The following is a 70,280-nucleotide window of genomic DNA, read 5'->3' as shown; positions in this document are numbered from 1 at the left end:
CAGGTGTGCCAAGCTTGTAGCATCATACCCAAAAAGACTCAATGCTGTAATCGCTGCCAAAGGTGCTTCAACAAAGTACTGAGTAAAGGTTCTGAATACTTATGTAAGATTCATTTGAGTTTTTAATAAATTATCTGTCATTATGGGCTATTGTGTGTAGATTGGGGGGGATTAAAACAAGTATACATTTTAGAATAAGGCTGTAACCTTACATAATGCGGAAAAAGTCAAGGGTCTGAACTTTCAGAAGGCACTGTATATAAACTCCGGATTGATCATTCTATGTATTGGCCATTTAGAGGCTTTGGAGCCACTGGTAAGCCATATGACACTCCACAGTGGGAGCATAGGAATTAATGGAATTCTACAGTATTTTAATTAATTATTATAATAAAGTTTTCATGTATTTTTGTTGTAGTGGGGACAGTAGCATTAGTAGTCTCGCAAGTTATACTGAAAGGAAGAAAACAAATCTCACAATATAATTTAAAAGTATGCATCAGTCAGTCTAGTGTGTATATACAGTGCATTCGGGAAGTATTCAGACCCCTTGATTTCTTCCACATTTTGTTACATCATAGCTTTATTCTAAAATTGATTATTCTTTTTCCTTATCAATCTACACACAATACCCCATAATGACAAAGCAAAAACAGGTTTTTAGAAATTGTTGCTAATTTATTAGAAAGAAAAAAAAGTCAAATCACATTTACATACAGTACCAGTAAAAAGTTTGGACACGTACTCATTTAAGGGGTTTTCCTTGTTTTCCTATTTTCTACATTGCCGGATAATAGTGAAGATATCAAAACTATGAAATAACACATGGAATCATGTAGTAACCAAAAAAAGTGTTCAACAGATCAAAATATAGTTGAGATTCTTCAAAGTAGCCACCCTTTGCCCTGATGACAGCTTTGCGCACTCTCTCAACCAGTTTCACCTAGAATGCTTTTCCAACAGTCTTGAAGGAGTTCCCAAATACACTGAGCACTTGTTGATGGCTTTTCCTTCACTTTGCGGTCCAACTCATCCCAAACCATCTCAGTTCGGTTGAGGTCGGGTGATTGTGGCCAATTCATCTGATGCAGCTCTCCATCACCCTCCTTCTTGGTCAAATAGCCCTTACACAGCCTGGAGGTGTGTTGGGTCATTGTCCTGTTGAAAAATTAATAATAGTCCCACCAAGCGCAAACCAGATGGGATGGTGTATCGCTGCAGAATGCTGTGGTAGCCATGCTGTATAAGTGTGCCTTGAATTCTAAATAAATCTGACTGTCACCAGCAAAGCACCACCACCATGCTTCATGGTGGGAACCACAAATGCGGATATCATCCGTTCACCTACTCTGCGTCTCACAAAGACACGGCAGTTGGAACCAAAAATCATCAGACCAAAAGACAGATGTCCATTGCTCATGTTTCAAAGCCCAAGCAAGTTTTCTTATTGGTGTCCTTTAGTAGTGGTTTCTTTGCAGAAATTCGACCACGAAGGCCTGATTCACACAGTCTCCTCTGAACAGTTGGTGTTGAGATGTCTGTTACTCTGTGCCACTTTTATTTGGGCTGCAATTTCTGAGGATGGTAACTCTAATGAACTTATCCTCTGCCTTAGAGGTAACTCTGGGTCTTCCTTTCCTGTGGCGGTCCTCATGAGCCAGTTTCATCATAGCGACGTGATGGTTTTTGCAACTGCGCTTGAAATGTTCCGTATTGACTGAACTACATGTCTTAAAGTAATGATGGACTGTTGTTTCTCTTTGCTTTTTTTGAGCTGTTCTTGCTATAATATGAACTTGTTCTTTTAACAAATAGCCCTATTTTCTGTATACCCCCCCTACCTTGTCAAAACACAACTAATTGGCTCAAACGCATTAAGAAGTAAAGAAATGCATTCCAGGTGACTAGCTCATGAAGCTGGCTGAGAGAATGCCAAGAGTGTGCAAAGCTGTCATCAGGGCAAAGGGTGGCTACTTTGAAGAATCTAAAATATTAAATATATTTTGCTTTGTTTAACACTTTTTTGTTTTGTTTACTACATGATTCCATATGTGTTGATGTCTTTACTATTATTCTACAATGTAAAAATAAAGAAAACCCCTGAATGAGTAGGTGTGTCCAAACTTTTGACTGGTACTGTATATGCAATTGCTCGACTAAAAATGCACAGGCCACGACCAACAGCATATCGATCAAACAATTGACCAGTCTACTAATTGGGGTCAGCCCTCCTTCGCATAGTTGGTCAGGCAGTCGATTGTGGCCTGTGGATTTTTTTCCGACTCCTCTTCAATGGCTGTGCGAAGTTGCTGGATATTGTCTGGAACTGGAACACACTTTCTTACACGTCGATCCAGAGCAAACATGCTCAATGGGTCAATTGTCTGATGAGTATGCAGGCCATGTTATAACTGGGACATTTTCTGCTTCCAGGAATTGTGTACAGATCCTTGCGAAATGAGGGTGTGCATTATCATGCTGAAACATGAGGTGAATGCGGCGGGTGAATGGCACGACAATGGGCCAAAGGATTTGGTCACGCTATCTCTGTTCATTCCAATTGCCATTGATAAAATACAATTGTGTTCGTTGTCTGTAGCTTATGCCTGCCTACCTACCTGCCAATACCATATCTTCACCGCCGCCATACGGCACTCTGTTCGCAACGTTGACATCAGCAAACCTCTTGCCCACACAACACCATACACATGGTCCGTGAGGCCGGTTAGACGTACTGCCAAATTTTCTAAAAAGATGTTGGAGGCTACTTATGGTAGAGCAATGAACATTAAATTATCTGGTAACAGCTCTGGTGGACATTCCTGCAGTCAGCATGCCCAATTGCATACTTTCTCAACTTGAGACATATGTGGCATGACAGAACTGCACATTTGAGTGGCCTTAAATTGTCCCCAGCACAAGGTGCACCTGTGTAATGATCATGCTGTTTAATTTTTACTGCTCCACTTTAATTACTTGTTACTTTAATCTCTTATCCGTATTTTTTGAAACTGCACTGTCGGTTAGGGTCTTGTAAGGTCTACCTGTTGTATTCGGCGCATGTGACTAATACAATTTAGATTTGACCGCCAGAGCAGTCCAGGCTCAGGTTTGGAATATCCATTGCAGTGTGTAGTGCAGACTAGTTTTATTTACACCATCCCAAGCAGCTATCTTAGAAATATAACTTTGCTCTGTGCTTCTCCGCACATGTACTTCGTAGGCTATTTATCGTTTGATTTAGACCACACTAAATAGCCTGTAGGCTCACTTGATATTGCGTGCCCAGTGGAGAATCAGAGATGAGGGGCAGCATTGAGCACACATCGATAAATAGTACATCTGTCTATCTATCTCATCTTCTAATAAGCAATACATTCTAAAGCACTGAGAAATATACATTTCATCAATTACGAATTACATGACCCTCCCCTGGACTAGATTTAAAAAAAAAAAAATACTAAACCTTCCAATTGACCGAAATTTAATGACCCTCCCACATTTTCCTCCAGGTACCAATTCTGTGAATTTCAATCCAACCCTAATCAGTAGTAAACACTCCTCGGTAATTTTTATCTACATTAAAATAAAGTTAAAGGTACAATATTCTGAAATCCATCTGCCATTTCCTGTTTGCCTAATTTCACTTTGACAAAACAAGTGTAGGTAGTCATTGAACCATCTAAACTGTCTAAACCGCTGTGTAACATATTTTCAATAACCACAAATATAGTATTTTCAGCTGTTTTTGAAGCTGGTGTACAAAAGTAAAAGATGCAAAAACGAAACTTAAGGGAAGTATAGAAATAGCGCTCATGGAACAGATCTACCACTTTTTAGACCTGCTTTCAATGAGTGACAGTTCTATAACTAACACATTTGATGCTTTGTGGATAAGGCCCCTAACTTCTGCATGTTTTGCAGTGTCCCCTGTAAGTTAGCATTTTCTGCCTTTTTTTCTGCTGAAGTTGATCAAGCTGCTGATGTTTATGGATAAGAGAAAATAACCTTTTGGTGCAGGGATTGTTTCTCTTGGATTGACTTAAAGGAGATCAATTGGATTAAATGTGATTTATTAAATGATGCGCGCAAGCAGTGATGGGGACAAGCTTGTATATTGGTAGTGTTTTTATTTTGATCAGAGTATTCATAACCTTGTCACAACATTTCAGATGGTCTGACTGCCATATGAAATGGTTTATATGTGCTGAAGTTGACACTCCTCTGTTCTCCTTTTGCAGTGTGCCGTTGGGGGCCGGCTGTCCGGAAGGAGACCTGGGAAATTTCTTGTTTGTATTTATACTGCAACCTGAATGGAAGATGTGATCTCTGCAAGGATGGTGTTCCACTGAGTGAAATGTATTGGCTTAATGCTCAGATTTTCTGAATGATGTGAATCTTGTTCTGCTGATTAGAATTAAATATATGTCCTATGCAAAATGACTTTGTTTTTATATGGCAGGATGAACCACAATTTAAATGAATTGTATAGGTAGTGTTAAAGGGGCAATCTGCAGTGGTTACATCCATTTTTATACTAATAAACAAATCATATGTACCCATTGATTCTTGAAGAATATACAGTTGAAGTCAGAACTTTACATACCTTAGCCAAGTACATTTAAAATCAGTTTTTTTTTCGCAATTACTGACATTGAATCTGAGTAAAAATGGTCAGTTAGGATCACCATTTTATTTTAAGAATGTGAAATGTTGAAATAATAGATTTATTTCAGATTTGATTTCTTTCATCACATTCCCAATGGGTCAGAAGTTTACATACACTCAATTAGTATTTGGTAGCATTGCCTTAAACAATTTAAACTTGGGTTAAATGTTTCGGGTAGCCTTCCACAAGCTTCCCACAATAAGTTGAGTGAATTTTGGCCCATTCCTCCTGACAGAGCTGGTGTAACTGAGTCAGGATTGTAGGCCTCTTTGCTTGCACATACTTTTTCAGTTCTGCCCACAACTGTTCTATAGGATTGAGGTCAGGGCTTTGTGATGGCCACTCCAATACCTTGACTTTGTTGTCCTTAAGACATTTTGCCATAACTTTGAAAGTATGCTTGGGGTCATTGTCCATTTGGTAGACTCATTTGCGACCAAGCTTTAACTTCCTGACTGATATCTTGATGTTGCTTCAATATAGCCACATTTTCCTACCTCATGATGCTATTTTGTGAAGTGCACCGGTCCGTCCTACAGCAAAGCACCCCCACAATATGATGCTGCCACCCCCGTGCTTCACGGTTTGGATGATTTGCACTTTTCGCAACAAAGTGTGTTCATCTCTAGGAAACAGAACACGTCTTCTTCCTGAGTGGTATGATGGCTGCGTGGTCCCATGGTGTTTATACTTGCGTACTATTGTTTGTACAGATGAACGTGGTACCTTCAGGCGTTTGGAAATTGCTCCCAAGGATGAACCAGACTTGTGGAGGTCTACAGTTTTTTTTCCTGAGGTCTTTTTCTTGGCAGATTTCATTGGATTTTCCCTTGATGTCAAGCAAAGAGGCACTGAGTTTGAAGGTAGGCCTTGAAATACATCCACAGGTACACCTCCAATTGACTCAAATGATGTCAATTAGCCTATCAAGCTTCTAAAGCCATGACATAATTTTCTGGAATTTTCCAAGATGTTTAAAGGCACAGTCAACTTTGTGTATGTACATTTCTGACATTTACATTTAAGTCATTTAGCAGACGCTCTTATCCAGAGCGACTTACAAATTGGTGAATTCACCTTCTGACATCCAGTGGAACAGCCACTTTACAATAGTGCATCTAAATCATTAAGGAGGGGGGGGGTGAGAAGGATTACTTATCCTATCCTAGGTATTCCTTGAAGAGGTGGGGTTTCAGGTGTCTCCGGAAGGTGGTGATTGACTCCGCTGTCCTGGCGTCGTGAGGGAGTTTGTTCCACCATTGGGGGGCCAGAGCAGCGAACAGTTTTGACTGGGCTGAGCGGGAACTGCACTTCCCCAGTGGTAGGGAGGCGAGCAGGCCAGAGGTGGATGAACGCAGTGCCCTTGCTTGGGTGTAGGGCCTGATCAGAGCCTGGAGGTACTGCGGTGCCGTTCCCCTCACAGCTCCGTAGGCAAGCACCATGGTCTTGTAGCGGATGCGAGCTTCAACTGGAAGCCAGTGGAGAGAGCGGAGGAGCGGGGTGACGTGAGAGAACTTGGGAAGGTTGAACACCAGACGGGCTGCGGCGTTCTGGATGAGTTGTAGGGGTTTAATGGCACAGGCAGGGAGCCCAGCCAACAGCGAGTTGCAGTAATCCAGACGGGAGATGACAAGTGCCTGGATTAGGACCTGCGCCGCTTCCTGTGTGAGGCAGGGTCGTACTCTGCGGATGTTGTAGAGCATGAACCTACAGGAACGGGCCACCGCCATGATGTTGGTTGAGAACGACAGGGTGTTGTCCAGGATCACGCCAAGGTTCTTAGCGCTCTGGGAGGAGGACACAATGGAGTTGTCAACCGTGATGGCGAGATCATGGAACGGGCAGTCCTTCCCCGGGAGGAAGAGCAGCTCCGTCTTGCCGAGGTTCAGCTTGAGGTGGTGATCCGTCATCCACACTGATATGTCTGCCAGACATGCAGAGATGCGATTCGCCACCTGGTCATCAGAAGGGGGAAAGGAGAAGATTAATTGTGTGTCGTCTGCATAGCAATGATAGGAGAGACCATGTGAGGTTATGACAGAGCCAAGTGACTTGGTGTATAGCGAGAATAGGAGAGGGCCTAGAACAGAGCCCTGGGGGACACCAGTGGTGAGAGCGCGTGGCGAGGAGACCGATTCTCGCCACGCCACCTGGTAGGAGCGACCTGTCAGGTAGGACGCAATCCAAGCGTGGGCCGCGCCGGAGATGCCCAACTCGGAGAGGGTGGAGAGGAGGATCTGATGGTTCACAGTATCGAAGGCAGCCGATAGGTCTAGAAGGATGAGAGCAGAGGAGAGAGAGTTAGCTTTAGCAGTGCGGAGCGCCTCCGTGATACAGAGAAGAGCAGTCTCAGTTGAATGACTAGTCTTGAAACCTGACTGATTTGGATCAAGAAGGTCATTCTGAGAGAGATAGCGGGAGAGCTGGCCAAGGACGGCACGTTCAAGAGTTTTGGAGAGAAAAGAAAGAAGGGATACTGGTCTGTAGTTGTTGACATCGGAGGGATCGAGTGTAGGTTTTTTCAGAAGGGGTGCAACTCTCGCTCTCTTGAAGACGGAAGGGACGTAGCCAGCGGTCAGGGATGAGTTGATGAGCGAGGTGAGGTAAGGGAGAAGGTCTCCGGAAATGGTCTGGAGAAGAGAGGAGGGGATAGGGTCAAGCGGGCAGGTTGTTGGGCGGCCGGCCGTCACAAGAAGCGAGATTTCATCTGGAGAGAGAGGGGAGAAAGAGGTCAGAGCACAGGGTAGGGCAGTGTGAGCAGAACCAGCGGTGTCGTTTGACTTAGCAAACGAGGATCGGATGTCGTCGACCTTCTTTTCAAAATGGTTGACGAAGTCATCTGCAGAGAGGGAGGAGGGGGGGGGGGAGGAGGATTCAGGAGGGAGGAGAAGGTGGCAAAGAGCTTCCTAGGGTTAGAGGCAGATGCTTGGAATTTAGAGTGGTAGAAAGTGGCTTTAGCAGCAGAGACAGAGGAGGAAAATGTAGAGAGGAGGGAGTGAAAGGATGCCAGGTCCGCAGGGAGGCGAAGTTTTCCTCCATTTCCGCTCGGCTGCCCGGAGCTCTGTTCTGTGAGCTCGCAATGAGTCATCGAGCCACGGAGCGGGGAGGGGAGGACCGAGCCGGCCTGGAGGATAGGGGACATAGAGAGTCAAAGGATGCAGAAAGGGAAGAGAGGAGGGTTGAGGAGGCAGAATCAGGAGATAGGTTGGAGAAGGTATGAGCAGAGGGAAGAGATGATAGGATGGAAGAGGAGAGAGTAGCGGGGGAGAGAGAGCGAAGGTTGGGACGGCGCGATACCATCCGAGTAGGGGCAGTGTGGGAAGTGTTGGATGAGAGCGAGAGGGAAAAGGATACAAGGTAGTGGTCGGAGACTTGGAGGGGAGTTGCAATGAGGTTAGTGGAAGAACAGCATCTAGTAAAGATGAGGTCGAGCGTATTGCCTGCCTTGTGAGTAGGGGGGGAAGGTGAGAGGGTGAGGTCAAAAGAGGAGAGGAGTGGAAAGAAGGAGGCAGAGAGGAATGAGTCAAAGGTAGACGTGTGGAGGTTAAAGTCGCCCAGGACTGTGAGAGGTGAGCCGTCCTCAGGAAAGGAGCTTATCAAGGCATCAAGCTCATTGATGAACTCTCCGAGGGAACCTGGAGGGCGATAAATGATAAGGATGTTAAGCTTGAAAGGGCTGGTAACTGTGACAGCATGGAATTCAAAGGAGGCGATAGACAGATGGGTAAGGGGAGAGAGAGAGAATGACCACTTGGGAGAGATGAGGATCCCGGTGCCACCACCCCACTGACCAGAAGCTCTCGGGGTGTGCGAGAACACGTGGGCGGACGAAGAGAGAGCAGTAGGAGTAGCAGTGTTATCTGTGGTGATCCATGTTTCCGTCAGTGCCAAGAAGTCGAGGGACTGGAGGGAGGCATAGGCTGAGATGAACTCTGCCTTGTTGGCCGCAGATCGGCAGTTCCAGAGGCTACCGGAGACCTGAAACTCCACGTGGGTCGTGCGCGCTGGGACCACCAGATTAGGGTGGCCGCGGCCACGCGGTGTGGAGCGTTTGTATGGTCTGTGCAGAGAGGAGAGAACAGGGATAGATAGACACATAGTTGACTGGCTACAGAAGAGGCTACGCTAATGCAAAGGAGATTGGAATGACAAGTGGACTACACGTCTCGAATGTTCAGAAAGTTAAGCTTACGTAGCAAGAATCTTATTGACTAAAATGACCCACTGGAATTGGGATACAGTGAATTATCTGTGAAATAATCTGTAAACAATTGTTGGAAAACCTTTTGTCATGCACAAAGTAGATGTCCTAACTGACTTGCCAACACTATAGTTTGTTATCAAGAAATTTGTGGAGTGGTTAAAAAACAAGTTTTAATGACTCCAACCTAAGTGTATGTAAACTTCAACTGTAACTTTATAAATGCCCCCTGAGCTTAGTTGAAATGTACCCAACCAGAAACCAAAATATAATATTGTTTACAAACATTGGAATAAAAACAAAGTAAATGTAAACCTTATATAGCCTCAACATAGTTAAAACACTTTTATATCATGGATGGTCAGTCCTTGCATACATAGTTCTAACTACATTTAAGAGTGATTACATTTTTCCAGCCACATCCCTCAGCATTTTAGTGAAATGGGAACGGGATAAAAGCTTTGTTTCAACTGCGGATTGCCGTTTAAGGATGCAGTACTGTCCTAATTTCATGCTGAACCATACTGACGCCATAACTATATACACATAGGCAGACTTTACTTCCTGTCACCCTGCAAAAACTTCCTGGTTTGAAAGTCCTTTGATATTCTCCTTCCTGTTTGAGGCTGGCTTGTGACAGCTGCTCTCTCTGGTATGCACTTTGGCTTAAAATAACTTCTGCTCAAGTCAACACTTGGCATATCTGAATTCTTCTCACAACAAGGGCTGCGATTACACAAAGCCCAATTCTGATCTTTTGCCCAATTATAAGCAAAAGAGCTGATCTGCTAGTGAAAAAAAATATATATCTTAATTGGGCTCACTGTGTACACACAGCCCCAGGTGCCACTGTTCTGTGAAGTGCTGAGGACCTTGCAGTTTAGAAGCCTGCTTGCAAGCAATGGACTTGAATTTTTAAAGACCTGATGCTTGCTAAATATGCGAACATAATGAGCAGTGATATGGAGGTCATTTTATGGCCTGTGCGCTGCAAAGGAGCCAAGTGCTTAATGGAAATGTAATGAGCGTTGCCAGTGTCCCAAATTCTGCAAATAGATTGACGTAGGTATTTTAGGCAGTTAACAACCTGGAATGTACCAACTGCAGAAATCTTCCCAGCACAATTTGTTTCTTGGTAGTTTAGGACAAGTATCTGTGATACATCTTGTTTTTGTGTCCTGCTGAAGAATGTCATTGTAATATATTAGCAGAGAGAACACATATCTCTGCATTGGAACCCGTTCCCTGGCCCAATGCCTTGTATGGATGCCATGCCAGGGAACGAGCCCTACACTGTGACCTTTCCAACTTATCTGCTGCTGCAGAGGGCGGGAGCTACTCAGGACTGCCATGTGAACAGCCGTTGCTTGACTGATGTCTTTGATGCACACAAGTAAAGGAGATAGTATGTGTACAGTACGAGAAAGATGTGAGTAGGGGCATAGCCTACACACCTTGTATAGAATCATTAGACAAGTCTATATGATTCAAAGCACCTGTGCTTTTGAAGCAAATGTAACATTCTGTTCTAATTGTTTGTGAATCTCTAAGACAACACGCACACACACCAGAATCATGTGTGGCTTTGAATATATCCCAAGTGGTATGATATCAAAGCTCCTCACTTCACCCTGACCCCTATTCCAGTGACACAGTCCCCTTAGAACAGTGTCTAACTGGTGGGGCATGGTGAATTTTTGAAACCCGACCTACACTGTAATTCTACTATTTCAGTATTTCTAAATATGCACCCAGCAGACCCACTCTCTTGGCCCCACATTGAACCAGAGGTTTGGGGGCCAAATAAGTATTCTGTTAATTAAAAGATGGTTCCGTTTTGGCAGAAGGGAGAGTTTTTATTGGTGTGATTTACCTGGAGGAATGACTATAGCCTCTATCTCTCAATTCAATTCAAGGTTCTCTCTCTCTCTCTCTGTCACTTGTTATCATCTTGCTCCCCCCTTTCCATTTTTCCTCTCTCTCCCCAGCAGTGTTATGATAAGTAGTTGGTCTGCTTTCTGTCTGTGGCTTTCTACTCCTTGGGTTTCAATTCCAAACATGGTTATCCTACTAGGGGTCTCTCTCTCCTCCTTTCCCTCTCTCTCCCCTCACCCTCCCTCTCTCTCTCTGTACTACCAACTGTGAGCTCTCCAGAGTAAGCAAATGGCTGAGTAAAATAGAGAGAAAATCAAGAGACAGACACAGCAAAACATAGACGGGGAAAAGAAGGGAGAAATCCATTCCAATCATATTTATGGTGTAATAACTGAAGCAGGACAAAGAAAATCTGTAGTCCAGCTGTACGTAAGAGAGCAACAGAGCAACTTTTGACAATTCATACTATTTTTTGCATCGTATTCTCTGTTTTGACAATACCTTGATTGAACTATTAAGAAATAGACCAACTCCAGTGACAACTTTTCAGACTCACTGGTAAAGTAACAACAACAAGTTGAGGCTTGAGTGGAGGACAAACTTTTTATTCCAGCTTTGACCTCAGGTAGCGTAGTAAACTTTGGAATATTCTGAGTGTAACTGTTTTTTTGGAATTTATTGAACAACTCGACAGTTTTGTTTGGAATAACAGCCTGTCTCCACCATGAGTGCAGACAACTCCACCCTGTTGGAGACAGTTTTCTACGGCCATCCACCATGTGATGGCTGGACCAACAACACAGAGGGGGCCTTCTACCACCTGGGCAACACCGTCTTGTTCCTGGGGTACATGGGGGGCAGCAGCGCCTACGGCTCCCTGTTCATCTTCGGTTTCTTGACGCCTGCCTTCACCTGCCTGGCCCTGTGGGGCTGGATGACCATGTGTGGGTTGGATGTGTTCACCTGGAACCTGCTGCTGCTGGTGGCCTGCGTGTTCCAGATCTGCCACCTCATATACAGGCTGCAACAGGATGGTTTGGCCAGCGAGGAGCTGTTGGCCCTCTACTCAGCCATCTACCTGCCCCTGGACGTGCCCATACAGGTGTTCAAAGACATTGTGGGGGCCTGTGAGAACAAGGTGCTGGCCCTAAGAGTAGAGGAGACGTATGCAGTGGAGGGCAAGACGCCCATCAACCAGCTATCCTTTCTGCTGTCAGGGAGGTGAGCGAGAGGAGGGTGTCAGTTTTAATGTCTGTATCATACCACTTAGAATGCATGATCAATAGTACATTACTTTGTTTGTTCTTGGTAGTATGTTACTGGAGATATTGGAACAGACCTGAGTCTTGTTTTAGTTGAGTTTCTGGAGGAACATAGCCAACTGTAGTTTAGTACAGTACTGTGTAATTCCAGTAGTTAGCTACACCACTACATGGCAAAAAAATGTATTACTTACTGAAAACACTACCAAGATTTTAATTTAGTTCAACTACCACCATGCTACTGCAAAATGTACTGCAATTACTAGTTGAACGAAATGTAATTCACTACTCCCCAACACTGGTCCTCAGCAGTGACTCCATCACTTCTTAGCTTTTTGACTAATATCAGGTTTAGTGTGTGTATCAAGTGTGTTGGGATTGGGAGGGTATGGTTAAAATGTCAGCCCCGGACGTTGTAAAACACAGGGTATTCGTGTTACTGGCTCACTGTAGTGTACTTGCTCCCCTTAGCGGCAGACAGCTGGGTCAAATACATAATGTCAAACACTTTATTTTCAAGTACTAGAGGTGTGCTTGATTTAGCTCATGTGGGACTATTATATTGATTCCATTGTACCGGGCAAATTAAATCAAGTGCTGTTCAAGATTTTGGAAGTATACAATGTATTTGACCCAGGTCTGGTGGCTGTTAAAATGTTGTGATATTCCCCCCAAAATTTGCTCTCCTTAGGTTGTGTACCAACACAGTTAACTAACTCCTCATATACTGCCTCTAAAATGAATGGTTCATTAATGGTACTGACAGCTATGTGAGTGCAAGTCAAGTTTATAACTTCAGGATAGCTAATTATTATCATATGCAAATAACATTTGGTGTCATAAGATGACATCTGTTTATGACAAGCAATTCCTAGTTTCAATTGATTCAAATGAATACCATCAACATTAATCAGACATGAAAGAGCACTGTTGGAATGTCTGTGACATCTGTCTATGTCGAACTTGGATTACGTCCCTGAGTATTGAGGTTAAGGACATAGATATTCATGTTAACTTGTTTCAAGGTTTTGGATCAAACCTAGTGATGTGTGTATTCCCTTCCTTCTCTCATTATCACCTACCCATACTTTCCCCCTCTCCTTTCTTACTAACCTTGCCCTTTCCTGCTCTCCCTGGTAGGATCCGTGTGTCTCTAGAAGGACAGTTCCTCCATTACATCTTCCCACTCCAGTTCCTGGACTCTCCTGAGTGGGAGTCTCTCAGACCCAATGAGGAGGGGAACTTTCAGGTACTGGACGGATTCTCGTCATTCATTCATTCATTTCTGAAGCCAGGGGTAAGTCCTTCACACTTACCCCTGACTTTTGACATTCCTAACCACCAGGTGACCCTGACGGCGGAGACGGACTGCCGCTACATCTCATGGTGCCGGCGCCGCCTTTACATGCTGCTGTCCAAGGATCGCTACATCACCCGCCTCTTCTCCGTCATGCTGGGCAGCGACATTGCCAACAAGCTCTACTCACTCAATGATAAGCTCTTTGCCAAGAGCGGTGTGCGCCTTGACATCCGCCTGCCCAGTCTCTACCACGTCCTGGCCCCCTCACCCCCGGGCAGCGAGGGTGAGGTCTGTAGCGGCAGTGGTAGTGCAAGGGACCGGGTAGACCCAGTGGAGCAGCAGGAGGCATCAGTGGTGGATGTGGTCCCGGTGCCTGCCTACCAGAAGTCAGAGCCTCCAACACCCCCGACCCCACGGCTGCAGATACAAGAGAAGTCCCCCAACCCATCAACTGCAAGCCCCTGCCAACCCCAAGGCCCACACCCACAGCGCCAGCCCTGGCCTTCAGACATGGAGATGCTCTCTGGTGAGGACTCCACCAGCCTGGTCCTGGAGGACTTCGCTGATATGACCGGGTCCTTAATGGATTATGGGAGTGAGAGGGATTATTTGAGGTAGAGGGCAGGTTGCTGGAGCTAACACACTGGGCCACTACTTAAGCTACATGTAAGTACACCTGTGTGCAGTTAAAGGGTGGGCTGGGGGGCTTTGCGTGTTTTGCTTGCTGTGTCCACACTCTCACTAATCCAGTTTTAAAATGGATATGCCCTGTGTTAAAGAACCTCATTTCAACTTTGCAATTATTTAAGTGATTTTCTGTTTGTTTTCACACATATTCCATCTATCTTATGCAGAGGCTATGCACTGCTTGCTCCTTCTTTTTTTTATTATATGAATGTTTAGAGAGTGAGTTAGTAATCTTAATACATTTCTTGTTTGAAATGAATGAGCATGAAGGGAAGAACATTAGATTGACCAAAGAGTTGGCAGAACTGGGACACCTCGCCTCTTGGGTACCCACTCTGTCTCTGAGGATTGTTGTTATACAGTTTACCTCCACTCCATCTCAATGGAGATCTGACGCCTCAGGAGCTCTAACCCCAAAACTCTTGCTGGTCTAATTCTCTACGTTATACTGTATATGTATGTATCGTATATTACAGCCTCTCCACCACTCCTCTTCCGGTATGTGGCATGCCTTCTTGGTAGCTGGATGTACTGTGGAGTGTGTATGGAGAGTGTATTTGTTTAGCTAGGTTAGTTAGACTGTACTTTCTGGCTGGATTCCAAAGCTTGGCCAGATGAAAGTACACAACAGTTTACAACAGTTTACCTGAGGGTGACTCTGATAGCTTATGTTGGTTCAAACAGATGGGGGTACCATCTGTATATATGTTGGAGGTTTGTAGTTTGGACCAGGATAGGGAGACAGCAGGGTGGGAGGCTGGCAATCATCTGTGTGTTTTTCTCTGACAGAGGCAATGATTAGAGCCTGCTGGAAACTGGGGATATCCTGGCAGACAGAGATCCAGTGCCATGCCATTAATCCACATGCCTACCCACTACCCCTCCCTTTCCCCCTATCCCAAAATCCTCCCTGACCCAACCGAGGGCAGATCGTGCTTCGGGCGGAGGAGGGAGAGGGGGGCAGGAAGGGGGTTGGATTCCAGGACAGCTGCTGGGTGCTTGGTGGAGGGCTCTGGCTCTGCTGTAATTGTAAAGGCTGCTGCTGACCTTCAGATGCAGGCTATGGTCAGTTAGACAGTGGCTACGGCAAGCAAGGGAATGAGAGGGGTGAGGGTTTGACAGGGGTAAGGGATGAGAAAAGGGCGAGGGATGTGGGTCATGTGAAAGCAGAGACCAGCCAGGCTCAGAGAACAGCCTATCCCTCCATGTCATTGTGACATCACAGGTCAGTAGTTCCTCCATCTCTCACTGTTAACCTGTTGTCAGGAATGTGAGGACTATGCCGGTGTAATTCGACCAATGGGAACGTTCGTTGTGAGATCATGTTGCAACCTTACACCATACTACTATATGTTCAGCTGTAATGCGTGATACATAGCATTTAGGTGAAAATGAAATACTCTCTGTACTTGGACAAGGTGAATATGATCTGCTTGCCTGCCATAAGGAAGGTTGTCGTAGTAACAGTTATGCTTGTTTTTTGACAGATGTTCTCTGTTTATTCCACAGGAGGGGAAACTGCTGGGACTCTACCAATGCGATACCAGAGAGGAAGAGCTCCTCTGGCTCCCACGGACACCCCTAAGCTGTGATAGTTTTACGAAAAGTGCAAACAGTTCCAGGTTGTCTTTATTACAGTCATGCTGTGCAGCGTATAACACTATCACAAAATGTTTATGCATATCTACAGCATTTTCCTGAGAAGACCAGTGGAACTGCAGGAAAGACAACCTGGGATATAACTATCACCACTGTCCTGGATGGAATCAGGCCCACCCAACACCACATCCCAGTCTCTCACCTAACATTATCTCACTCCTGTGATGTCATCTGTGCATGACAATAAAGGAGAGAGTGAGACTCTGGACACTGAACATAATTATGTTATTAACTGAATTTATTAGTTGATGTCACAGAAAAGAATCGTATACTCTTTTTATTATGTCACTCACATCTCCCATTCATCTGGATGGAAAGCCTTTTGAAGTAGAGATAGGATTATTCTATTATGATTCCACATTAAACTAATCATGTGCATTAGATGTTTTAACAGCCGGGGTTGGGTTGGCAAGCTAGGGGCACGTTAATCTTGTTTGTTTGTGCAGACATAATCTGAGAGAATAACGTTTGACTGAGAGCATGCTAAAAGGGTTTTCTCTTCCTGCATACATATTTTCAAATCATGATTCCAAATCTAACAGGCAGACAGACACACACTTCTGCATTTTGTCTACGTGCTTGTAAAGGTGTGATGTCTCACACATTGTACATTTAGTCAGAAAACATAGAACAGGAGTATTTTGTTTTTGTTGTCCCCCCCACCCCCCCCCAAAAAAAAAATGTGGGCCTACATATACATAATGTGATAAACATGTATTTTCATGGGGCCAATCTTTCTCCATAAAGTTCTTGGTGAAAATACATTGACTGTCAATTTTTCATCTATGTCTCCTCTCTCCTCCATCCTCAGTCCGAATAAGATTGAGTCTTCAAGTTTATCATGACGAGGTATTCAAACTCATCACAATTTGAATACATTGCTCACCCCTGCTTCTCAGAGCTGTTTTGCTTCAACAGAAGCTCTTATTAAGAAAGTAGCATTCAGCTGCATCGGAATGATTATGTACAGCGATACTAACGCTATTAGAAAATACACAACAAATGTAACCAGAAGAAAATTGTAGCATAGTCTGGCTGTAGGTGGTCTATCAGTAACATATGAGTGTGTGAGTGTGTTTGTATGTATATTTCCAACAGGAGCTATTGGCTGCATGTGTGTGTGTTTCTGTGTGAGCTGGAAACAGACTACGTCCCAGTAAAACTCTCCTAATTTCCTTTCCTTCATGCCTAATGATAAGGACAGGATAAGCTTCCTCCTTACTGGTCAAAGCATTCCACATCATTGATGACAAAGGAAAGGAGACGAGGAGAGGATGCCAGTTCAGAACTATTGGGAAGTTGACACAGCGAAAGAAACAGATGTTGGTGCATAGGTTGTGTGTGTTCAGGACATAAGGGTTCTCAGTCATTCCCACACAGCTGCACAAAATCATGGTTCCATGGAGATCCTCGTCTAATGTCAATCTTCTTCACACACAACGACTCCACTTCTCTGAAAGAGAAACAGTGTCATATGCACGCACAGGTACCCACACACAGTCTGTGTGTGTGTGTTTTAAATAGATGAAAGGATATACCTGACAGAGGGGAACTCTGATATACAGACAGACACAAAGTGGATGTCTCCCTGTCTGTAGAAGCGTGCTCCAGTGTTCTTCAGCTGGATGGAGTCTATCTCACACAGTGGCACCAGGTGGGCTATCACCCTCCTGTAAACTGAACCGTCTGTCTCTCTAGAATACACACACAGCATGACTGTTACTGAGAATATAATCCATGTTTACGTATCATAAAGTGAACAGCTGTGATTCATGCTGCTGTCTAAATATTTGTTTTGTCTCTAACAGTGAGGTTAGAGGTTGTTATACCTACAGCCTGAGTCTGTGCTCTGTTTCAGGAAGTCCGCTGGTTCTTAGGGTCACCTGCACCTCAGCAGTCTTGTCCAGGGGGGATACCTCTAGCTGCACCAGGATGTGATGGGCTGAGGGGGAGAGGGTGGGTGAGGGGGACGGAAAATAAGTTCATCATCATCACTTCAAATATTGCTTTATTTAAGCATTCAACTGTGGGGTGAAAGTAGTGGTGATGTGTCATGAAAATTCAACAATCTCCGGCTGGACAGTCAGTCCGAGATCACGAGAGGAAGGCTAGATGCAGCTACTCACCACAGAAAGGAGGTGCAGAGGTTGTCAGGAGGAAAAGCTTCTCTTGTTGAGGAAGAGGAGAGGCTGTCATACCGCTGTTCTCCAATAACCCTGAAACAGACAAGGACACATGGATGTACAAGAGACAGAGAGAGTGAGATGTAAAGTAGCCCTTCCTATCGCATCTATGACAGATGAAAGGCCTCCAGACTACATTAACCTCTTTGTCTGTATACTGTACGTCTGTAACTGTATCTGCAGTGCCAGTGGCCACAGTGATACTGTAAGTGGACACCAGACCAGACGTGACACTAGCTAGGTCAGACAGAAGCCCTATCTCTCATTGAGTGAAATCTGATTAAGGTGAAAATGGAAAGTGTGCTGGGAACTTTTAATATGATTAGGCCTATTCAAAATATCAAAATATGAACATGATGAAAATAATTGACATATAGCCTACTATACATGTATGAAGTGGCTTATTTATATTTTTTACATTCCAATGATCAAAGTACTCACAGACAACAGGTTGGTTTAGTTTTCAGGAAATTGTGTCATGTTGATAACCCTACCTATTTGTGGACATGTGCCATTGAAGACACCTTGGCAGCCTAAACAGCGCCCCTTTAGGAATTCCTCATAGCTGGAACAAGGGATGCCAGTCAGTGGGCAGGTCCCGTTCAGTGCGCTTATGTAGACGTGGAGCGCCCTCATGTGGTCACAGATCACATAGCCATACACTGGAAAGTAGACAAGAACTGACAACAAACGAAGAGGCTCAGGTAGCCATCAGCTTACCACCAAATATATCTGCTTGCTAGCAGTGGATGTTAGTGCTTAGTTGATAATGACATGTCTGAAGGTTATGTAGGCATATCATACTATCATACACAGGCACAGGGGCATCATGGACGCTGTAGAATATAGCATTTTTCAAACATCTGAAACAGATTTTTCCTGCAATTTAGAGACATAATTGTTATAATTGATTCTATATAAAAAAAACATGTCTATTTTTTTGCATATTTAAGCATACATCTTGAGGTGTTTGTATCCATCTGACTGGTGGTTCTTATTTTTTAAGAAACTAAATATACTTCTCTTCATCTCTGCTAAAATCTGGGTAAAAGATTGAAAGGAATGTGAGTCTTAGTCAGTACATGTAGTTATTTATTGCTTTTCTAAAGTCTACCAACCTTGCCAGCAGGCATGCCAGCTAAGATAGCTAGTTATCAGGTTGGGAGATTGTGAATCTATCTGGGCTAGCTAAATCCAACTTCATAAAATTGCTAGGTGGGCTAGTGGTATTACAGAGAAACAATCAATCAAATTAAAAAATACATCTGAGGGAACACGTGCCCCTCTGTGCCCCCTATGACGCCTCTGCACAGGCCTCTATGCCAATTGTAGTAGGATGTGCTTCTCAATTTAAATAATATTACACCAATTAAACATTTTGGCGGCAAAAGCACACACTTACTTGACACAAACCTTGAGCGAGCGCAACCTGCCTGGTCCATTCCGCCATTCAGGAAGAAGTCGGCATGGCCAACAGGGATGGAGATACCAAAGTCTGAGAGAAAATATAGACAAAAGGCTGATATCAGGAGATTGTCAGGTAAGCAGTGTTGTTGGGGTGCAGCCAACCTTTGTGTAGTGACTATGACAGAATTGCAGAGGAACTAGACCTACAACAAAACAGAACACACTAGCATTCAAGCTAGCTACCTAGCCCAATAAGCTAGGTGGAAAGATAATTGCAGAAATCTCTTTGCAATAACATTGTTTGTGTGTTCTCTTACAGTCAGAGTCTGTGTGGATGGCCTCCACAAACAGTGCATCTGAGGGGTCAAGACGGTCAAACGTGTCGGCTCCCTTAAACATGGGTCCAGCTGGGTCCAGACCTACAGGAGGAGATACAGACAGAGCAGTGAATGACTGAGGTGAGTGAGTGATAGGCTACAGCAGGGAAGGGAAACTTTGATGGGGTTGGGGTTCACAAAAAATCTGAACTCCTCGTGAGGGGCCGCGGTGGCTCGTAGGTCTGCGTACACACATCCATACAGAGCCGTGTGAGTAAAACATTTAAGCGGTCCTCCTCTTGCTAGCGGTTTTAGAGTTAATTTCCTGCAATTCTACTCATTTTGCTATGGGGCAGTTTTACAGCAAAAAAGACGGGGCATATGGCACACACAGTCTTGTACAGCTAACTTTATTGGGACATAATTCAATCCCATTCAAAATCATATTTTCTCTAACCCCTAACCCCAACCCTAACCTTAACATTAACCCAAAAACCTAACCTTAACCCTAACCCTAACCCTAGCACTAATTCTAACCTTAACCCTAATCCCCCTAGAAATAGCATTTGACCTCGTAGGGACAAACAAAATGTCCCCAGTTGGTCAAATTGTTGTTTGTTTACTTTTCTTGTGTGGACTTCTGGTCCCCACACACTTTTGATCCACACACACACACACACACACACACACACACACACACACACACACACACACACACACACACACACACACACACACACACACACACACACACACACACACACACACACACACACACACACACACACACACACACACACACACACACACACACACACACACACACACACGGCTGTGAATTGCTGCACCTAAACATTCAGACTACTTCACATCACAGGGCTGAATGCCTCTACTCAGACAAAAACACCCGAGATAATGTGAAGACAGACAATTGTATGCATTGTTGTGCCGTTGTGTGTCCTCAGAAGGGTAACGTCTCCATCGTTCACAAACACAGCGCTTTTCAATGTCTGCTGTTGTTGTTTTCTGGAGAGTGTTCTCTCTTTCTCTGAAAGCCTCATTCAGTCCACTTGGCAGAGATGAAAGGGTGAGTGACTGCCCTGCTTTGTGGTGACCAGTCGTTGTCTGGCCCTGTAGAGCCTTGTTCTGCAGACAGTAGGGGCCCTGTGCAACTGTTACTGGGTCAGACACAGATGGAGCTCACCTGTGATTCTCCCTATCTCCCCCTTGAACAGGGTCCCCACGAATCCAGACACGTGTGCCCCGAGGCTAACCCCAATGAAGTGAAATGACTCCAGTTTGCATCCATGGTTCTGTGAGACAGACATCAGTTCTACGTTATTTTCATTACTTTTAAATTAATTTGCTGTTGGTCAGTGAACATTGAGATTGCATTTATTAGTATGTAAACATAAACAAATGATTAGGCCCTGACCTGGAGCTGGTTGATGAGGACAGATATCTGGACGGCCACCTCCTTGTAGTTCTCCACCACCAGGTTGTAGGCGAAGGAGGCCCCATAGACCCAGTCCACCACCACCACATTGGCATCCTGCGCCCGCAGCAGAGCCTGGGCCAGCTGTTTCACCCAGGACGGCTTACTGCCCAGAGCCCTGGGAGGGAGGGAGGGAGGAAGGAAGGGGGAGGGAGGGAGATAGCTTATACGTTTTATTTGTAGATCCCCTTGCACTTTATGTGTGCCCATCAGCATAACCTCTCTCTCTATCTCTCTCACCTCTGTAAAGAGAGTATGAAATTACTGTGTCATGTTTTTGACCTCCCTCCCCTTCTCCTTACCTGTATCCATGGACAATGATCTTGGTGGGTAGGGAGGAGTTGAAGTAGGAGTTGTTGTTGCTGAGGGACTCCTGACTGAAGAGGCTGGCACAGTCTGTATTCTTGCGTGTCAGGAGTAGGTATTGCACCTGTAGCTTGCTGCCTTGCTGACGGTACTCCAGCCACGTCGTGTTGTTGAAATCAGCACATTCTGATCTGGACTCCTCATCCTCCCCTGCTGGTTCAGAGGAGAAATGTCCATAAAGAACCTTGACGACAACAACACCACCACCACCAACAACAACGATGACAGATGCACCATTTGCACAAAAAAAAATCATGTTTCACAACAGAGTTATTTACATACAGTGAAGTGGCATATGCTATAATAAATATGCTTAGAGCAAGGATAGTGTTTATTCATGACATGAAAATGTATTAGGCAGAAGCTTCTGCAATAGAGATGAGTGGTACTTACCTGCTGTGGATGTGATGTAGAATGCTAAAATACTGAGAAATGTTTCCGCTGTTTTCAGTTTCCAGCCCATCCTCTTGAAAGAAGACGATTGGTAACTTGTTCTGTAGCTTTACCGCTTAGGTTGGTGAACAGTGCCTCAGATCCTTAGCTTTGGAAAACCTATTTTCCCTCCCAACAGTGCTTGAAGTTATGCAATGACTATTTAATAGTACTGTAGTTCACTTTGGATCTAGAAATGCCATTCAATCCTCTACTGGTCAACAGTAACCTCAAACAGGGCAGGAATCTCCTTAAGAGAATTAAGTCGAACAAAATACGTTATTTCACAATGCCTGGCATTGAAATATTAAGTTACAACATCTGATTACAGTACAGAGATGGGGGGTTGGAGGAATTTCCTTCCCTGCTTTCTCGTAAAGTTCAGCTGGCCCAGTAAACTAGGCTTATGAAAACATACCCACATACCCATGTACCCCTCCTGCTCCAGTCGTTGGTCGGTGTTTTGCTTAGGACCCAGTGCTTGGTCAAATGCTTAGTCTGTATGGGGGCTTGGAGGGCACTGGCAGAGGATCCATGACCTCACCAATGATCAATGCCTGTTTGTTTTCATGCTGGACTCTGGCCATCTGGGGGTGACACTCACTGTGTTACATGGTGATAAGCTACATTTCAGCATTGGATTACCAATTCTACCTTTATACTAGTCCATGTGAACCTAGAGATGGACCTGCAACTGTAATCTATCATGCAACTTTAATATACACATTTACAGACCACTGTGATAATGATTATAAGCATGGACCAGGGGATGGTCAGCTATGGGAACAGTCTTACAGGCAGCGCCTTGGGCAGTTATTTAGCCTTTATTCACTTTCTTTCTTTGGGTAACTGGGATGCTAACCAATCCATGGTCCACTTGCGTACCTCCTCCCAGCTATACCGGGGGACGTACCCAATGTCCCTCTGAGACCTCCGATAGGTGAAGCTAAAGGGCATGTTCAGCATGTTGAGGAGCTGCCGGTTTATGGGCGGGTACCTGAAGCCCAACGGCGACAACACAACACGGTTGAAGTCAAAATAGCTGATGGGCGGTGTGTCGTCTGAGATGTAGTAGAAGTTCCCTCCGATGGGGCCTCTCCGCTGGGGGTCTCGCAGGGCGGGAGGTGGGCCAATGCTGCGTTCCCCGGATACACATGGTTCACCTGGGCCTCCGGGTGGGAGGTACGGTACAATACGTCCCTGTTCGGAATCCCGTCGCTCATGTGGCCCAGCAGAAATTGTCAGCACTCTCCATAGATGTATATTGGTCTGAGGGTGCAGGTGGAACCCCTCGCCCTGGGCTTGCAGTGTGACCCGCTCAGCTTCCTTTTTGGTCCTGCAGTAAGGGGAACTTTATGGAGCACGTGTAAGGTGTGTTCTCGTCACCGTTGATGATGGGGTCTCCGTTGGCATTGGGGCCGGCCACCTCAATGCTGCTGGTGTAGATGAAGGACGCCATGCTTTCCTGGACGTACGTCTACAGAAGGAGCTGGGTTCCTGAGGAAGAAATTCAATTAATGAGTATATTAGCAGGGTCAATTCAGTTTTCAAGTGCAGCTCAAGTATTTGAAAGTATCGGACATTTCCCTCAGGACTGCTGCCAATGCTAAATTGAAACTCAACCATACCTTTGACGTTGACTCCGTGGATCTTGCTGTAGTCCACCTTCTCGATGACATCTATGAGGGACGCAGTGTGGTAGACCTCCGATTCTCCCTTACACGCTGTCCTCAGCAGCTCACTGTCCCTGATGTCCCCCTCAAACACACTCACCACAATGTCACCTCTGACCTCTAACAACAAACAGAAAAGAAAAAAATGAATCAGAGAAGAAACAAGCCAAATACAAATGTTAAAATATCAATATTTACACCAACCATGGTAGGAACGGAGAACAAAAGGAGAGCTGGTACAGTATTTACCTTCCAGAGACTGTATGATTTGTGGTCGGACATGACCAATGCTCCGGACTTGGTCCCCACTCCAAACCTATTGCCCCACTCTATTATCCCCCACTGCGACAACGTCTTTTTCCAGCCTGAGGGAATGTGCTGGAAGTGACGGTTACTCTGCCACTCTGGGGCGAGAAGTGAGGCAAGTTCTGGAGGCAGGCAGATGCAAAAGAGGGAGAGCGGGCAGGGACATTTTATTCAACCAGTATCTGCCAAGGATGGCCACCAAGGCTGCTGGCCCCAAACCAGCCAAGGAAAACAGTTTTCAAGGACTTGAAAGTCAAGACGACATCTGCCAGATGACTAACGATTTGCTTTGCTCTCCCATTGACACAGTGATGAACTGATTCTCGTCAGAGTAGAGTCAATACGCTGCAGATTTAGTGGCTGGGTTTATTTTGACAGGCTTGGCCACTGATTATCAACGTGGTCTATAAAGCATTTGCAGTATATTCACCCTAACAGTGTCATTTATTCTATATCTGTGTAGCATATGTTGAAGTGGTTTCATCCTCTCAGAAACTGCCAAATGTATGTGATTGCAGCTGGTTTTGTAGGGTTTTGAACATATTAAGATTGACTGGACATGTCTTATATAAACCCCGGATTGCTGAAAGTATGTATTTGCCATGGAGAGGCTTTGAAGCCACTGTCCAGACATATTTTGCACTCCCAAGAAGGCACAGTCCTCCATAGGAATTAATGGAAATTCAATTAAATGTTTCAAGGACAAAATTACATGTATTTAAGTATTTGATTGTTGTAGTGTGGACAGTAACAGTACTAAAAAAAATACTTTAATACTTTAAGGAAAATGTTTTTATATATACAGTGCCTTCGGAAAATGTACAAACCCCTTGACTTTTTCCACATTTTGTGATGTTACGGCCTTATTCTAAAATGGATAAAATTCTATTTTATTACAAATAAAAAACAGAAGCACCTTATTTACATTCAGACCGTTTGCTATGAGACTCGAAATTGAGCTCAGGTGCATCCTGATTCCATTGATCATCCTTGGGATGTTTCTACAACTTGATTGGAGTCCACCTGTGGTAAATTCAATTGATTGGACATGTTTGGAAAGGCACACGCCTGTCTATATAAGGTCCCACAGCTGACAGTGTGTGTCAGAGCAAAAACCAAGCCATGAGGTCGAAGCAATTGTCCGTAGAGCTACGAGACAGGATTGTGTCAAGGCACTGATCCGGGGGGTCTGAATACTTAGGTAAATGTGATATTTCCGTTATTTTTTTAAATATATTTGCAAATATTTATAAACCTGTTTTTGCTTTGTCAATATTGGCTATTGTGTGTATATTGATGAGAAAAAAATAAACAATTTAATCCATTTTAGTATAAGGCTATAATGTAACAAAATGTGGAACAAGTCAAGGGTCTGAATACTTTCCGAAGGCACTGTGTATATACACTTTATTTTAAATAGCATAATTTAAAAGTATGCATTAAGGTGTCTGTAAACGAGTCAAAAACGTTAGTTGTCCTTGATCTGGTGCCAGGGCCTCTCTCTCGGCTCTCTCTGGAGGATGAAGGATGACGTCACTGTGACAAGGCTTGAGCTGAAACATGCAAAAGCCTCCATATTCCACCTGCATCACTTCAACTCAACTGACCCTTCACTAAGCCCCGCCCCAGAACTTTGGGCAAACAATTACACCGCTCCAATGGATAGGAACTGTTGTCAAGTCCCGAAACCTTAGAAAAGCTTATGTTTAAATCGCATGAAAGCCAGTGAGGACTGAAATACAGAGCCTGTTGATGAAGTTATACTTTTGTTACATCGTTTGCCAGCTCAGCTGGTTGGCTAGCTCTCAGTCTCATTGGCCACCAAACGTTGCTAACGCTAGCTAGCTAGCCAGCCATTTAATATACCTTGGCTGCAGTCCAAACTCAAAGTCGACAGCCCTCGGCCCTAAACCCTCAGCCCTTGAATGACCTTTTACATCGTCACAGTCGAGTGTACCTTACTAAATGTCCCTTGCCCAAGGGATGATCGGAGAGGCGACATCCTTGGTGCTTAAAAACAATCAGTCTAAATGTATTAATGTACCGAGCAAGCTACAGTTAACCATAGCTGGCTAATTAGTTTAATAGTTTGGTCATTTATTCCCCCAAAATATATAATTCCCCAAAATATGTTTATGACGCTAGTTATGTATTATAGTTTCCTCACGATGAGACTAAGCCAATTTCCCAACTCTAAAATCAATGTCATCTATATCTTTTAGCAAGCTAGTATCATCATATTAACTGACATCCTGAAAATGCAGCTCTGTGGATTCAATTTTACACTTTGCGGCCACCGGAGTTTGACACGTGACTACAGTTTGCATTGAATTGTGGGTCATATCAACCTCCAAAATGATCAAAGTTCTTCACTTGCTCCGTCAAGCTAAATCGAGGGGGCAACTTTTGTGAATTGGACCTCAACTTAATATTGTAGTCGAACTGCATCTGGTTTCGATGGGGATTGACGCTAGGGAAAGTGACAGGCAAGAGGGCTGAGAGGGTAAAAAATTATGTTTGGACTGCAGCCCTTGTTTTCTCAGAATGTGTTAGCTAGCTAAGTTAGCAAAGTTATGAATACAACTCCCATCTGCTCTAGACATCAGGATGCGATTTGAGAGCACCAGTTAGCTCCAAAAGCTGTTATGGCTTTGATTGCCTGCTGGCAGTGAATTCAGAGTCATTCAGCCATACAGCTACAGCAACAGGAAATGTGAATTAATATGTGAATTTTAATTAATGGATTTTTTTGTAGGGGTTGATACATTTTTTGTTCGGGCATAACAAGTCTGTTATTTGAAAGTGGAAATTACAAACTTTAAAATACTTTTTAAACCTCAAACACACTACAAGTTTAGCATTAGCTGCTGTACAGTAAAATTATTAGCAATAAAAGAGTGATTAATTTAAAATCCTACATCGGTAGTTATATTACAAACATAATTGTACCATGTTCCCATGAAGCAATTGTAATGACAGTCCACCACAACATGCCTAAGAGTTTCCTGGTTAGCAATGGGTAGTCTGAGTTCAATTCCAGTGTGTATTAGAAACACAGTTTGAGATCATTGTGAGGGGATTTTGCCAATGGTTTAATGGGGAATTGGGCTTCCCAGGAAAAGGTTGTCCGAGGTTGCAACAGTAACCAAGAAGGGCGGAGATCCTAGACTAGTTAGTGGGTTGACTTGTTAGATTGTGTGATGTCTGTTTAGCATTGAAAAATATGATAATTAATAGTATGCATTTTATTTTCATTAGTCATTCATATACAATACAAAATACTCCATAACTTATAGTTTGAAAATACATTGTCAAAGTAAAAAACACATTATCCATGAAAAGGAGCTTTTTGAGAGGTGTTTCACATTAAAGAGCAAAGCAGAAGTCATTCAGATACGAAAATAATTCCAACGCAAAAGAAACAAAGATTACAAAAGAACAGTCAGTCAACCAAATGTACGGAGAAATGCTACTGCAGACGTTCGTTCCACTTCTCCCACAGTCCAAGCTTGCAAAAAGGTCAAATTTTTCAGCATCACAAACACAGAGGCTAAAGCCATATGTCCTTGCTCTCAGCTCTCAGTTCTTGGCAGTGTCCAGCGGGCAGTCATGCATCTGTCCATCGTCCACGGCACCCTCGGGTAGGTGCACAGTCATGGTGCAGGCCCGGATCCCTCCCAGTGGTTCTAGTACGTTGAACACCCGGTCCCACTCATCCTTCTCTGGGTCATAGCGCTGCACAATGTCCACCATGCAGCGGCTGTTCCAGGAATAGCCCCCCACTACATAGATCTGGCCCTGGAACACGGCCACCCCCACATCACTCTGGCCCCATGGCATGGCTGCCACCACCGTCCACTGGTCCACCTGGGGGAAGATATAAAACACATCATAATAAGATCGGAGCTCTGATTGGCTAGCTGCCTCACAGAATTCTGCTTTTCTCCTCTAATAATTTCTCCCTAGAAAGCTCCTAAAACTTCCGGACATGTGACCATCAAAGTCAGAACAGTTAGGATAAGGGTAAGGTATCGAGACAGTGGTCAAATTGCTTATCATATTGTTGGGACCAAAACTAAGGCCTGTACCATGCCTTACCTCGGGGCTGTAGAACTCACAGTCCAGTACGTCATCGTAGTCGCTGCTGCCCCGGAAGTGGTTCCCTCCCATCACGTAGAGCCGGTCGCCCACCGTGCACATGCAGTGGAGGCCACGCAGTTCCATCATGTCGGCACGGTGACTCCATGTGTCAGTCTCAGGGTCATAACATGACAGCTCCTTCTGGAATGTGTCCTGTGTGATGCCACCTGTTGGATCAGTGGATTGCCATTGGTTTTATTAGATACCATGAAAACATGTTTACTAAAATACAGTTTTATGTGTACAAACTAATATCCTATGGTTTTAATAAGACAAACATTTCAATCCATCCATGACATTTTCATCTGACGTGGAATACACCACAGTCAGAGAAAGTTCAAGGGGAGGGCAGTGTAACTTTGGTACTGTAGCATATGTAAAGGATGGGCGTTGAGAAGGAAAGAGTGACGGTGTAGGGGGCTGAACTGTGAGGCAGTGGTCGGGTGCTCTTCTACCCACATGATCAACCACCAGCATAGAGTGGGGCAGAAGCAGTAGGGCCCTAGTGTGAAAAACAGGAACAGGAAGGATGTGGTCTGGTGCTGTGAGCTGCAGAGAGCTGTGACCATTATTCCATTACACCATCCTCAACATGTCCCCACGCCTCCGATGGAATCCACCTACTCTTTGCCATACCATCCCCACTCACCCTTGGGCTCAAACTACTTAGCCACTGCTTTGTAGCAACACTTGGATGCTGAAATGAATGCAGATTAAAAATTATACATTTTCTGCATGGACTTTTTAAAGCATCTGTTCAGAATAAGCTGTTTTCTGGGTGTCTCCGCGAGCATAAAATCGACACAATTGCTCTTCAGAGAGCTGTGGTTAACCTACTCTCTGACCCATTTCAACTAAAGGTCTTTGTGTTTCCTGGCCCTCAATCCCATATCTACAACTTCTGTTCCCAACATGAGAAATTGGTTTCTACTCCAAGGTTGCTAGGAGACCATCATAGAAATCGACCAAGATGAGAATGGTAACGGTTCAGAGCTACTATGTTATGTTAAAGTCTGTCAAAGCTGTTAAGCGGCGGGAGTGGATTAAAGCAGGTCAACAACACATTCTTTGTTTGCCTGAATACATTAACTGAAAACCTATCCGGTCAGACTGAGCTGATTGCATCAGGACAGCAATCACAGTCAATTCAAGCCTTCACGTTGTAGGTTTTTACTGTTTGGTGAGTTTGTATTTTAACTCTCAGTGGTCTGAGAAACTTACCTGAGACATACATCAGGTCACCATGGACTGTCCCAGCATGCCCGTAGTGGGGGTCGATCATGGGCGACACGAACATCCACTCGTTCTTTCTGAGGTTGTAGCACTCCACTGTGTCTAAAATAGTAAAACAAACTTAATTTAACTCGATATGCACCTTAAAGATCACTATTTCTCTGTAACAGATTGCAGTAAAAACATCTCCAGTACACTAGTGCCCCACCAATCTCTCCTGAGGCATTCCTGCCCCCAACAGCATACAGCTTCCCCTTCAGGGCGCTCAGGTGGAAGAAGGTTCTCTTCTCATTGAGCGAGGCTACCTGCAGCCAACGGTCGAAGCGCGGGTCATAGCGGTAGACGCTGTCCACCGCCGTCTTGCCCTTGGTGTCGTAGGTGCTCTGGCCGCCCACGATGTAGAGGAAGCCCCCGAGCAGAGCCACGCCATGCTGGTAGCATGGAACCTCCATGGGCCTCAGCGCCCTCCAGTGGCCGCTCTCCTCATCGTACAACCTCAGCTCTCTGCTCACCACCAGCTGTTGCCGCATCACCCCACCCAGTGCCAGCAGGTGTGTGGCGTCGGACCGGATGCGCGTGCGCTCTGTCTGTAAGGAAGGTTGGAGGAAGGGCATCATCTGGTAGTTGCTGGCCTCGAGCAGGAGGTTTACGCAGGCCGTGTCCGAGCGCATCATGGCTGCCCCGCCGTCGTCGTGCCCCTCGTCCTCCTGGGAGATTTCGAGCAGCTCCGTGGGGGTCATGAGGGGGAAGCGGATGTGGCGCATCAGGGAGTAGGCGGCGGTGCGGCGGGTGGGAGGGTCGTGGTCCAGCCAGGAGCGGGCGATGCGGTACAGCTCCATCTCAGAGAAGCCCTTGAGGCTATCGCTGGCCAGGGCGTTGGCTAGGCTGTGCTCGGAGAGCAGCAGGTAGCGGCCAGACTGCAGCAACACTGGCAGGTTCTGACAGACAAACTTCCCAATGTGGGCCTGCACGTCCTCCAGGAGCAAGTCCCCGGCAATGCGCTCCACCTCCACACAGTTATCAATAGTGATCTACCACACACACAGGAAAACAGACACGACTGGATGAACTTGTGACAGGTCTCATGTCTTTACATTGGCCATGCTTTTCACTATCTCTTCAATACACCCATCCAGCACATCCACCTGTTCATTGTTTCAGTACCAGTAAGTAACCTGATCAACTCACCTCAGTGCTGAGCAGCTCGTTGCAGAAGCGGAGGACGGGGAGGACTTGTAAAAAGTTGGCAGCCTCCAGAGTGTCCTGCAGGTTGGCCATACTCAGACTCAGCCGGGATGTGTAGATGAACTCTATGATGTTCTTCAGACCCGTCTTGCTCACACCATGGAGCTTAATCTCCCTCATCTCCTGCTCTCTCATACCCCCTAGAGAGAGGGAAAGAGGAAAAGTGAGAGATATAGAGGGTGAATGCTGTTACAGTTAAGGATGTAAGAGTGCAGGAATTTTCAAACATAGTTTGAAAATGGTCTGAGGGGACGTGATGAGAGCAAATACAGTAAGAGAGAGACTTTTCATAGGCTCAGCCTTAAAAGACTCATCTGTGAAAAAATATGACTTACTTACTCGATGACTGTTCTCGATCACACATTGTCAAACAATCACATTGAAAATTAGTGGCATATTGAAATTGCACATATTGAAAAACCTCATTGAATGTTATTTATCACACACTAACCTGTGAACATGGCTTTGAAGTAGTCACAGGCGGAGGCCATAAGGACTCTGTGTACTGGGAAGGTGTCACTGCTGTCCCCAGGCACTAGGATGACATCACACAGAGTCTCATCACCTCTGAACAACTGAAACCCCTGAAAGGAAGAACAACATTAATTTGACATCTATGGTCACCACACATGCAAAGATCATCCGTTCACCTGCTCTGCGTCTCACGAAGACACGGCGGTTTGAACCAAAAATCTCACATTTGGACTCATCAGACCAAAGGACAGATTTTCACCGGTCTAATGTCCATTGCTCATGTTTCTTGGCACAAGCAAATCTCTTCTTCTCACTGGTGTCCATTAGTAGTGGTTTCTTTGCAGAAATTTGACCATGAAGGCCTGATTCATGCAGTCTCCTCTGAACAGTTGATGTTGAGATGTGTCTGTTACTTGAACTCTGTGAAGCATTTATTTGGGCCGCAATTTCTGAGGCTGGTAACTGATGAACTTATCCTCTGCAGCAGAGGTAACTCTGGGTCTTCCTTTCCTGTGGTGGTCCTCATGAGAGCCAGTTTCGTCATAGCGCCTGATAGTTTTTGCGGCTGCACTTGAAAAACCCTTCAAAGTTCTTGAAATTTTCCATATTGACTGATCTTCATGTGCTAAAGTAATGATGGACTGTCATTTCTCTTTGCTTATTTGGCTGTTCTTGCAATAATATGAACTTGGTATTTTACCAAATAGGGCTATCTTCTGTATACCACCCCTACAACCCCTAACTGATTGTCTCAAATGCATTAAGAAGGAAAGAAATTGCACAAATGAACTTTTAACAAATCACACCTGTTAATTGAAATGCATTCCATGTGACTACCTCATGTAGCTGGTTGAGAGAATGCCAAGAGTGTGCAAAGCTGTCATCAAGGCAAAGGGTGGCTACTTTGAAGAATCTCAAATATAAAATCTATTTTGATTTGTTTAACACTTTTTTTGGTTACATGATTCCATATGTGTTATTTCATAGAGTTGATGTCTTCACTATTATTCTAGTTTTCTATTTTCTATTAATGTAGAAAATAGTAAAAACTTAAGAAAAACCCTTGAATGAGTAGGCATGTCCAAACTTTTGACTAGTACTATATATCTTTTTCACTCCAGATACAAAATTATACATAAGTACAACAGCATATAGACAATACACAAACACACAAACAATGACTACATCTTATCTGCCCTGACCCGGATGCTCACACCCACATCCCCATCCTTAGTTATTGTTTGCCACTTGGCCTTAAATTGTAACAATTAGTTTTTCTCGGTCGCCCATGCTATTTCAATATTTCAATAATAAATCATTAGATTTTTTCATTGTGTCAATGATAGCAGATTGATTGATTTCCAAGTTTTTAGATGAGTGATAAGAAGAGAATCGTCCAGGCCATTGGGTATCTCACTACACCCTCATATGCCATGTCTTGAAATATGCAAACAGATGGATTAAAAGTAAGTTTACATTGTAATACTTCTGACAGACAATTTAGAATTTGTGAATTTGGTTTATACTGGATTAAGTGTACATTTTAATTAACTGTAATTTAGATAGTTATGCTTCAACTTTCCCTCCATCTTGTGCCAACATCCATTCTTCTTAAATCTTGGTTCCAATAGATAATATTTTTTTTCTAAGAGATTGTAGTTGGATGAGCTCCCTGCAAGGTTTTGTATATCTTCCCTATCATATGGACATTCTTTTCTGACTCAACTAATATTCCCTCCAACTTTTAACTTTTATTTGAAACTACTTTTTAATTCTGTCATGAAAATAAATGTATTTCCTATTACCAAGTCCTTTCCAGGTGAATCAATTTATCGGTGAATTCCGAAAAGCTATCCAAGGATTGTTCCATAAGGTTGTGTTTTTAGGGAGTGATATTGTTCCTGTAGAATACTTTTAATTCACTTCCATATACACCTACAAATGTGTTAATGTTCTTAGCTTTATCCTTTGAAAATAGATAGGAGAAAGATTGACTTTTTATTCTATGAATTTTATTTGCACATATAAAGTATGTTATGACCGAGCGTACTTTTTTAAAGAATGTCTTCAGTGGGGTAATTGGTACTACCGAGAATAAATTCAAAAACTTTGGTAGCCATGCCATTCTAAAGAGGTTTATTCTACCTGTAAGATTTATGGGAAGTGTATTCCATTTAATTAGATCTGCTTTCATATTGTTGAGTAATGGAATAAAGTTATCTTTATATATTTGTTGTTTGTTGTCACTTATTAAGCATCCTAAGTATTTAATATTTTTTTGTGGTCCACTTAAAGAATAGCTGTAGATTGAGAGTTATCCTTTTTCTTTTTCCTACAGCCATTATTTTGTTTTATCCACATTCAGTTTATGTCCTGAGATTTTTGAGTCGTATGTAAATATCTTCAGCAAAGGGTGCATTGAGTTTTCAATATTGGTCAGGTATATCAGGAGATCATCTGCAAAAGAGATTAGTTTATGAGTTTATATTAATTTATATTTACCAATACTGACACTTGCTACGTTTGGGTCCTGTCTAATTCTTTCTGCAAGTGGTTCAAATGCCAGTCAAACAGGAGGGGGAGAGGGGACATCCCTATCTTATCTAATCAGACTGTCACAGGTGTGCGTACTGGTAGCGAAGTCAGGTGCAGAGAGTTGTGAACAGGCTCACACTTGATTTATGCAGGAGTAAACAGCAAACGGACGCATCAAAACCTCCAGCAAAATGGCAAAAACAGTCACAAAAGCTATAGTTTACCAAATAAGCATACTTCATGAAATAATCACGGAACATGGAAAACCAGCCTGGCGCGTCACATAAAACACGTAACACAAAACAATACCACACAAGGACACGGGGGGAACAGAGGAACGTATATACACAATGTGATTAGGGAATGTGAACCAGGTGTGCGGGGAACATACAAAACAAATGGAAAAACCAAAAATGGAGCGGCGAAGGCTAGAAGGCCAGTGACGTCGACCGTCGAACGCCGCCCGAACAAGGAGAGGAGCCGACTTCGGTGGAAGTCGTGACAGTACCCCACCCCCTTGACGCGCGGCTCCAGCAGCTCGCCGACACCGGCCTCGGGGACGACACGGAGGGCGAGGCGCAGGGCAATCCGGCCGGAGATGGTGGAAGTCCCGCAGCAGTTTAGGGTCCAAGATGTCCGCCACCGGAACCCAGCACCTCTCCTCCGGACCGTACCCATCCCACTCCATGAGGTACAGAAGGCCCCTCGCCCGACGCCTCGAATCCAGGATGGAACGCACGGGGTACGCCGGGGCCACCTCGATGTCCAGAGGGGGCGGAGGAACCTCCCGCACCTCAGACTCCTGGAGCGGACCAGCCACCACCGGCCTGAGGAGAGACACATGGAACGAGGGGTTAATACGGTAATCGGGGGGAAGCTGTAACCTGTAACACACCTCGTTCACCCTCCTCAGGACTTTGAATGGCCCAGATTACCGTGGGCCCAGCTTCTGGCAAGGCAGGCAGAGGGGCAGGTTTCGGGTCGAGAGCCAGACCCGGTCCCCCAGTGCGAACACCGGGCCTCAGTGTGGTGACGGTCTGCGCCAACATTCTGGCGCAGCACAGCGCACTGAAGGTGGAGATGGGCGGCGTCCCATGTTTCCACCAAATGCCGGAACTAGTCATCCACCGCAAGGGCCTCGGTCTGAATCTGATGTCAAGGAGCCAGAACCGGCTGATACCCCAATACACACTGGAAGGGGGTGAGGTTAGTGGTGGAGTGAGTTCTGGGCCATCTCTGCCCAGGGCATGAATGCTGCCCACTCCACCAGCCGGTCCTGGCAATAGGACCTCAGAAACCTACCCACATCCTGGTTAACTCTCTCCACCTGCCCGTTACTCTCAGGGTGAAAACCTGAGGTAAGGCTGACCGAGACCCCCAGACATTCCATGAACGCCTTCCAGACCCTCGATGTGAACTGGGGACCCGATCAGACACTATATCCTCAGGCACCCCGTAGTGCCGGAAGATGTGTGTAAACAAAGCCTCTGCAGTCGGTAGGGCCATAGGGAGACCGGGCAAAGGGAGGAGATGACAGGACTTAGAAAAACGATCCATAATGACCAGGATCGCGGTGTTAACCTGTGAGGGAGGAAGATCGGTCAGGAAATCTACCAACAGGTGTGACCACGGCCGTTGTGGAACGGGTAAGGGTTGTAACTTACCTCTGGGCAGGTGCCTAGGAGCCTTGCACTGGGCGCACACCGAGCAGGAGGAAACAGAAACCCTCACGTTCTTAGCCAAAGTGGGCCACCAGTACTTCCCACTAAGACAGCGCACCGTCCGACCGATACCAGGATGACCGGAGGAGGGTGACGTGTGGGCCCAGTAGATCAGCCGGTCGCGGACAGCAGACGGAATGTACAGCTGGACACTGGAGGGGATAGGGCTCTGTACGTAACGCCTGCTCAATGTCCGCGTCCAGCTCCCACACGACCGGCGCTACCAGGCTGGAGTCCCGGAGTATGGGAGTGTGATCCGTGAGCTGCTCCTCTGTGTCATACAGCCGGGACAGTGCATCTGCCTTCACATTTTGGGAACCTGGGCTGTAGGACAGGGTACACACAAAACGAGTAAAAACATGGCCCACCTTGCCTGACGAGGATTCAGTCTCCTCGCAGCCCGGATGTACTCCAGGTTGCGGTGGTCAGTCCAGATGAGAAAAGGGTGTTTACCCCCCTCAAGCCAATGTCTCCACACCTTCAACGCTTTAACCACAGCCAACAACTCCCGGGCCCTCACATCATAGTTTTGCTCTGCCGGGCTGAGCATCTTCGAGAAGAAGGCACAGGAGCGGAGCTTCGGTGGCGTGCCCGAGCGCTGAGAGAGCAAGGCTCCTATCCCAGCCTCGGACGCGTCCACCTCCACTATGAACGCCAAGGAGGGATCCAGATGGGCCAGCACGGGAGCCGAGGTAAACAGAGCCCTTAGGTGCCCAAAAGCCATTTCCGCCTCAGCCGACCACTGCAAACGTACAGGACACTCCTTCAGCAGTGAGGTAATGGTAGCAGCCACCTGGCCAAAACCCCGGATAAATCTCCGGTAGTAATTGGCAAACACTAAAAACCGCTGCACCTCCTTTTTCCATGGTGGGAGTCAATTACGCACGGCTGCAATGCAGTCACTATCCATCTCCACCCCTGATGTGGAAATGCGATACCCTAGGAAGGAGAAGGACTGCTGGAAGAATAGGCATTTCTCAGCCTTGACGTACAGGCCATGCTCCAACAGTCGTCCAAGTACCCTGCGCACCAAGGACACATGCTCGGCACGTGTAGCGTAGTATATCAGAATGTCATCGATATATATCGCTACACCCTGCCCGTGCAGGTCCCTGAAAATCTTGTCTACAAAGGATTGGAAGACTGATGGAGCATTCATTAACCCGTATGGCATGACGAGGTACTCATAATGCCCTGTGGTGGTACTGAACGCTGTCTTCCACTCGTCCCCTCCCGGATACGCACCAGGTTGTAAGTGCTCCTGAGATCCAGTTTAGTGAAGGAGTGCGCCCCGTGCATTGACTCAATCGCCGTGGCGATGAGAGGTAGCGGGAAACTGTACTGCCACGTGTTTTGAATGAGACCTCATTAGTCAATGCACAGGCGCAGACCTCCCTCCTTCTTCACAAAAAAGAAACTCAAGGAGACGGGTAAAGTGGAGGGCCGAATATACACCTGACACAGGGATTCAGAGACATATGTCTCCATAGCCTCATTCTCCGCTTGCGACAGGGGATACATGTGACTCCTGAGAAGTGCTGCGTCTACCAGGAGATTTATTGCACAATCCCCCTGTCAATGGGGTGGTAATTGAGTCGCTTTCTGTTTGGAGAAGGCGAGAGCCAAATCAGCATTTTATGGGGGGATGCGTACGGTGGAGACCTGGTCTGGACTTTCCACTATGGTAGCACCAACGGAAACCTCTATACACCTCCCAAAGCACTCTCTCGACCACCCCGTTAGAGCCCTCTGTTGCCATGAAATGGTGGGGTCATGACGAGCCAACCTGTACCATGAGAAACGCAGGAGAGTCAATGAGGAAGAGACTGATTCTCGCCTCGTGACTCCCATGCGTCACCATGGCCAGGGAGATGGTGGCTTCCCTAATTAACCCGGACCCTAATGGTTGAATATCTAGAGCGTGTACCGGGAAAGGTCTAACCACAGGAACAATGGGAATCGCTAAAGTAAGGGCGAACACTCTGTCAATAAAATTTCCAGCCGTGCCTGAATCGACGAGCGCTTTATGCTGGGAATGCGGGGAAAACTCAGGAAAACAAACATGAACACACAGGTGGTCAACAGAGGGCTCTGGATGAGAGTGGTGCCTACTCACCTGGGGTGATGCCAGAGATCCCTGCCTGCTGCCTCGACTCCCGGAGGGACCAACCCGGCACCGACCGGCAGTGTGCCCTCTGCGGCCACAGTTGGTGCATGTGAAGGCTCCAGCCTCCCTAAGCTCAGCCCCTATCAGCTCCATGGGCACCGGAGCGGGGGTGCTGGAAGATGGAACCGACCGAGGCCTCTATGGACGTCCGCGGGTGACTAGCAGGTTATTCAACCGAATGGACAGATCCACCAGTTGGTCAAAGGTGATGGTGGCATCCCTGCAGGCCAGCTCACACCGGGCGGCCTTGCGCAGGCTGCATCGGTAGTGGTCGATAAGGGCCCTGTCTTTCTATCCTGCTCTGGCGGCCAACGTCCGGAATTCTAGGGCGAACTCCTGGGCGCTGCTCGTCCCCTGCCTCAGGTGGAAGAGCCGCTACCCCACCACTCTACCCTTGGGCGGATGGTCAAAGACTGCCCGCATCTCCTTCTCCCCACACGGCGTTTCCCCACTCCAGAGCTCTCATGAGACGAGGACACCCTCTCCCTTCCCGAGGGAGCTGGGTGAACGGTGGCCAGGTATAGGTCCAGCTGTAATAGGAACCCCTGGCACCGTGCTGCCGTCCCATCATACTCCCTGGGAAGGGAGAGACTCATCCCACTGGGATTGGATCCAGGAGGGACGGGTAGAGATACCCCTGGTTGTGCTGGTTGAGGCGCTGGAGAGACTCCCTGTCTCTCCCAGTGGTCCATAGTCTGGACAACGCGATTCATCGTGGCGCCGAGATGCTCCAGCATCGCCGAGTGTTCGCGGACGCGTTCCTCGACTCCTCTACCCAGGGTACCTGCTCCTGCTGACTCCATGGATGGTGTGGTATTCTGTCACGGGTGTGCGTACTGGTAGCAAAGTCAGGTGCAGGAGAGCAGAGAGTTGTGAACAGGCGCACACTTTATTTATGCAGGAGTAAACAGCAAACGGACGAAACAAACGGTGTTGGAGAACCATATGCTTTTTTCCACATCATTGAGCCCGTGGGCATTACATGCTGCTCTTCACTAGTATAGAATCAAAGTTAACCTTATCTGTTCTGTCTATCATTTAAGAACCAATTAAAACATTTTAGCATACATGACATATGAGGGTGGTGGGCATTCCATAGAATGGGAGGATCATAGTATAAATACATAGTTATTGTATACATTACATATACATAGTGTGTGTGCATGCGGGCTGAGCAGAAATAAAATCAAAAAACATAAAGCAAAGTATATATTTTTTGCGCAGACTCCTCTCCTAATGTTACCCCCAAAAAACTGTGGATACATACATTGTACATACATTTGAAGAAAGACTGCCACTTACGTAAGTACTGGGGTTGTTTTGTATTACGTTATAAATTAAATTATAATGGTTGGTGGGGGTCTACTTAGGGTGAGTGGGTCCTCCGAGAGCCTGAAATGGGATGAGTGGAGGCCCCGCACATACCTCCGAGAAGTATCTGATGCCCTCCCAGTCACCCAGTCCCCTGGATATGGCCCCTCTCCATTCTCACCAATAACCACCATTAAATCTTAGTTGTAATTACAAACAAGGAATAATAATGATTCGACATCCTTTCCTAATCTATCCAGAACTCTAATTAATTTTACAACAGGTTTACATGTTATAAAAAAACAAATACAATGACATTGTAGTATAATTCCTTTCTTCTCTTTCTCCCAATCCAAATCCAATTCTCTTTATCCCACCCAAGTCAAGCTTATTCCCACCTCCCATATTTACCCCCCACACACACATCCATAGAACAATTATTGACAATTATTAACTTTTATATATTTTATATATGTATTTCATTGGCATCGGCTAATTCTATCGTTACTTCCTAGAGAAGAACAATTACTTGGGGACAATAGAGTCTAGATTGTATTGGGTGGAGGGGGAATGAATACAGTGCCTTGCGAAAGTATTCGGCCCCCTTGAACTTTGCGACCTTTTGCCACATTTCAGGCTTCAAACATAAAGATATAAAACTGTATTTTTTTGTGAAACAAGTGGGACACAATCATGAAGTGGAACGACATTTATTGGATATTTCAAACTTTTTTAACAAATCAAAAACTGAAAAATTGGGCGTGCAAAATTATTCAGCCCCTTTACTTTCAGTGTAGCAAACTCTCTCCAAAAGTTCAGTGAGGATCTCTGAATGATCCAATGTTGACCTAAATGACTAATGATGATAAATACAATCCACCTGTGTGTAATCAAGTCTCCGTATAAATGCACCTGCACTGTGATAGTCTCAGAGGTCCGTTAAAAGCGCAGAGAGCATCATGAAGAACAAGGAACACACCAGGCAGGTCCGAGATACTGTTGTGAAGAAGTTTAAAGCCGGATTTGGATACAAAAAGATTTCCCAAGCTTTAAACATCCCAAGGAGCACTGTGCAAGCGATAATATTGAAATGGAAGGAGTATCAGACCACTGCAAATCTACCAAGACCTGGCCGTCCCTCTAAACTTTCAGCTCATACAAGGAGAAGACTGATCAGAGATGCAGCCAAGAGGCCCATGATCACTCTGGATGAACTGCAGAGATCTACAGCTGAGGTGGGAGACTCTGTCCATAGGACAACAATCAGTCGTATATTGCACAAATCTGGCTTTTATGGAAGAGTGGCAAGAAGAAAGCCATTTCTTAAAGATATCCATAAAAAGTGTCGTTTAAAGTTTGCCACAAGCCACCTGGGAGACACACCAAACATGTGGAAGAAGGTGCTCTGATAAGATGAAACCAAAATTGAACTTTTTGGCAACAATGCAAAACGTTATGTTTGGCGTAAAAGCAACACAGCTCATCACCCTGAACACAACATCCCCACTGTCAAACATGGTGGTGGCAGCATCATGGTTTGGGCCTGCTTTTCTTCAGCAGGGACAGGGAAGATGGTTAAAATTGATGGGAAGATGGATGGAGCCAAATACAGGACCATTCTGGAAGAAAACCTGATGGAGTCTGCAAAAGACCTGAGACTGGGACGGAGATTTGTCTTCCAACAAGACAATGATCCAAAACATAAAGCAAAATCTACAATGGAATGGGTCAAAAATAAACATATGCAGGTGTTAGAATGGCCAAGTCAAAGTCCAGACCTGAATCCAATCGAGAATTGAAAAAGAACTGAAGAACTGAAAACTGCTGTTCACAAATGCTCTCCATCCAACCTCACTGAGCTCGAGCTGTTTTGCAAGGAGGAATGGGAAAAATTTTCAGTCTCTCAATGTGCAAAACTGATAGACATACCCCAAGCGACTTACAGCTGTAATCGCAGCAAAATGTGGCGCTACAAAGTATTAACTTAAGGGGGCTGAATAATTTTGCACACCCAATTTTTCAGTTTTTGATTTGTTAAAAAAGTTTGAAATATCCAATAAATGTCGTTCCACTTCATGATTGTGTCCCACTTGTTGTTGATTCTTCACAAAAAAATACAGTTTTATATCTTTATGTTTGAAGCCTGAAATGTGGCAAAAGGTCGCAAAGTTCAAGGGGGCCGAATACTTTTGCAAGGCACTGTATTGTCTCAACTTACGATAAGCTGGTCTTGGGCATCAATGTATGTAGCCTACTGTAGTGTGCTTATCTGTTTATTCCGCTTCTGCTTCTCCTCAGGGCACTGGTCTCTCTCTCATCAACTGGAAATGTTTCCTGCAGCCTGTTCACGGTACTGCCGGTAATCGGAGTTGAGACTTGATTTCTTTTTCCTCCAGTGACTGTCTGATTGGAATTAATTGCTTGTGTTTTTTCCTAAGCCTAGCACACACGTCCTGGGCGAATCGAATGGACTGGCCCTGGACATTGATCTCCTTTCCTCCCTGTGCCTGCAGAATGTTGACTATGGTATGATAGTTCCACAGCTTAAAGATTACCATGCGAGGGTATTCAGAGTTCTTCTGCTTCATGCAGATCCGATGGCATCGCTCCAGATTCTCTGGTGATTCATCCACACCAAGCTCCTCCAATATCAGCTTGATCACGTAGCTGGAAAGGTCCCCTTTTTCCTCATCTTCCAGTAGGGACAACATTATCATATTATTTTGTCTCTATCTGTTTTCTAGCTGAACCAGTTAATCTTCTAAAGTTTACACCTTTGTTTCCAGAAGGCCAATTTTGTTGTCTTCTTTGTCCACGTGCCTCTCCTGTATATGCATATCTGACACAATAGAACCTACTTTAATTTCAAGCAAATCTACTTCATTTTTTTGGTGAGCATTGAGAGCATTTTAGCTATGTTTTCCTGGGTATCATTCAGCTGTTCGTTGCTCTAATTTGCATCTCCAATTTGTTCTTTGTCTTTACCGCTAAGGAAAGCCAAGGCATGTCAGATTCGAGTCTCAGTGTCACTTTACTCACAGGTTCGCTGTTGTGTATTACAGGCCGCTCGCTCTCTCCCGTTTGTTTAGGGATATTCTTGATCTATCGATTTTAAAGGCTTAATTTAAACTATGCTGCCTGGCTTCTACATATAATCACAGTTTTGACGGTACAAAACGGAATAACTATCTCCCCATGTATCCTATTGATATATGCATGTGTTGGACACCATTCAGATAGATTACAAAAATAATCGTCCTAGGATCCTAATACATCTTGACAGCTTTCTCAGCTAAGCAATAACCCTTTCATAACTCTGGCTGGTGTATGAGTGGTGTGGTTGGGTTGTACCTGTAAGACTGCGGTGCCATGCTCATTGCTGCTGAACATCCTGGTTAGAGGCCTTGGAGGGAGGCTTGGCTTCAGGTTGATATCAGGGGGTTTCGGGGGAAGCTCCAATGGTTTAGGTGCTGGGTCTGGAGGGTTTGGTGTTGGGGGAGTGGGTCTGTCAACTGGGGCCGGAGCTGGGGCAGGAGATGGTGCTGGGGGTTGGACAGGTTGGGGTGGAAGTCTGGGGGGCTCTCTAAGAGAGCCTCTGCTCCCCAGACGAGACAGTCTCCTGTGAAGCCTTCCCGGCCCACTCTCTTTCTCCTCACCTCTGCCCCTGGAACACAAAATAACAGGGCTCCTTGCTATACCATCTTCAGCTACTGTAGTAGTTTAGTCCACTACTTGGCAGCTCACATTGCAGTTTACTGAAGCAAGTACATTCTAATATTGATTGTTATGAAATATACAGTATTTAGTCACTATACTAAAAATGACCCCAAAAATGTGATCAGCCTACCCCATATCAGTTGGTGTGTCGCTGGATTTCCTGTTGCACCTCTGTGAAAGGTTCCTAAACAGATGCACAAGACAGCATTAAAACAGGGCAGTATTAAATTGATGTCTGGTCTGTCAGTACCAAATCATTTGCTGTTTTCTTTTTCAGAGCCTCTTCACTCTGAACAAGCTACAAAATGGGAAATGAAACTATTGAGTATGTCTTTGTTTTATATGTAGTTAGTCTGGTAGGCAGTATGACTCACTTAATCAACAGGCCCAGGGAACATATGCAGATGTGGGGCTTTCCTGATAACATTGTTACTATACTATGTGTATTTGCTGTAAATGTTAATACATTGAACTCCTGTAACTTAACTCATCAACTTCTCTATTTTAATGTTGTTGTCCTCAACTTGATTATGTTGCAGCATCTCATATTTCTTAATTTCTTTAATTTTGGGGAAATGTGTGTATTGTTTTCTATTGTTAAGTATACTTCACTGTTGGAGCTATAAACCTAAGCATTTCGCTCCACCTGTGATAACATTATCCAAACACGTGTTCGCGACCAATTAAATGTTATTTGATTTATCGTGCTGTGGTGTTGCTTCAATACTTCCACATTGGTTGATGTTTCAAGTGGATAACAGTAGTGTTTATAAGATCTAACTCAGTAGCCTCTGAACACTGAACTTATGCTTCACTTCGTATTCATCATTTGTATTTATATTCTTTATTTTGGGTCATGGCAGTTAGTTTCTGTGCAAGACTGTACTCTAGATCAAGTGTACAAACTTTACACCCGCATTAACATAAATGATAGGAAAGGAAGGAACCTACCTCGAAACTATTCTTTTCAACAGGCTCTCCTTAACCGAAAGGCCTTCTTCTGACATATAACCAACATACAGCAATCTATTAAATTCTTTACAGATCACTAAATGTCTCCTTGCAGCAGCTGGATGCAGGGTGGAAACGTTATATAGAATGGGGTCGGCAGCAACACAGTCAGTTTCTCACAGCTAACCAAGACCTCAGCCACTTCCTGTGTCAGTTCTCGTTCTCTCTTTTTGTTCTAGCCCTCCCCACTCTTATTTTTACACATTATTTGTTGTAAAGACAGAAGCATACAATGACTTCCCACTTGGCACATACTTCAAATAAACATCTATACCATGTTGGTCCAACGTAATTTCATTGAAATGACATGGAAACAACTGATTCAACCAGCGTGTGCCTAGTGGGTTTTTGCTCATCCCTTCAGTCCCTAGAGTCTCCTATATTTCTCTAGTGTCAAATGTGGCACTACAGTTTCTTACAATTATTTTTTAGAATCCTATTATGATCTCATGTTACTATGATGTCATATCTAAAGAAATGTCAATTAAATTAAATTAAAAAATTAAATTGTCATAGGAAACAAATAACATACACCATCAAATATTTCAGCATCAAATAAAACTAAATGAACGACAGGAAGCAGAACGTTTTTTTAAATATATTTTATTCTCAAAGTGGTTTTACAGTAGTTCTCATCTCATTGTGTCTCCAGGGTTCTGAATCAAATCACGCTGTTGTTCTCAGAGGATTAGGAACTGGAATGCCAAACAGCCCTGTTACATCACTCTATCAACCAACTACACTCCTCTCGCTTCCACCTCACCAGCAAGAACAGTTATTACAATCAAACCAGAAGGGATCAATCTGTTGGCCACTGATCTAAAAGCAAATTCACCTTCACAATCCACTTACAGTGCCTTCAGAAAGTATTCACAACCCTTGACATTTTCCACATTTTGTTGTGTTTACAGCCTGAATTTAAAATTGATTAATTTTAGATTTTTTTGTCACTGGCCTGCACACAATACCACATAATATCAAAGTGGAATCATATTTGTAGAATTTTAAAAAACAAATTAAGCATGGTGAAGTTATTAATTACAATTTGGATAGTGTATCAATACACCCAGTCACTACAAAGACACAGGCGCCCTTCTGAACTCAGTTGCCGGAGAGGAAGGATACTGCTCAGGGATTTCACTATGAGGCCAATGGTGACTTTAAAACAGTTTAATGGCTGTGATAGGAGAAAACTGGAGGATGGATTAACAACATTGTAGTTACTCCACAATACTAACCTAATTGACAGAGTGAAAAGAAGGAAGACTGTACAGAATAAAAATATTCCAAAACATACATCCTGTTTGCAACAAGGCACTAAATTAATACTGCAAAAAATGTTGCAAAGCAATTCATTTTTTTTCCTGAATACAAAATGTTATGTCTGGGGAAAATCCAATACAACATATTCAGCGTTTTCAGGATAAAAGATTTACGGAATGGAGCTAAGCAAATTCAAAATCCTAGAGGAAAACCTGGTTCAGTCTGCTTTCCACCAGACACTGGGATATTTATTCACCTTTCAGCTGGACAATAACTGGAGTATATACTGGAGTTGCTTACCAAGAAGACAGTGAATGTTCCTGACTGGGCAAGTTACAGTTTTGACTTTAATCTGCCTGAAGAATTTTGATAAGAATAATGGGTAAATATTGTACAATTCAGGTGTGCCAAGCCCTTACAGACTTCCAAGAAAGACTCACAGCTGGCGCATATCCCAACGTCAGGCCTCAGCCAGATCATCAGGTTTTTACGCCCAGCTGGCTCGTCAGGCTGCCACGCCTCAGCCGGATCATCAGGCTCCCACGCCTCATCAGGATAGACAGGCTCCTACGCCTCAGCGGGATAGACAGGCTCCTACGCCTCAGCGGGATAGACAGGCTCCTACGTCTCAGCGGGATAGACAGGCTCCCACGCCTCAGCCGGACCATCAGGCTCCTACGCCTCAGTCGGCTCATCAGGCTCCCACGCCTCAGCAGGATAGACAGGCTCCTATGCCTCAGCGGGATAGACAGGCTCCTACGCCTCAGCGGGATAGACAGGCTCCTACGTCTCAGCGGGATAGACAGGCTCCCACGCCTCAGCAGGATAGACAGGCTCCTACGCCTCAGCGGGATAGACAGGCTCCTATGTCTCAGCGGGATAGACAGGCTCCTACGCCTCAGCGGGATAGACAGGCTCCCACGCCTCAGCAGGATAGACAGGCTCCTACGCCTCAGTCGGATCATCAGGCTCCCACGCCTCAGCAGGATAGACAGGCTCCTACGCCTCAGCGGGATAGACAGGCTCCTACGTCTCAGCGGGATAGACAGGCTCCCACGCCTCAGCAGGATAGACAGGCTCCTACGTCTCAGCGGGATAGACAGGCTCCTACGCCTCAGCGGGATAGACAGGCTCCTACGTCTCAGCGGGATAGACAGGCTCCCACGCCTCAGCAGGAAAGACAGGCTCCTACGCCTCAGCCGGATCATCAGGCTCCTACGCCTCAGCCGGATCATCAGGCTCCCACGCCTCAGCAGGATAGACAGGCTCCTACGCCTCAGCGGGATAGACAGGCTCCTACGTCTCAGCGGGATAGACAGGCTCCCACGCCTCAGCAGGATAGACAGGCTCCTACGCCTCAGCCGGATCATCAGGCTCCTACGTCTCAACGGGATAGACAGGCTCCCACGCCTCAGCAGGATAGACAGGCTCCTACGCCTCAGCCGGATCATCAGGCTCCCACGCCTCAGCAGGATAGACAGGCTCCTACGCCTCAGCAGGATAGACAGGCTCCTACGCCTCAGCGGGATAGACAGGCTCCTATGCCTCAGCGGGATAGACAGGCTCCTACGCCTCAGCAGGATAGACAGGCTCCCACGCCTCAGCGGGATAGACAGGCTCCTACGCCTCAGCAGGATAGACAGGCTCCTACGCCTCAGCCGGATCATCGGCTCCCACGCCTCAGCGGGATAGACAGGCTCCCACGCCTCAGCAGGATAGACAGGCTCCTACGCCTCAGCCGGATCATCAGGCTCCCACGCCTCAGCAGGATAGACAGGCTCCTACGCCTCAGCAGGATAGACAGGCTCCCACGCCTCAGCGGGATAGACAGGCTCCTACGCCTCAGCGGGATAGACAGGCTCCTACGCCTCAGCGGGATAGACAGGCTCCTACGTCTCAGCGGGATAGACAGGCTCCTACGCCTCAGCGGGATAGACAGGCTCCTATGTCTCAGCGGGATAGACAGGCTCCTACGCCTCAGCGGGATAGACAGGCTCCTACGCCTCAGCAGGATAGACAGGCTCCTACGCCTCAGCCGGATCATCAGGCTCCCACGCCTCAGCAGGATAGACAGGCTCCTACGCCTCAGCGGGATAGACAGGCTCCTACGCCTCAGCGGGATAGACAGGCTCCTACGCCTCAGCGGGATAGACAGGCTCCTACTTCTCAGCGGGATAGACAGCCTCCTACGCCTCAGCGGGATAGACAGGCTCCCACGCCTCAGCAGGATAGACAGGCTCCTACGCCTCAGCAGGATAGACAGGCTCCCACGCCTCAGCGGGATAGACAGGCTCCTACGCCTCAGCGGGATAGACAGGCTCCTACGCCTCAGCGGGATAGACAGGCTCCTACGTCTCAGCGGGATAGACAGCCTCCTACGCCTCAGCGGGATAGACAGGCTCCTACGTCTCAGCGGGATAGACAGGCTCCTACGCCTCAGCGGGATAGACAGGCTCCTATGTCTCAGCGGGATAGACAGGCTCCTACGCCTCAGCGGGATAGACAGGCTCCTACGCCTCAGCAGGATAGACAGGCTCCTACGCCTCAGCCGGATCATCAGGCTCCCACGCCTCAGCAGGATAGACAGGCTCCTACGCCTCAGCGGGATAGACAGGCTCCTACGCCTCAGCGGGATAGACAGGCTCCTACTTCTCAGCGGGATAGACAGCCTCCTACGCCTCAGCGGGATAGACAGGCTCCTACGTCTCAGCGGGATAGACAGGCTCCTACGCCTCAGCGGGATAGACAGGCTCCTATGTCTCAGCGGGATAGACAGGCTCCTACGCCTCAGCGGGATAGACAGGCTCCTACGCCTCAGCTGGATCATCAGGCTCCTACGCCTCAGCGGGATAGACAGGCTCCTACGCCTCAGCCGGATCATCAGCCTCCTACGCCTCAGCGGGATAGACAGGCTCCTACGCCTCAGCCGGATCATCAGCCTCCTACGCCTCAGCGGGATAGTCAGGCTCCTACGCCTCAGCCGGATCATCAGCCTCCTATGCCTCAGCGGGATAGACAGGCTCCTACGCCTCAGCGGGATAGACAGGCTCCTACGCCTCAGCGGGATAGACAGGCTCCTACGCCTCAGCAGGATAGACAGGCTCCTACGCCTCAGCTTGATAGACAGGCTCCTACGCCTCAGCAGGATAGACAGGCTCCTACGCCTCAGCGGGATAGACAGGCTCCTATGCCTCAGCGGGATAGACAGGCTCCTACGCCTCAGCGGGATAGACAGGCTCCTATGCCTCAGCGGGATAGACAGGCTCCTACGCCTCAGCGGGATAGACAGGCTCCTATGCCTCAGCGGGATAGACAGGCTCCTATGCCTCAGCGGGATAGACAGGCTCCTACGCCTCAGCGGGATAGACAGGCTCCTACGCCTCAGCGGGATAGACAGGCTCCTATGCCTCAGCGGGATAGACAGGCTCCTACGCCTCAGCGGGATAGACAGGCTCCTACGCCTCAGCGGGATAGACAGCCTCCTACGCCTCAGCCGGATCATCAGCCTCCTACGCCTCAGCGGGATAGACAGGCTCCTACGCCTCAGCGGGATAGACAGGCTCCTACGCCTCAGCGGGATAGACAGGCTCCTACGCCTCAGCGGGATAGCCAGGCTCCTACGTCTCAGCAGGATAGACAGGCTCCTATGCCTCAGCGGGATAGACAGGCTCCTATGCCTCAGCGGGATAGATAGGCTCCTATGCCTCAGCAGGATAGACAGGCTCCTACGCTTCAGCGGGATAGACAGGCTCCTACGCCTCAGCGGGATAGACAGGCTCCTATGCCTCAGCGGGATAGACAGGCTCCTATGCCTCAGCGGGATAGACAGGCTCCTATGCCTCAGCGGGATAGACAGGCTCCTACGCCTCAACAGGATAGACAGGCTCCTATGCCTCAGCGGGATAGACAGGCTGCTACGCCTCAGCGGGATAGACAGGCTCCTATGCCTCAGCTGGCCCGCCAGGCTCCCACGCCTCTGCTGGTTCATCGGGATTCTACTCCAATCCGGCTTGTCCAGCGCCGTGTCTCGGCCCATCAGGCTCGCCCAGGTGGGACGCTGGGTGGTGCCCCTTGAGGGGGGGTGGTACTATCACACCTGCTCCCCTCTTCCCCCCCCTGGCACTCGAGGGTGCCAGGATGCCCTGCATTATGCACTCCTGCCACCATCATTACGCACACCTGCCTTCCCTCATCACGTGCATCAGCGATTATTGGACTCATCTGGACTCAATCACCTGTTAATTACCTCCCCTATATTTGTCAGTTCCCCGGTGCTGCATTGACTGTCATCTGTCTTTGTGTTTCCCAGTTCTGACGCTGTTCCTGTCCTGTTACATGTCCGTTCCTAATTAAATGTCAACTCCCCGTACCTGCTTCTCTTCTACAGCGTTTCCTTACAATTTCTTTATTTAGTTTTCAATACATTTTCAAATAGAAATCTAAAGGCATGATTTCACTTTGTTATTATTGTGTAGATGGGTGAGAGAAAATATATTTATTCCATTTTGAATTCAGGATGTAACGCAACAAAATGTGTAATAAGTCAAGGAATATGAATATTTTCTGAAGGCTGTTCATCAGAGACACAATATCAGGCGTCTCTCACTCGTAGATGGGTTGACAGGGGGCCAGCAGCCATTGAGAGTTAGGAATAGCTGAGTGAAAAACATATTTTGTTGGTTATATCATATGGAAGATGCTTATATTTAAATATCTCTGGTTATTTTTTCACAAGAACTAAGGCAGCCACATTGGATACAACTATTCAAATGTATTATGATTTCAGGATGTATTTGATTGATGTCAATTCAGTTTCAGTTCATTATGATTCACATGAGAGGTTTCCTTTTGTTGTCCCAAATTCCAAGTTCTATTGATTGAATGGATAGCGCTGTATTGCTTTCGTCGTTATTCATCAAGCTGGTTCTGGCGCCCCCTGCTGTTAAGTCACAGTTTGGAGAACTGGATGAGGTTCCTGTTGATCTCAGCCACGTTCCTGCACCCTAAGGGAGGAAAGACCAACAAAACATTAGTGTTGCAATGTTATGAGGTTGAGATAAAGAGAGGTAAGCAAGGGGTTTTAATCTCAGACTGGAAAAAATATGATTATGTAAGAAGTTTGGTTCCTTACTCACCAGACAGAGCCATTGACAGACGGAACTCATTGTTGAGGATATGTAGTACCTCCTTCAACCCCTCTTCACCCTGAAAGAACAAACACAGGCAGCAAGACAGTTTGTTATGCTCAGTATCTCAAGATAATAGGTTGATCACACACAATGTTAATTGTTACCTTATAGGCGAGGCCCCACACGGCCGGCCTGCCGATGAACACACACTTGGCTCCCAGAGCTACAGCCTTCAGCACATCACTACCAGTGCGGACACCCCCGTCCAGATATACCTCGATCCGCCCCTGCACTGTGTCCACAATCTCAGACAGGGCATCTATCTGGGTTGTAGAGAGAGAAAAGAGCAGAGGAAACTTCCTATGGAATATTAAGTATCATTTAAAACAACTGATATTCAAATCAACATTCTATGATGTGTGGACCTCCAACCATCTTTGTGGTACCATTTGAAAGTTAATATTTATATTGTATTCCCTTTTAGTACATTTATCAGCCATAACATGACACCCACCCTGTATTCGAGAGCATGCTGTATCTAAACTGATGGCTGGCACAACACAAACACTTCAGATGATGTAAAATAGGGTCGAGGCTAGGAAATTTAAAAAGGTATTGAACAGTTTGACAACCCTGTTTTTAAGATTTTCAATGATAAACTCAACTGTTTATCTTTTCCAGTGATGAGGACACGGACGTCTCATGGTATGGTGGGTTTTTGCAAAAACCTTTGAGCACTTCTATCTCTTGAATGTGTTGGCATTCAGGTCCAAAATTTTACTTCTGACCACTTCTAAAATGGGCAAACATGTATGAAAAGGGGTGTGGTCAAAAGTGATTGAAATCAAATGGAACGACCCTGTCCCTTAAAATCAACATTTCATGAAATCAAATGGAACGACCCTGTCCTTTAAAATCAACGTTTCATAAACAAAATGGTGTTTGGCTTGCTGACTGTAGGGTCAAATAGAGGCGAGATGATGATGAAGTGATATACTCTGTGCCCATTCTTACTGTGGCGGGCCCTCCGTCCAGCTGGCGTCCTCCGTGGTTGGACACGATGATGCCCTGGACGCCGTGCTCCACGGCCAGCTCAGCGTCCTCCTTCGTCAGGATGCCTTTGATGATGATGGGCAGGCGGGTGAGAGACTGCAGCCAGTACACGTCCTTCCAGCTGATGGAGGGGTCCAGGGTGTTGGCAGGGACCCCATACTCCTCACCCGCAGGACCGGCAGCCTCCTACAGAGGTAGTTAAAGGGACACCCACCCAGACACGACAGACGCATACAGTGCAGAACAAAACACATACACACAGAAGGAGGCCTCATGGGAAATTAGTATTAGTTAGTTGGATTATTCTTAAATAGTTCTAGAGCAGCTACTGTCTCTCTACTATGGCACTATGGGCTGGTTTCCCAGACACAGATTAAGATTCTCCATTGACAGTGTTTTTTAGTCCAAGACTAGACTTCATCTTTGTCCAGGAAACCATCCCTATATGATTTTATGGTAAAAATCATTACAGTTATAAATATTGACCTGGAAGACACCGTCAAAGTTCTTGACCTTGAGGTGTGGCGGGAGCTTGAACTGGTTGCGTATATCGTTGCGGCGCTTCCCGGTGTAGGGCACGTCGACGGTGAGGACCAAGGCCTTGTAGCCCAGGGCCTCCACACGGTGAATGATTGATTCAGAAAGCTTTCTGTCCCGGTACACATAGAGCTGGAACCAGCGGTAGCCGTTAGGTGCTGCAGCCGCGATCTCCTCCACAGAGCAGGTGGAGTAGGTACTGGTGATGTAACATGTGTTCACTGCCTCCGTAGCTGAGGAGAGAGAGAGTTTCAAGTAGAACATATATATTTTTTTTTGCACAAGTACAGTACAGGAAGGCACAATTTATTTACACATGGGGGGATTGTGGGGCAAGTGTTTAAATTGTGCATTAGCAATAGTAAACAAGCGCAATAGTAAACAAGAGAAAGAGATTTTGAGTGGACCACCCCTAGAATACTCAGTGACAACAAAGCTATTTGCCTAAAGAGCTCAAACTCTACAGCTGTTGAACCCCCTCCTAGTCCTCACCCCTGGCGGTGGCCATCTCTCCCTCATGCCAGGCCAGGCAGTGGAAGGCAGTGGGGGCGATGCCCACAGGGAAGCTGATCTCTGTGCCCTGCACCGTGGTCCTGGTGTCACACACTGACACGTCCCGTAGAATCCGTGGTCGCAGACGGATCCTGGGACCGAGACAAAGTGATTATTTTGGATCTTCCAAGTATTACTGTTTGAGGTGTGCTGTTATTGAGTGTTGTTAGTGACTGACATTGAATCGTGGGTACTGTAGTTTGCAGGATGGGGAGAGGTACTTACCGTTTGTAGGCCAGCAGATTGTCATCCCTGGTGCAGCACTCGTCTGCTCCGGCTGCGTAGTAGTCCCATGTGGCCTTGGAGAGGTGCTCCTTCGCATACTCCTCAAAGTCTGTGAGACATACCATAGCCATCTCAGCACAGCAGGTCCCCTCTCTGTAGGATATATGATCACTGTCAGGGACAGCAGTTGTAAAGAAATGCTATCAATATGTCAATTACACTATCATGTAATCCTGTATTAAAAGCAGAATGGATAAATGCTTATTGCATTTGTGGAGATTTAACATAGTAAAAACACTGTTCGTTGTTGTAAGCTGAGTTGAAAATTGTGCAATTTAAACACATACAATAACTGCAAACATCTTCTGGTGCATATTTTACACAAATACACAAATACATTCAGTGGCGTCACCAGAACCTGGGGTGTCACGTATATTCCCTCTCCAGCGCTCTAGGTCACGAGGCTGCTCTTTACGCACACCTGTCACCATCGTTATGCGCACCAGCGACGTCATCAGATTTACCTGGACTCCATCACTTGCCTGATTACCTTCCCTATATATGTCACTCCCTTTGGTTACTTCCCCATTCCTTCCCCTTCCCCATTGGTTCTGTTTCAGTTTCATGTCTGTGCGTTGTTCATGGTTTTTGTTTTGTATTATGTTTAGTTTATTTATTAAATGATTCACTCCCTGAATTTACAGGGACTTCCTGACTCCCAGCGCACACGATACAGAGGGCTCATGCTGCATTCTAGCCAAGAAGGAAGTGGAAATGTAATACACACGACTGGTAAAAATCCACTTGAATGGTCCTCCATGTAGACAACTCGTCTATCATCCTGAGCTCCCACTTCTCCCACATGCTGACCTCTGATTTCACCTACTAAGGAAATTAACTCGATAACAAATGCAACAACAAAACATTATGTATAAAAAACAATCTATTAATATTAATTACAAGCATGATAGTTGTACTTTTAGTTTATGGTTTACGCAGCTTTTTATTTTTTTTTATTTTTATTTTTTATTTTTTTAGCCAATCTGCGTTTCTCAACGAGTTCAAAGCATGTGAATGCAACCAACTGGTATTTACGACTTCACAACTGGTAATGTCCCACCTCCCACTTGATTACAAACGCTGCATTAACCCCAAATGATTTTGGGATTGGGATGTTCCTGCATGTGGGAACACCCCGCGCATCCCATTGGTTACTGCATGAACCCCCCCCCCCCCCCCCCCCTTGAGCATCCCCTTCATTCCCCGAACATGCCATCTTCATACTCGTGTGACACTTTTGATGTTCTGGATTTTCCCTGATTGTCTATGTGATTATTTTTTATCAGCCTGCTGTGTACCGGCGTCCAGATGCAGGAATGCCCACATGCAGGGACACCCTGAATTGTGGGTTGCAATTAACCCTTCTCAATAAAACTAGGCTACACTGCATTACAAACTGCATTGGGAATACAACTGGGCCTGGATCTGCGCGCACAGGGAGGACCTCAAATTACCCAAAGAAAATGAAGGACAAAATGCAAAATTAGCCTACTTGTCAACACCAGTCTTTTTTTCATTTGTAAAAATGCCTACGGGACTAGCAAAATACTAAACAATTACCATGACAAAGCAAGACATCTACACAATACATTTCTATCCAGAAAACATAACAGTGCAGTCACTTTCATCTTTTTTCCTTATCAAACAAAATGATTGCAGTAGCCTATAAATCTCCTTTCCTTCAGTTGAGTATCGTAACTAGTTTACCACGTCAACAGACTATGCATTCACCTAGTAGTTGTCATTTCACGAAATGTCAATCTGTGTCTGAAAAAAAATTATTTCGATGCAAACTCAAGTCGATAGGGTTGCACACGAGTGAAACAGCAAAAAATGCAACACACACGGCAACTACTGAACACAGACAGACAGAGGGCGGGGTGTAAAACTCCCCAAAAATAAATATAATTGATCAATGCTCCAAAAATATTAGGGGAAAATATAGGCCTACCTTCTCACGCATAGGCTATGGTGAATGATAACACAAATTGCAAACCTAGCAAGCCCTAAAAAACAGGCAACTGCTTATTCTGAAATGAGCTCTGTAAAAGTGTTAACAAATGGTTAACAGTGCATCTCTCATCTTGGCAGTGTTGTACTATGAACTCCATTAAATATTAACCATTTTCAAGAGACTGAGGACATCTTAGTCCATTTGAAAACACCAACGCACCCAAACTAATTTTAATTGGCCTAACCTGAGAATGAACCTCATAACATCATAACGGATTGTAATTTTAGTAGATGTCAACAACATTTCATCAATCCCACTTGCATCAAAATACATTTAGGAATTGAGTTTGAAGGATTTACTAATATCATTCTGTATTACTCACCACTAGTCCTTATGACATCAACTCCATTCTGAAATGTCTGGTGTCTGACGATGCAGCTCATAGTTAGTTCTATTCCTATTGTGTGATTGTGTGCTTTTGTGTGACTTCAATAAAACTATCACAGAGATTAACACGGACAGTGAGTGTGACCCCGCAGAGGCTAGAAATGTGCTGATGCCACAGTGATCCATAGAGAGGGGAGTGGGGTCGCACATTACATACTACAGCACAGATGGGGAAATACATACTAGGCCTACATATAAAACACACAGAATGTGGCAAACATCAGCATGGTCAGTAACACAAAGCACTACAGTAACAGTACTGTTCTATAGACCTACTGTACATCACACACAATAACTTGCAGCGTCACTGTGGCCTACATACCAAATGATTACAGGGTTGTCAGTGACACCTCAGATATAAAACTGCCATTTTTGAGTTTGCCTGACTGATATTTTACTCTACGTTTTTTTTCTGAGTATACTGTATGTGACTGTGTCTGACCCGCTGACCTGAGCAGCCATCCATGGAGAATCACTCACCGATTGCAGCTGGTGCTCGAAGTCTCTGAATGGATTCGATAGCTCTAAAATAAAGTCAACCTCAAAAATAACAATTCCAAAAAACTCAAAACATAAAACTCAGTCATGTTTTTGTTATTGTGCAGAGTGTTTAACTTTTGGCCTGTACGTCTCCAATGCTATGGTTGATAACAATATGATCTATGAACACTTGAGGGCAGGGCAATACTGAATAAAGGTATTATACACAGAACTGCTCAATCTCAACCTGTATAAAATCCCAGGCCATCACACATTCAGTGAGAGAACATGACATGTACAGTACCTAATGTTCAGCAAGCAACTGAATTTCCATTCAAATGAAAATGGGCATTGATGTAATATTATATGTCAGATGTGGAGGCCTACTGTAAAATGCATTGTGTTGAATTTAGATTAGTTTAGATTAGTTGTTCAAACAATGATCATACTATTTCTGATCAATTCTGTCTTCTTTACAATGTGCAAGATAGACTTGCATGTAATGTTCAGATCCGACCAGGCCTATGTTAACGTTTCTCCACAAATAATAGTTAAAGTAAGATGAACATGATGTTAAATACATTTTAGCCTTTGTCCTATAGATTATGAATGTTAAACTTCCTACAGTACCTCTCTACACCTGTCAATGTCGGTCATTTATGCGGTCTCAACATTGTTACGATACATTTCTAGAAAAGCAGCTGTGTGTATTATAAGTAAATAAACTCGATGGAGATGTGAAAAACAAAATCTAAAATTAAATTACATTTTGACTATTTATTTCAAGATTTGGTTTACTGAAGATCACACAATGTAAATTATTATGACTTCAGATGTTTTGATATTAATCAAAGAAAGCAAAGCTTCATATCAGTTTCCAAAAATAAATAGGCAGTGATGGTGTTAGTGAGTAATGTACATCGGAATTTTGCCTACAGTCTATCTCTCTCGCTCACTCCCTCTCCTCTCTCTCCCTAGCTCTGCTGTGTTAATTGGCTGTAGGCCTAACTGATATAAAAAGGCCCTGGGGGCAACCACAAACGAGGAAAATATGTGAGGTGTCTTACCTTGTCCTTTACCCTGAGCTGGTTTTCTCTCGTAGCCTGTCACCTCTCATGTGACACCTGTGCAGTGCAGGACAGTGTCAGGGGCAGGGCAACTCTAGCTCCACACCCTCCCTTTGGGAGAATCCCTTTGATACCACCCCCCCACTGCCCACTCACACACACTGGCTCAACTCTAGCCTGCCCTGTCAGCAGTATCTGTCCTTGAGCAAGGCACTAAACCCTCATTTCTCCTGTAAGTTGCTCTGGAAAAGACTGTCTGTTAAATAATCTAAAAATGTAGGAGTGAGTAAGGCGACAGTCATATTGATCACTGAACAGTGTGTGTGCATGTGTATCCTGGATACAGTCGAATGATTACCACTTTTTGTATTCTTGATTAATTATAATCTTCGTCTTGTCATGTGTACAATACCCCATTGACTCGAAATCATTACTGTCAAAGTCGTGTGGAAATGTCCAACTTATTTCCAAAGGACTTTGTACACCCACACATACATCTTTTCATTACATAAAAGGATGGAGTAGAGAGAGAGAAAAAAATATTGACAGAGAGCGAGAGAGAGATAGATAGGAGAGTGAGTGAATTCAATAAATGTCACAGCGTCTGAACTTGCCATGAAAGTAACAAAATACCATGAAAAGTTGTTCAAGCGTTCTAAAACAGCAGTGGGTGCAGTGGTGCTATATTTGATTTTGTCTCTCTATTTCATTACTACTTTGGAATTTGATTTACTCCTAGTAAATTTATCTGCTGCAGTAACAGAGCCAGGCCTCTTAAAACATCTCTTTGTAGTGTTTTATTTGGTTTAAACTCAAAGATTGAAGGTGCAGGCCGAGGCTGAGGCTGGGATTGAGGCTGCTGTTGAAGCTGAGACTGGAGACCCTTCTAAGGGCCATGGGGAGGTGGCTCTGTTACCTACTCTAAGTGAAGTGTGAATTGTGTTAATCCACAGCTGGCTCTGATGCCTATCACTGCGTCTATCTCACTCCCACTCCTCAGACGTGTTAGTAGAGGACGGGAGAAAACCTCTACCACATGCTGCTTCTCCCTCAGGCTACGGCTCGGCTAGCCCAGAACATGTGTGTTGGATTGTTAGGGTGTTATCCTGCCCTGGCTAGCATTCACTACTCTTTTTATATCTAAGGCTCTCTTTTTCTCATTCTGAGACAAAATAAATTACATAGGTGTGTAGTCTCAGGTGTTTGGGTCTCACTGTTTCGTTCCACCTTGCATTGAGGCCATAACGCTGGCTGCTGATCCCAGTCAAATAAAATAAAATAAAATAAAATAAAAGTTATTTATATAGCCCTTCGTACATCAGCTGATATCTCAAAGTGCTGTACAGAAACCCAGCCTAAAACCCCAAACAGCAAGCAATGCAGGTGTAGAAGCACAGTGGTTAGGAAAAACTCCCTAGAAAGGCCAAAACCTAGGAAGAACCCTAGAGAGGAACCAGGCTATGTGGTGTGGCCAGTCCTCTTCTGGCTGTGCCGGGTAGAGATTATAGCAGAACATGGCCAAGATGTTCAAATGTTCATAAATGACCAGCATGGTCGAATAATAATAAGGCAGAACAGTTGAAACTGGAGCAGCAGCACGGCCAGGTGGACTGGGGACAGCAAGGAGTCATCATGTCAGGTAGTCCTGGGGCATGGTCCTAGGGCTCAGGTCCTCCGAGAGAGAGAAAGAGAGAGAGAAGGAGAGAAATAGAGAACGCACACTTAGATTCACACAGGACACCGAATTGGACAGGAGAAGTACTCCAGATATAATAAACTGACCCCAGCCCCCGACACATAAACTACTGCAGCATAAATACTGGAGGCTGAGACAGGAGGGGTCAGGAGACACTGTGGCCCCATCCGAGGACACCCCTGAACAGGGCCAAACAGGAAGGATATAACCCCACCCACTTTGCCAAAGCACAGCCCCCACACCACTAGAGGGATATCAGTCCTCAGAACAGGCAACCTGTCTGTTTGGGCTCCCGAGTGGCGCAGTGGTCTAAGACACTGCATCTCAGTACAAAAGGTGTCACTACAGTACCTGGTTCAAATCCAGGCTGTTTCACATCTGGCCGTGATTGGGAGAACCATAGGGCGGCGAGCAATTGGTCGGGGTAGACCGTCATTGTAAAAAATATTTTTTTCTTAACTGATTTGCTTAGGTAAATAAAACTTAAAAAAAAAATGTGACCAGTGGTCAAATGTGTGGCAGAGTTGCCACCCAACAGATTATGAACTGTACTTGTTGCTTACTACACTGAACAAAAATATCAACGCAACAAGTAAAGCGTTAGTCCCATGCTGAAGTAAGAGATCCCAGAAATGTTCCTTATGAATAAAAAGATTATTTCTCTCAAATGTTGTGCACACATTTGTTTGCATCCCTGTTAGTGAGCATTTCTCCTTTGCCACCTGACAGGTGTGGCATATCAAGAAGCTGATATCAAGAAGCTGAACAGCATGATAATTACAAAGGTGCACCTTGTACTGGGGACAATAAAAGACCACTATAAAATGTGCAGTTTTGACACACAACACAATGCCACAGATGTCTTAAGTTTTAATGGAGCGGACAATTTCTATTTATTAGGGATCCCCATTAGCTGCTACCAAGGCAGCAGCTACTCATCCTGGGGTCCGAAAACATTAAGGCACTTACATTACATATAAAACAAAAGATAAAACCTTACATCATATAACATTATTACACTATAATGCAAAATGTATAATACCACCATACAACAATCTTACAATGTATGTGTTTGTGTTTGTAGAGTGAGTGTGCTAGCGCTTGTGTGCGTATGTGTGTGCCTGTACCTTTGTGTGTGTCTCTTCACAGTCCCCGCTGTTCCATAAAGTGTATTTATACTTGTTTTCTTATCTGATTCTACTGCTTGCATCATTTACCTGATGTAGAATAGAGTTCCATGTAGTCATGGCTCTATGTGTGCATCCCATAGTCTGTTCTGGACTTGGGGATTGTGAAGAGACCTCTGGCGGCATGTCTTGTGGGGTATGCATGGGTGTCTGTGTTACGCCCCTGAAAACAGGGGAGAAATAATCACAAGAGTGATACGGTGTTGTTTTCTCAATAGTTCAATGAGAAAAGACCGCGATTTCCCCAGGAATATGGATGGAGACCAGAGCAATCGATCTCCGGCTCATAGATTAAGAGCATTTCGTAGATCACAGATTAACACTTTTAGGCACCACAAAATAAAGTAATTAATATAATGTTTACACATTACTCTCACAATTCGTACACTTTGTACGCTTGACGGATTTTAACTTTAACACAATTATATGAATTTTATCAATCTCTATCAACTAATACTGAATGCATCTTTTTAAACCTTAGATGTTTTAAGATCCTCACATACTATGAATTTACTAATACTTTTTAATGTATAACAGGCTATGAATATTTCCATTAGCCTGTCACATCTGACGTACCACATGACACACATGGCACCACATGACTTACTTTCTTTGTTTTTGTTTTCCGTGGGTGGTCAGGTAATTTCTCTGAATCTGCTTTCAGGAGGTCGTACAGGCAGCTGGCACTCCTAGAAAAGTCTTTGATGTACTGTCTGTAGTAAGTGAGTAAACCAAGCATTTTTCTGAGCTGGCCCACAGTCTCTGGTCTGATTTCTTTCAATGCTCTTACTGCTTCAAAATCGGCTGGGTCAACTCGGCTGCCCTCTGCATACACTATTCTGCCCAAATAACGGACCTGGGGTTTAAAGAGATCACACTTACTTGGTTTGAGTTTAATGTCATACTCTCTGAGACGCTGCAAAACGTTTCGCACATCATTCACATGGCTGTCGAATGTTTTACTGAAAACTCGCGTGTCGTCCAGATAAGGAATGCAGATGTTATCCCACAGCCCTTCCAAACACTCCTCCATACACCGCTGAAAAGCTGCAGGGGCGTTCATGAGGCCGAATGGCAAACGTATCCACTCACAGAGTCCCCACGGTGTCACAGATGCTGTCAGTGGTCTGCTTTCTTCAGAGATGAACCCCTTGTGATACGCTTTTCCCTGATCTAAAAGGGAGAACCAGGAATTACCACCTAAACTGTCCATGATGTCTTGGACCCGAGGGATGGGCTGGCGGTCGGGATGTGTCTTTCTGTTCAGGTCTCTGTAATCTATACACAACCGGAGGGTCCCGTCCTTCTTACGAACGCACACGACAGGTGAAGAATATGAAGAGTTTGACTTCCTAACCCAGCCCTGGACTATGAGGTCATAATGGTAACCCTTCATCTCCTGATACAGTGGCCTGGGCACTGACATGTATGTGTGCTTTACTGGTTCAGAGTCCTTTAGAGAAATAGTCATTTTCAATCGTTCAATGCAGCCAATGTCATTGTCTGATCTGGAGAAGGAGTGACACTCTTCTCTAAGCATTTGCCTAACAACCTCTCTCTGCTCTTGGGTTAGGTGAGTTAAACCTACTGGTGGATCCCACTGTTCAGTAGCAGTACATGGGGTTTGAACGCTGGTGTGATTCACTGTGGCTGGGGTGACAGTTTTTTCAAAGACTTGGGCAGGTAACACAGTCATAATGGTTTGTACTGTACCGATTATTGTGCGTCCTAGCAGGGCAATGTCGTGGTCAATGGGGTTAGAGACATCAAGCAGGATAACTGGAAAAACACCTTTCCTGACTCTGACTAGTGTGTCAAAGAACTCAAGGTTGTCTGGCCACTGCGGGTTCAGGTTTGGCTGGAAAAGCATTGTCATGTCATCTTTGAAAGGCTGGGAAGCTACACGGCACTCAATCTGAATGCTACTGTGTTTTGGTACAGCCACCTTCTCTTTCTTGGTTTTCACTGCGTATTCATCTGTCTGTTCTGCGCTGCCTGTATAAAAGCTCTCACCTTGTTTCTTTTGAGGCTTGGGAAAGCTGTTTTTACTGTACTGTATCGTTTAGTCTTTTCGGTCATTGTCAGGATGTGCTCGATAACATTGAAACCTATGATGGGATGAGATAGGTGACAGCCTTTCATTACCAGCACCGGGATGATCAGTTCCTTTGTTTGGTCAGTTTCAGAGGCTAGCCGAAAAGTTGTTTCAATCCATCCCAGGTACGGCATTTCAGTCCCATTTCCTGCAGTCAACCTTAGATCATCAGGTGAGTCCAGGATTTCTGAAACATCACTCAGCCTTGCGTTTGGGAGAGATTCCTCTTTCCATTGTTCATCAATGACCGATACCTGAGAGCCTGTGTCCCATAGAGCTTGGAGGTGGTGGCGATTCAGGTGACACTCAATAAGGCACTGTCTGCCGACTAGCGAGGTGACCTTACGGGGGTGGCAACCTTGAGCTAGGGATGGTAAGGAGTGGGCATTCTCCTCTGTGCAGGAAAACCTTTCACTGGTAGAGTCAATTTTCAGGTGAGTGCATTTTTCCTTATGTTTAGTCCAATGTTGGTTTTGACATACTTTGGAACAGTACAGTGTCTCTTTACATGATGAACATTGTTTCAGGTTCTCAAATGAATCTTCTCTGGCACAATTTGTGGAACACATTTCTGGGACTTTTTGGTTGCTACGGTTAACACTCGTCCCTCAGCGGTAACCCGTTTCCGTTTAAAGGGGCCTCCCTCGATGGTCTGGCTCCCCGGATTTTACATCCAGCTTGAAAATGTTCTCCACTCGGAAGCAGTGTGTGCAGCGTGCATCGGTTCTGGCCTGCTGGCAGACAAAACACCTCCTTGGAGCTTGAGCAGAGCGGTTGATATACCGGTTAGGTGCATATTGATGCTGCGCAGGGTCAGGTGCTTGGGACCGACTGTAGTTGCTGTAATACTGCTGCTGGGAAACAGGTGGCTGAGGGTCCCTATCTGGCCTCCTAATGGGGGTGGGGCATAGGTACAAGGCGGTGACTGAAACATAGGCTGCTGTATTGTCTCCTTAATCTGAGCAATCTCTGCACTGAGACCTTTTAGAGAAGCTACACCTGTCTTAAGTTCAGCTAACTCTGTTAACAGTTCTGCGAGTATCTTAGCTTTGGCTTCCTTCACAAGACACTTTGCAGATCTAACTGGACTACACTTACAGTTGTAGCAGGCTGTGGGGCATTAAACCGCTTTTTGTTTCATCTTTCTATCTCATTAGCACAAGCAATGATAAGCTTCTCTAGCAAAACCTCATCTGATGTTTTGCTCTCTAGTAGGAGAGGCTGCATGTCTATCCTGATACTGTCACTCTGGAGACCCGTAAGGACTGTGTGTAAACACATGCTCTGGACTAGATCAGGGTCATACTTAAGCCCTGATTCTGACTCCTGGGATGCAAACAGTACTTTCTGCCTCAAATCTAAGACGCGCATCAGGAAGCTTTGAGGGGTCTCCTTGCTATGCTGTGCTTCTGAAGCTAGCTGTTGGTAAAAGCTCTGTTGCACTCTTCTCTTGGAAGTGGGAACGCAGGATACATCTAAGTGTGAGAAGAGTTAGCTGGGGTTTACCTTCCAAGTAGCTGCGTAGCTGTGAGCCTGGAGAAATAGCCCTGACTACTGAGACTACTATTTATACCTCAGGATAGCCTCTGTTAAGTCCATTCTCGATCTGATGGACAAGGCTGGAAAAAAATCAGTTTTTCTTTCTGGCCCGGCTCACCTATCTGACCAGAAATGTTAAACTCTTTGCGGCAGTATGGGCTGGGCTGTGCATTGGGTGAGAGCGGCACGCTCCCCTGAAGATTTGCATGGGGTTGGGGCTGATGCAGAGAATCACTGGCTTTGGCTGCAGTAATCTGCTCAGTTCCCACCCCTTGTTGTGGGGTTACAGTTCTTAGTTCCTCTATTCTGTGATGTGTTCTGGCTGGTTCAATATTATGGTCAATTTGCCCTGTTTTGTTATTTATGCCACTGATCATCTCTGTCATTTTGTCTTTAAGTAGCAACAATTCTGACATGCCACCATCTTCTAACTCTGCAACTTCCTCTCTTTCAAGGAACATCATAATGTGAGTCATTAATGATATGCAGGATTTGTTTTGAACATCTCTTCTCTATTCGCCTGATATGTCAAGGAAATCACATATCTCTAGTAATTTGTCTTTAGCCAGGGTGAGCAATCGATCTCCGGCTCATAGATTAAGAGCATTTCGTAGATCACAGATTAACACTTTTAGGCACCACAAAATGAAGTAATCAATATAATGTTTACACATTACTCTCACAATTCGCACCCTTTGTACGCTTGATGGATTTGAACTTTAACACAATTATATGAATGTTATCAATCTCTATCAACTAATACTGAAGGCATCATTTTAACCTTAGATGTTTTAAGATCCTCACATACTATGAACTTACTAATACTTTTTAACGTATAACAGGCTATGAATATTTCCTTTAGCCTGTCACATCTGAGCTGTGTGGTAGTAATTTTTCGGTACATTCAGCTTGTCAACACTTCTGACAAAAACAAGTAGTGATGAAGTCAATCTATCTTCCTCTTTGAGCCATGAGAGATTGACATGCATATCATTAATGTTAGCTCCCTGTGTACTTTTAAGGGCCAGCCATGCTGCCCTGTTCTGAGCCAATTGTAATTTTCCTAAGTCCCTCTTTGTGGCGCCTGACCACTCTACTGAACAGTAGTCCAGGTGCGACAAAACTACGGCCTGTAGGACCTGCCTTGTTGATAGTGTTGTTAAGAAGACAGAGCAACGCTTTATTATGGACAGACTTATCCCCATCGTAGCTGCTGTTGTATCAATATGTTTTGACCATGACAGTTTACAGTCCAGAGTTACCCCAATCGTCTAGTCAACTCAAATTGCCCAATTTCCACATTTTTCATAAACATATTTAGTTGAGGTTGAGGGTTTAGTGAATGATGTGTCCCAAATACAATGTTTGTAGTTTCTGAAATATTTAGGACTAACTTATTCCTTGCCACCCATTCTGAAACTCACTGCAACTCTTTGTTAAGTGTTGCAGTCATTTCAGTTGCTGTAATAGCTGACGTGTAAAATGTTGAGTCATACGCATACATAGACACACTGGCTTAACTCAAAGCCAGTGGCATGACATTAGTAAAGATTGAAAAAAGGAAGGGGCCTAAACAGCTTCCCTGGGGAATTCCTGATTTGTTTTTGTTTTATTTAACTATTCAAGTCAGTAAAGAACAAATTCTTATTTACAATGATAGCCTACACCGGCCAAATGCTAACCCAGATGACCCTGGGCCAATTGTGAGCCGCTCTATGGGACTCCCAATCATGGCCGGATGTGATACAGCCTGCAATCGAACCAGGGTCTGTAGTGATGCCTCTAGCGCTGAGATGCAGTGCCTTAGATCGCTGCACCACTCAGGAGCCCATAAATGATTCTACCTGGATTATGTTGGAGTGGCTTCCATTAAAGAACACCCTCAGAAGTCCAATGTGTGCAGCTTACTGCGCACTATCAGCTAATATATCAACCAATATAAATAACATGAGCTAGTCTAAATCCGTCAAGCGTACAAAGGGTACGAATTGTGAGAGTAATGTGTAAACATTATATTGATTACTTTATTTTGTGGTGCCTAAAAGTGTTAATCTGTGATCAACGAAATGCTCTTAATCTATGAGCCGGAGATCGATTGCTCTGGTCTCCACCCATATTCCTAGGGAAATTGTGGTCTTTTCTCATTGAACTAAAAGTTGAATTGAGAAAACAACACCATATCACTCTCGTGATTATTTCTCCCCTGTTTTCAGGTACGTTATTGATGATAAAAAAAGAGTAATTTAAATGTTATAACTCGCTAACATGTCAAGAGTGTTTAAGGTGTGTCTTAGTAACGTCTTGAGGAAGTTAGAGTTAAGTTTGAAGAGAGTAATATTAGCCCTGCTCGGTTGAAGTGAAGAATAGCATCGTACTGAGAGTAGCTGCCATTTTATGTCGATTGTGAATGAGCATGTGCGTTGTTAATAAGATATTTTGCTGTGTTATTTGTATAATGGGTTTTCTGTTGTTTTGTAATGTGTTACTTTTGTAAAATGATTGAACTAAAAGTTGAATTGAGAAAACAACACCGTATCACTATCGTGATTATTTCTCCCCTGTTTTCAGGGGTGTAACATTTTTGGTTTCAGGGTTCTTTCTTGTGCTGAGAAAGGTTGATCAGTGGAGTTCAGCACTATGGACAGCTCTCATGTGGGACAAGGGGAAACAAAAAAATTGCTCTGGCCAAAAGTAGTACAGCATACAGTGGTTCGTAGTGTGTGTGTGTGTGTGTGTGTGTGTGTGTGTGTGTGTGTGTGTGTGTGTGTGTGTGTGTGTGTGTGTGTGTGTGTGTGTGTGTGTGTGTGTGTGTGTGTGTGTGTGTGTGTGTATGTGTGTTTTCTCAGGACTGTCTGTCTGGTCGGTTTGTGTCCTGTGTGTTAATGCCGTCTGTGGAGACTTCCCTGTCACTTCGGATAGTTTTACACGAGAGCCAGAAGACCACAGTCAGGGCCAGAATCTTTCTACCCCATCACTCCAGTCTCTATACTGGATATACAGTGCTTTTGGGAAGTTTTCAGACCCCTTAACTTTTTCCACATTTTGTTAAGTTACAGCTTTATTCTACAATTGATTTAATTATTTTTTCCGCTCTTCAATCTACACACAATACCCCATAATGACAATGCAAAAACACGTTTTTAGAAATGTTTACTAATTTATTAGAAATAAAAAACTGAAATTACACATTTCCATAAAAATTCAGACCCTTTACTTCGTACTTTGTTGAAGCACCTTGGCAGTACTTACAGCCTCAAGTCTTCTTGGGTTTGACGCTACAAGCTTGGCACAACTGTTTTTGGGGAGTTTCTCCCATTTTTCTGAGCACATCCTCTCAACCTCTGTCAGGTTGGATGGGGAATATCGCTGCACAGCTATTTTCAGGTCTCTCCAGAGATGTTCAATCAAGTTCAAATCCTGGCTCTGGCTGGGCTACTCAAGGCCATTGAGACTTGTCCCAAAGCCACTCCTGTGTTGTCTTGGCTGTGTGCTTAGGGTTGTTGCCCTACTGGAATGTGAACCTTTGCCCCAGACTGAGGTCCTGAGGTTTTCATCAACAATCTCACTGTACATTGTTCCGTTCATCTTTGCCTCGATCCTAACTTGTCTCGCAGTCCCTGCCGCTGAAAAACATCCTCTCAGCATGATGTTGCCACCCCCATACTTCACCGTAGGGATGGTGCCAGGTTTCCTCCACTTGGCATTCAGACCAAATAGTTCAATCTTGCTTTCATCAGACCAGAGAATCTTTAGGTGCCTTTAGGTGCCTTTTGGCAAACTCCAGGCTTCAGTCTGGCCACTCTACCATAAAAGCATTATTGGTGGTTTGCTTCAGAGATGGGAAAACCTTCCAGAAGGACAACCATCTCCACAGAGGAACTATTGATCTCTGTCAGAGTGACCATCAGATTCTTGGTCACCTCCCTGACCAAGGCCCTTCTCCCCCGATTACTCAGTTTTGTCGGGGGGCCAGGTCTAGGAAGAGTCTCGGTGGTTCCAAACATCTTCCATTTAAGAATGGAGAATGGAGGCCACCGTGTTCTTGGGGACCTTCAATGCTGCAGAAAAGTTTTGGTACCCTTCCCCAGATCTGTGCCTTGACACAATCCTGCCTCGGAGCTCCACGGACAATTCCTTCGACCTTATGCCTTGGTTTTTACTCTGACATGCACTGTCAACTGTGGGACCTTATATAGACAGGTGTGTGCTTTTCCAAATCATGTGGACCACAGGTGGACTCCAATCAAATCAAATCAAAATCAAATCAAATTTTATTTGTCACATACACATGGTTAGCAGATGTTAATGCGAGTGTAGCGAAATGCTTGTGCTTCTAGTTCCGACAATGCAGTAATAACCAACAAGTAATCTAACTAACAATTCCTAATCTACTGTCTTATACACAGTGTAAGGGGATAAAGAATATGTACATAAGGATATATGAATGAGTGATGGTACAGAGCAGCATAGGCAAGATACAGTAGATGGTATCGAGTACAGTATATACATGTGAGATGAGTATGTCAACAAAGTGGCATAGTTAAAGTGGCTAGTGATACATGTATTACATAAGGATGCAGTCGATGATATAGAGTACAGTATATAGGTATGCATATGAGATGAATAATGTAGGGTAAGTAACATTATATAAGGTAGCATTGTTTAAAGTGGCTAGTGATATATTTACAACATTTCCCATCAATTCCCATTATTAAAGTGGCTGGAGCTGAGTCAGTGTCAGTGTGTAGGCAGCAGCCACTCAATGTTAGTGGTGGCTGTTTAACAGTCTGATGGCCTTGAGATAGAAGCTGTTTTTCAGTCTCTCGGTCCCAGCTTTGATGCAACTGTACTGACCTCGCCTTCTGGATGATAGCGGGGTGAACAGGCAGTGGCTCGGGTGGTAGATGTCCTTGATGATCTTTATGGTCTTCCTGTAACATCGGGTGGTGTAGGTGTCCTGGAGGGCAGGTAGTTTGCCCCCGATGATGCGTTGTGCAGACCTCACTACCCTCTGGAGAGCCTTACGGTTGAGGGCGGAGCAGTTGCCGTACCAGGCGGTGATACAGCCCGCCAGGATGCTCTCGATTGTGCCTCTGTAGAAGTTTGTGAGTGCTTTTGGTGACAAGCCGAATTTCTTCAGCCTCCTGAGGTTGAAGAGGCGCTGCTGCGCCTTCTTCACGATGCTGTCTGTGTGAGTGGACCAATTCAGTTTGTCTGTGATGTGTATGCCGAGGAACTTAAAACTTGCTACTCTCTCCACTACTGTTCCATCGATGTGGATAGGGGGGTGTTCCCTCTGCTGTTTCCTGAAGTCCACAATCATCTCCTTAGTTTTGTTGACGTTGAGTGTGAGGTTATTTTCCTGACACCACACTCTGAGGGCCCTCACCTCCTCCCTGTAGGCCGTCTCGTCGTTGTTGGTAATCAAGCCTACCACTGTTGTGTCGTCCGCAAACTTGATGATTGAGTTGGAGGCGTGCGTGGCCACGCAGTCGTGGGTGAACAGGGAGTACAGGAGAGGGCTCAGAACGCACCCTTGTGGGGCCCTAGTGTTGAGGATCAGCGGGGAGGAGATGTTGTTACCTACCCTCACCACCTGGGGGCGGCCCCTCAGGAAGTCCAGTACCCAGTTGCACAGGGCGGGGTCGAGATCCAGGGTCTCGAGCTTGATGACGAGCTTGGAGGGTACTATGGTGTTGAATGCCGAGCTGTAGTCGATGAACAGCATTCTCACATAGGTATTCCTCTTGTCCAGATGGGTTAGGGCAGTGTGCAGTGTGGTTGAGATTGCATCGTCTGTGGACCTATTTGAGCGGTAAGCAAATTGGAGTGGGTCTAGGGAGTCAGGTAGGGTGGAGGTGATATGGTCCTTGACTAGTCTCTCAAAGCACTTCATGATGACGGAAGTGAGTGCTACGGGGCGGTAGTCGTTTAGCTCAGTTACCTTAGCTTTCTTGGGAACAGGAACGATGGTGGCCCTCTTGAAGCATGTGGGAACAGCAGACTGGTATAGGGATTGATTGAATATGTCCGTAAACACACCAGCCAGCTGGTCTGCGCATGCTCTGAGGGCGCGGCTGGGGATGCCGTCTGGGCCTGCAGCCTTGCGAGGGTTAACACGTTTAAATGTTTTACTCACCTCGGCTGCAGTGAAGGAGAGACCGCATTTTTCCGTTGCAGGCAGTGTCAGTGGCACTGTATTGTCCTCAAAGCGGGCAAAAAAGTTATTTAGTCTGCCTGGGAGCAAGACATCCTGGTCCGTGACTGGGCTGGATTTCTTCCTGTAGTCCGTGATTGACTGTAGACCCTGCCACATGCCTCTTGTGTCTGAGCCGTTGAATTGGGATTCTACTTTGTCTCTGTACTGACGCTTAGCTTGTTTGATAGCCTTACGGAGGGAATAGCTGCATTGTTTGTATTCAGTCATGTTACCAGACACCTTGCCCTGATTGAAAGCAGTGGTTCGCGCTTTCAGTTTCACACGAATGCTGCCATCAATCCAAGGTTTCTGGTTAGGGAATGTTTTAATCGTTGCTATGGGAACAACATCTTCAACGCACGTTCTAATGAACTCGCACACCGAATCAGCGTATTCGTCAATGTTGTTATTTGACGCAATACGAAACATGTCCCAGTCCACGTGATGGAAGCAGTCTTGGAGTGTGGAGTCAGCTTGGTCGGACCAGCGTTGGACAGACCTCAGCGTGGGAGCTTCTTTTTTAGCTTTTGTCTGTAGGCAGGTATCAGCAAAATGGAGTTGTGGTCAGCCTTTCCGAAAGGGGGGGCGGGGCAGGGCCTTATATGCGTCGCGGAAGTTAGAGTAACAGTGATCCAAGGTTTTTCCGCCCCTGGTTGCGCAATCGATATGCTGATAAAATTTAGGGAGTCTTGTTTTCAGATTAGCCTTGTTAAAATCCCCAACAACGATGAATGCAGCCTCCGGATAAATGGTTTCCAGTTTGCAAAGAGTTAAATAAAGTTCGTTCAGAGCCATCGATGTGTCTGCTTGGGGGGGGATATATACGGCTGTGATTATAATCGAAGAGAATTCTCTTGGTAGGTAATGCGGTCTACATTTGACTGTGAGGAATTCTAAATCAGGTGAACAGAAGGATTTGAGTTCCTGTATGTTTCTTTCATCGCACCATGCCTCGTTAGCCATAAGTCATACACCCCCACCCCTCTTCTTACCAGAAAGGTGTTTGTTTCTGTCGGCGCGATGCGTGGAGAAACCCGTTGGCTGCACCGCATCGGATAGCGTCTCTCCAGTGAGCCATGTTTCCGTGAAGCACAGAACGTTACATTCTCTGATGTCCCTCTGCAATGCTACCCTTGCTCGGATTTCATCAACCTTGTTGTCAAGAGACTGGACATTGGCAAGAAGAATGCTAGGAAGTGGGGCACGATGTGCCCGTCTCCGTAGTCTGACCAGAAGACCGCTACGTTTCCCTCTTTTGCGGAGTCGTTTTTTGGGGTCGCTGCATGCGATCCATTCCGTTGTCTTGTTTGTAAGGCAGAACACAGGATCCGCGTCGCGAAAAACATATTCTTGGTCGTACTGATGGTGAGTTGACGCTGATCTTATATACAGTAGTTCTTCTCGGCTGTAT

At 45.4% G+C, this 70,280-nt stretch overlaps 4 protein-coding genes, 1 long non-coding RNA gene and 1 pseudogene across 12 annotated transcripts in view; 2 read left to right on the top strand and 4 right to left on the bottom strand.

The window, feature by feature from the left end:
• The window catches only part of LOC135547467 (uncharacterized), a 7,664-nt gene extending 3,106 nt beyond the window's left edge, over window positions 1-4,558 (top strand). Inside the window, exon 2 of the long non-coding RNA XR_010456714.1 lies at window positions 4,242-4,558. This is a non-coding gene — a long non-coding RNA (uncharacterized LOC135547467). The remainder of the gene's footprint in view (window positions 1-4,241) is intronic.
• Window positions 4,559-11,024: 6,466 nt separating this feature from the next.
• Window positions 11,025-16,320, top strand: LOC135547466 (popeye domain-containing 2-like). 2 transcript variants are annotated; one of them, XM_064976507.1, is made up of 4 exons: window positions 11,025-11,966; window positions 13,148-13,256; window positions 13,353-13,833; window positions 15,504-16,320. In XM_064976507.1, exons 1-4 carry the CDS (start codon window positions 11,470-11,472, stop codon window positions 15,584-15,586), a joined length of 1,170 nt encoding a protein of 389 aa, XP_064832579.1. In that variant the 5' UTR covers window positions 11,025-11,469; the 3' UTR covers window positions 15,587-16,320. The 2 variants fall into 2 exon arrangements, with proteins under 2 accessions (XP_064832579.1, XP_064832578.1); XM_064976506.1 differs by having other exon boundaries at window positions 13,353-13,973; window positions 15,504-15,591.
• On the bottom strand, window positions 15,874-22,319 carry LOC135547465 (phospholipase A1 member A-like). Of its 5 annotated transcripts, none has more exons than XM_064976500.1 (12): window positions 22,272-22,319; window positions 21,815-22,103; window positions 21,358-21,574; window positions 20,996-21,173; window positions 20,765-20,873; window positions 19,561-19,662; window positions 19,239-19,331; window positions 18,331-18,516; window positions 17,780-17,869; window positions 17,487-17,595; window positions 17,192-17,347; window positions 15,874-17,106 (listed from the first exon to the last, which is right to left on the bottom strand). In XM_064976500.1, exons 2-12 carry the CDS (start codon window positions 21,882-21,884, stop codon window positions 17,016-17,018), a joined length of 1,401 nt encoding a protein of 466 aa, XP_064832572.1. In that variant the 5' UTR covers window positions 21,885-22,103; window positions 22,272-22,319; the 3' UTR covers window positions 15,874-17,015. The 5 variants fall into 5 exon arrangements, with proteins under 5 accessions (XP_064832572.1, XP_064832573.1, XP_064832575.1 ...); XM_064976501.1 differs by having other exon boundaries at window positions 22,280-22,301; XM_064976503.1 differs by having other exon boundaries at window positions 21,358-21,571; window positions 21,815-22,317.
• Window positions 22,320-22,403: 84 nt separating this feature from the next.
• LOC135546838 (3 beta-hydroxysteroid dehydrogenase/Delta 5-->4-isomerase-like) lies at window positions 22,404-25,834 on the bottom strand (annotated as a pseudogene).
• Window positions 25,835-27,059: 1,225 nt separating this feature from the next.
• Window positions 27,060-43,521, bottom strand: LOC135547464 (kelch-like protein 9). Its single transcript, XM_064976499.1, has 9 exons — window positions 43,327-43,521; window positions 42,506-42,559; window positions 42,010-42,322; window positions 30,902-31,034; window positions 30,394-30,590; window positions 29,414-30,236; window positions 29,194-29,307; window positions 27,931-28,139; window positions 27,060-27,699 (listed from the first exon to the last, which is right to left on the bottom strand). Exons 1-9 carry the CDS (start codon window positions 43,380-43,382, stop codon window positions 27,412-27,414), a joined length of 2,187 nt encoding a protein of 728 aa, XP_064832571.1. The 5' UTR covers window positions 43,383-43,521; the 3' UTR covers window positions 27,060-27,411.
• Window positions 43,522-48,507: 4,986 nt separating this feature from the next.
• LOC135547463 (2-Hydroxyacid oxidase 2-like) lies at window positions 48,508-54,279 on the bottom strand. Of its 3 annotated transcripts, none has more exons than XM_064976496.1 (8): window positions 53,937-54,084; window positions 52,146-52,316; window positions 51,861-52,012; window positions 51,318-51,601; window positions 50,793-51,017; window positions 49,943-50,101; window positions 49,785-49,854; window positions 48,508-49,652 (listed from the first exon to the last, which is right to left on the bottom strand). In XM_064976496.1, the coding sequence occupies exons 1-8, from the start codon at window positions 53,948-53,950 to the stop codon at window positions 49,597-49,599; spliced, it is 1,131 nt and encodes a 376-aa protein (XP_064832568.1). In that variant the 5' UTR covers window positions 53,951-54,084; the 3' UTR covers window positions 48,508-49,596. The 3 variants fall into 3 exon arrangements, with proteins under 3 accessions (XP_064832568.1, XP_064832569.1, XP_064832570.1); XM_064976497.1 differs by having other exon boundaries at window positions 52,146-52,298; XM_064976498.1 differs by lacking the exon at window positions 53,937-54,084 and adding an exon at window positions 54,157-54,279 and having other exon boundaries at window positions 48,509-49,652; window positions 52,146-52,298.
• Between the last annotated feature and the right edge of the window lie 16,001 nt (window positions 54,280-70,280).

This window comes from Oncorhynchus masou, chromosome 10 (genome assembly GCF_036934945.1).
Source record: "Oncorhynchus masou masou isolate Uvic2021 chromosome 10, UVic_Omas_1.1, whole genome shotgun sequence".
Taxonomy (NCBI): Eukaryota; Metazoa; Chordata; class Actinopteri; order Salmoniformes; family Salmonidae; genus Oncorhynchus; species Oncorhynchus masou.
This window is presented reverse-complemented; position numbering and strand designations above follow the sequence as displayed.

Excerpts from the sequence above, each read along its gene's own strand:
- LOC135547466 (XM_064976506.1), top strand. The coding sequence starts at position 11,470 with ATGAGTGCAGACAACTCCACCCTGTTGGAGACAGTTTTCTACGGCCAT. Across the intron at positions 11,967-13,147 it reads TCCTTTCTGCTGTCAGGGAG|GATCCGTGTGTCTCTAGAAG; the intron begins GTGAGCGAGAGG and ends TCTCCCTGGTAG. Across the intron at positions 13,257-13,352 it reads ATGAGGAGGGGAACTTTCAG|GTGACCCTGACGGCGGAGAC; the intron begins GTACTGGACGGA and ends CCTAACCACCAG.
- LOC135547465 (XM_064976500.1), bottom strand. The coding sequence starts at position 21,884 with ATGGGCTGGAAACTGAAAACAGCGGAAACATTTCTCAGTATTTTAGCA. Across the intron at positions 21,575-21,814 it reads CTACATCACATCCACAGCAG|CAGGGGAGGATGAGGAGTCC; the intron begins GTAAGTACCACT and ends CCTCTGAACCAG. Across the intron at positions 19,663-20,764 it reads GGAGATAGGGAGAATCACAG|GTCTGGACCCAGCTGGACCC; the intron begins GTGAGCTCCATC and ends CTCCTCCTGTAG.
- LOC135547464 (XM_064976499.1), bottom strand. The coding sequence starts at position 43,382 with ATGTCAGAAGAAGGCCTTTCGGTTAAGGAGAGCCTGTTGAAAAGAATA. Across the intron at positions 30,591-30,901 it reads CTTCAAAGCCATGTTCACAG|GGGGTATGAGAGAGCAGGAG; the intron begins GTTAGTGTGTGA and ends CCCTCTCTCTAG. Across the intron at positions 27,700-27,930 it reads GTGAGTTCTACAGCCCCGAG|GTGGACCAGTGGACGGTGGT; the intron begins GTAAGGCATGGT and ends ATCTTCCCCCAG.
- LOC135547463 (XM_064976496.1), bottom strand. Across the intron at positions 51,602-51,860 it reads AGAGATGGCCACCGCCAGGG|CTACGGAGGCAGTGAACACA; the intron begins GTGAGGACTAGG and ends CTCTCTCCTCAG. Across the intron at positions 49,855-49,942 it reads TGTGGGGCCTCGCCTATAAG|GGTGAAGAGGGGTTGAAGGA; the intron begins GTAACAATTAAC and ends TTGTTCTTTCAG.